General features: G+C 35.4%; 2 long non-coding RNA genes across 2 annotated transcripts; one reads left to right on the top strand and one right to left on the bottom strand.

The window, feature by feature from the left end:
* Positions 1–25,550: 25,550 nt before the first annotated feature.
* On the top strand, positions 25,551–29,483 carry LOC127851637 (uncharacterized). The gene is made up of 4 exons (XR_008035862.1): positions 25,551–25,735; positions 25,896–25,969; positions 27,337–27,441; positions 28,093–29,483. It is a non-coding gene; the product is annotated as an uncharacterized LOC127851637 (long non-coding RNA).
* Positions 29,484–29,945: 462 nt separating this feature from the next.
* On the bottom strand, positions 29,946–43,308 carry LOC127851636 (uncharacterized). The gene is made up of 7 exons (XR_008035861.1): positions 43,272–43,308; positions 42,793–42,879; positions 35,105–35,218; positions 34,650–34,718; positions 34,096–34,227; positions 33,127–33,366; positions 29,946–32,347 (listed from the first exon to the last, which is right to left on the bottom strand). It is a non-coding gene; the product is annotated as an uncharacterized LOC127851636 (long non-coding RNA).
* Between the last annotated feature and the right edge of the window lie 28,781 nt (positions 43,309–72,089).

Here is a 72,089-nt window from a genome sequence, read left to right as displayed (position 1 = left end):
ATATACACTATATTGTATTAATTAATTGCACATACTATTTTAAAGGAAAATACATTGGCTGATTGCAAGTAGATTTTATCAACTCAATATTTATCACATAATCTATCCTGTTAGCGTAACGAATATTTGTTTTTAAAACATGTCTCGGAGAACATTTGAGTGTTGCCATGGTTTGACGCTTGTCAATTTCTTGGACTTAGTGTTGTTTGGTTTAAAGATATTTATTTCGGAATGCATATACATGAATAACATACACAGTAATATGTGTTTGACCTGGAAGCTTAACTAAGCTTATTGTAAGTCGTTGGACTTTGTTTGTTGTTACAAAAAAAAATCGCAAATATATTTTATTAAAGTTGATACGGAAAGATAGACAAAATGCAGAAAAAACTCATGAGGAAAAATACGACATGGCGTGACATTTGTGTGGTATCAAAATTATAAAGTCATTAAATATAAGTCAATTAACGAATGATTATACTTACCAATGAGGATATGTGTTATAACGTTATAAATTCCTCTTCCATTTAAAAAATAGAATAAGATGAAATCGTCGGAAAGACCTAATAAATCATCCGAATACACAAGCGCGGAGTTCCAAATGGTCGCGCTTCATTTAAAATCGCCTTATTGTTAATGTCTTATTAGCCTCAATTGATTTGCGATTGCCAGTCAAATACCAAATGTAAACAAGAAATTAGCGACATTAAGCGAAAATCGTCGGATAAATAATAATGACGGCAGACAGATTATTCGCGGAATATGTATCAGTGGTGTATTTTCTTATAAACTGGTTTGCTACTTATCTTTTAAGTCCCCTACCGGTGAAACCGGAGTTGGACTTATGGTTTGCACTCTGTGTGTCTGTCAGTCTGTCACACTTTTCTGGATCCTGCGATAACTTTAAAAGTTCTTCATATTTTTTTTTTGAAATTTGAAACCTGGACAGATGGCAATATGGAGATTATGCACGTCATTTCATTTTGTTCCTACGTCAAGAATTCTGGTTGCTGTGGCAACACATAGACTAGTAAATAAAAGGTATAATGAAAATGTAAATACATCAAACGAAATAGGATGTTTCTTCACTAACGAGTAGATGCAGAACATTAATCGGGTATATTGGTAGACATAAATGTAGACTCCCGTATTACTATCATATCATTTCTTCTTTTTTGCCATCGATATATACATTAAGGCGACATTCAATTTCCGAGGCGACGCGAATTCATTTTTATTTGGAAAGAATATGCACTTTTAAGCATCAGCAGATGTGAATTTGGTATGTATTCAAATTGAATCTTGTATTTAAATTTTGCAAAACAAATGTAACAACTCGCTCATTACTACTTTGTACGATATTGCTCCGTGAAAAACACCGTGCGTGTCATGGCGATAAAGATATGACAAATGTATGGTGTTATGTGACTTTGTGGTTATTGTTATTAATTTGCACATTAATTGTTGGTAGAGACGTTAAGCGAAAATCGTATGAACAGTCTCGTTTACACGTTTAACAATGGAACATGATTGATTGTCGAAGATAGTTGATTAATTGAATATTTAGACCGCATACTAGTAAATTAAACAAGTAAATATTGCGTTTCAAATATTATTGTTGCAAATAAACTATTATTCGTGTCATTTCGGACCTCTTTTGTTGTAATACGTTGACAAATCTTGTATGACTAATGCCCTAAAGCATTTAAGTGGCCAATATTTGCGTTCCGGATTATTGTATTACTACCACGTTAATACATTGATTTCTCGCCGCTAATTTTCCACGTGTTCCGAAGCTGGTAATTTTGACGCGACATAAGTATAAAGGACGGTTTGTCTTGAAAAAAAAAGAAATGCTTTAACATTTATTTATTTCCAATAATGTTAGCAATCAGTGAGTTTTAATTAGATTTTTATAACAGTGATAACCGGTACTTAATATACGAGTCTCATATAAGAAATACGTGGTCGACTTAGACAGCAATATGTACACTGGTCTCTCTTCAACCTCCGCGCAGAGATTCGACTGGAACCAGCATAGCTGGATCAAATTACTGCCTTCATAATCAACCACGCTATGATAGCCAAGAAACATTATACAATAATTTTCCAATTGTTATTTTTACGTTTTTTTAAATTAGGTAATATATATTTTATTATGAACCTAAACTAATACACTTTGTTTCAAAATATATAATAAAACCATACAACTTTTCAAACGATAATACTTAAACAAAACGTATGTAATCCTCTAAAATCTCGTAGGATTTTCTTGTGATGGCAGAGATTTATGTGAGAGGATGGAACGACAACACTGCGTGGAGATTGGTCTCTCTTTACAACAAAAGATGGTTTTATCAATTCGTGAAAAACAACTTCGCAAAATACATCACACCCAATTGTATACGGCCTCGTATTTTGCAAGTACGAAAAATAAATAAATTCCATAAGGCAAGAGCCGTTAAACACACGAAAAATCAAAATATGAATGTAATTTCTTTAGTGTGTCTCTCATTCTCGCAAGAGTTTGTGAAAATGCATGTGCACTAACATTTTCAGTCGCAAAAAAATATGAATAATTAATAAGCCACCTACATTTTAATAACACAATTGCATAATTGAGTTTAAAAGCACTTTCAAGTAAACAATACTCGGACGAAATTAAGAAGACATCGCTTCAAATAAAGTCCGTTAAACAGTTGAATCGATGTTTTTATTTTTAGACGCTTACACGTTTTTCTGTTACATGTTCCTTATTCCAACCGTTGCTACATGCCATAGTTTGCTATATCATAATTAAGATTTACACTAGCAATTATACATAAACGCTTCAAATGACATTCTTGTTGTCAGTGGAGGCTATTCTGGGGTCATTATTGTGATCTATGATCTGGTGATACAGCGAGCATTGGACACTTGGTATCCAAGCGTTAAACAAATGTCGTTCATAAATAACATACGTGAGCCTACTGTGTAAAAACGGGGCTTAATGCATGTGTGAAAAAAATATATCCAACTCTCCGTCTAAACTGACTTTTCGCCAAGAATGGACTTCCTTTAAACGAAAAATACAATACGAGCGGAAAGTGTTGTATGTGCGTACTGCATATGATAATCTATGACGATACTTTGCGCACATGAATAAACATTGTTTTCCCAGTAAAGAGGCTTAAAAAGCCCTAATCAGCCCATCTGTTGGTATTCCATAATATACCGAGAAATTAATTCACTAAACAATTCATTCATGGGACGAACAACAGGCAAATCCACCACATGTCTGTTAATGGACATCAACATGGAAGTTGTAAAAGAACAAGCCAACACACATAGTAAGTCAAATAAACATAATATTATAACAATATTAAGGCGAGACGTGGAAAAAGTATACAGTATTTACAAACATATACACTCATACAAACAAGAACTACCATTTCAAACTCGACGTAAACTCAAACGTTAATTAGTTTCGCTTTGTTCTATAAAATCTGGTCATCGTATTGCAATTAACGCGACAGGACGCCCAGTGTAAGAATAATAAGTGTAAAGTGCATTACATAAAATATTAACTTGAAGAAAAACATGTATTAAAGTGTAAAGCAATTCCATGTGTATGTTTGCTATGCATATCCTTCAACACTACTGCCTCATGAATGAGCAATGTTTGAATTTCACGAGGCATACACAGCTGTATTATACATATTACACACTGACATATGTGTTAATTGCAATCAAATCACACATACCCTATGTGCATATGCCATCAAATCGTCTAACAGCAGTGTGCTTTACTGATATCGATCGGGCTTAATGCACTCGTGCAAAGTGTCGTCCCAGGTTAGCCTGTGCGGATTGCACTGGCGTGTGCGGGACTGTATGCATATGGGCCGTGCTCTGTGAAAAAGGGGTTCAATGCATGTGCGTAAAGTGTCGTTCCAGATTAGCCTGTGCAGTCTGCACAGGCTAATCAGGTACGACACTTTCCGCATTTATGACATTTTTCGTTTCAAGAAAGTATTTTCTTAACAAAAATTAAGTAACGGCGGAAAGTGTCTTCCATGATTAGCCTGTGCGGACTGCATAGGCTAATCTGGGACGACACTTTACGCACATGCATTAAACACCTTTTTCCAGAGAGCTGCTCATGAGCATGAAGCCCGGTTTTCCCAGAGCGAGACTCCCATTTAAATTAATGACATCATGTCAACGTTAAATTAACAAGAGAAAAGCATTTTTTTCCAAATATGGGTCTATTATTTAGAATGGGGTAAAAACGCCCAAGGCGTGTCGATTATAAACTACTCAATAATTACCTCTTGTCGGCATATACAAAATGTTATTATACCAAATGTAGTATATATATGTGTGTGTGATAAAGTACAATGAAATGAGTAAATCAACATTCAAACCATAAAAAATCAATTTATGTGAATCCATCTTATAACAAAGATGTTGATCTCACTTTACCCATATGCTCGATCACAACGGAACAAAATTTTGGGGGTTAATTTTAAGAACTATATAGCAAGATTAAATAAAACTTCGTTTTTTTAATAATTATGAAGGAAACAAATATGTTATACCTATTAATGTATTTATTTTCGAGCCCATCTACTCAGACTTAATTTTGATTGTAGCAAATAGTGTGTATGGACCTATGCGTTTTAAATTTATTTAAACTAAAACCATGCAAATTGAGACTAATGTTCAAGCTAACCACAAGTGTAAGTGACAGCATCTTAAGTGTAAGAGATTGGCTTGTTTGCACATCAGACACACCGATAAATCGCATCACGTCAGTCAAAACTGCACAAAATGTTCAATATATTCAAACGATTTGTTCATTAAACTACTAATGTATTGTCGTCTGCTCAACAACATCCGGTGCGCCATTATGGTTTTCGGTTGGGGTATTCGCGCCGTTTTGAATATTGGTTTCCTGTTCCGCGTCTCCAGCCTCGACGTCATACGCTTTGTTTTGGTGGACAGCCGGGTCCGTCCCGTTTCCGGCGTTCCCGTTTCCGGCCGTCCCGTTTCCACTTATTTGGACCTTTTCTCTACGTCTGCAAAAATCACCAACAAATATGTAATGAGAACAAATACATGAATATCTTGAACATATTTTTGGGATCACATAACGTCTGTGTTTGACAGTAATTCAAGATCAACACGAGTAGAATAGTGTTTCAAGGACACAATCATTTGATAACATTGATGATCCATATCTCCTGTTAGCAACTGAATTTAACTTCATATGTATATATAATTAAATACATAATGTAATACATGTTACAATAAAAGAGACACTAATGACAGACATAGTGACCAAACTCCAGATATTAACAAACACGTCTTCGTCCCTATCAAAGGGTGTAAAACATAACTGATTTGTGTGATATGTTCGTTCTATTAAGCATTACAAGCAAACTTGCGTTCTGGGAAAACTGGACGTTATGCATGTGCGTTATGTGTCGTTCAAGATTAGCATGTGCAGTTCAAACAAGCCAATCAATGACAACTTTTTCCTCTTAAATTTTAGTTTCATAAAGAAGAATCTTCATAAAAGCGGAAAGTTTCGTCTCTCACTAATCTGTGCCGACCGATTAATGACACTCAATGGCACATACATAAAACACCTTTTTGTACAGAGCGATGCAAATATTATATTAAATGTATATTACCTCTTCCTGCTGTTGTGACAAAAGATCCCAATTACACTGGCGAGCACGACCAAACCTGCTATAGCACCCACTACAATAACTGAAACAGCAAAACCAGACACATTCTAACATATTCTGTTACAAAAGTGACCATATAACCACACAAATTTGTGCGTTTTATATTATCTACTTTATTAATTCTAGGTTTTGAAAATCTTAATATTTAAAGATCATATTATGCTATTATATTGTTTTTCAACAATATACTAAACATAAACCTTGATATCACGAGATAGAAATGTACGTAATAAACAAGTTGATAATTTTTAATACATGTGCGATATGTTGTGCTTTGTTTATTAAACTTACTGTATTTGTTGTTATTCATATCAAATTCAGACTCGTTTTTTCCTGTATCAAAGTACACATTCATGTCCTTTCCATCTTTTGTGTTTCCGTGTGTGCTGTTGCCGTCTAAATCAGCTACAACAATTTCATTTCTTCCAACACCTTCGTCTGTATCGATGGCATGAACTGCAATTCGCTGTGTCGTTGGCAGCATCACCTCAACAGGAGCATTATTACTTTCTTGTACAATGATGTTTTCTATTATGGCATGCTCGTTGTCGTTAGCCATTGTCGCTGCTACAATTTTAAGCGAGTCAGTAGTTGAGTCTGTAGTCTTCCGGGTCGGTTCAGCGTGTGTTGTCTTCGATGAAATCGTAGTTATATTTGCTGTCATGGTACTCTGCATAGTAACAGTTGTTGTTGCAGTTGTAACGTCCGTTTTTAGGCCTTCAACATTATTTGTAATATTTGTTTCTTTGGCTTCGGATACTCCGACTATGGAGTTTTGTGTATCCACTATTGTTTGATTTCCACTATTTACTATCGATTTTGTCTGGTTCAAACCATCATAACGTTCAGTTAATTTTGCTTTGGGCTTTTTAACCACAGGTTTTGGTGGATATCGTCTTGAGACCATTTGTTCCTCCGATTTTGTTTCCGGTGTAGGTGCTTGTGTCGATGTTTCTGTGTTGTTCCTCGTCGCAGCGGTAGGTGCCATGGTCTCCTCTAAGACGGTGAGTGTTGTTGATTTCTCGATTATTGACATATTTGAATTGATATCATTTGCTACGGCCGTATTAAGAAAATCAGCTAATGTATCTACAGCGTCTTTTCTATCACTGGGGACTGGAATTATGTGGGAATTAATTCTGGAAAGAATAGGATCCTCAGTTGTAACTTGTGAGTTGAAGTCAACTGTTCTTTCTTGTTTTACATTGTTCGCAGAATGCTGAAAAGTTGACGTCTGCTGTACAAATGTTTCTTCTACGAAAGGTGTAGCTTCTGTCGACAAGTTGTTTTCGGATAGTATAACATTATTTGATAATGTAGTCGTTGTGATGGCAGAAGATTGTTGACTTATTTCATTTGCTCTATTGATAAGCATATTCATCAATGACAAAGTTTCCGCATTTCTTGCAGGCGTTGTCTCAACATCTAGATGACTGGTCGATACTCTTGCCTTATTGATTCTTCTTTTAATTGACTGTGCAGTCTTCATCGGTTCATCTTGACCCATTATTTCAGATCCGTTATTAAAACGAGACTCGTGTGACGAGTTTGGTCTTATGGCAGTCTGAACTTCAGCGGTCTCTGTAACCGAAGCATCCAGCCTTGAATTCAAACCGCCGTGATCTATATTAGCTGTCGTCTGAGAAACACTGCTCTTGTTGACACCTTCAACTAAATGTACAGATGAAGATGACAGAACACTCGATTCAATTGAAGTTTGATTGACTTCCAGAGGTATATCTGGCTTATCAAGAGCTGGTACTGTTGTTTCTGGCGCTAAATTTACATCAGAAATTGCAACCGAAGCATTTAGCCCTGAGCTCAAACCGCCGTGATCTAAATTAGCTGTCGTCTGAGAACCAATGCTCTCGTTGACTCCTTTAATTAAATTTACAGATGAAGTTTCATTGACTTCCACAGGTAGATCCGACTTATCAACAAGTGGTACTGTTGTTTCTGGTGCGACATTTACATCAGAAACTGTAACCGTTTCATTGTTGGTCGCAGTAGGGTTGAAAAGTTCAGCCATGTCTGGTGCTGAGGTCGTAATGGTGTTAAGTGATTCCACCGACGCATTAAAATAAGCTTTTTCTTCTTGGAGAGGCAAATCTTTGTTTGAAGTTTCATTGTAAACCCATGCATTATTCTGGAAGTCAGTCATATGGGCTACTTCATTACTACCTTCCAACGCAGTCATATTTGTTACACTGCTTGACAAAGAACTGATCACTTGTGTAGAATTTACTTTTTCAGAAACATCATTTGTTGTATGACCGCCTAAAGCAGCATCAGTTGAATTTAGACGGGCTGACTTGGTTTCAATAAGATCATGAAGTGATATATCAGCCAAAGAACCAGACGTTTCATTATTTCGTATTGAATCACTTTGGACCTTCTCGGGTATGTCTGGTATTTTATTATTTGAGAAATTCGGCTCAGCGGAATCGGGCCTCAGAAAGATGGGGTTTGGAGAAGACATTGCGATATCATTGCCAAAATTGTTTACCTCATAAATGCTTGGTTCATTGGTGCCAGTGAAGACGTTGCTTGATATTTTCGGTTGTTGATTTGGAAAATATGTTATATCCTGACTGGCATTCTCGTTTGGAACGTCTTGCAGTCCTGGGCGTGCGGTTGTGATTTCATAAAGTGTTTGAGTGGTAAATTCTGCATTCGAATTGCTGTTCTGGTATAGAGTGTCGTTTGCTGGATCGTACTGTGTTTGGTCAAACGTATATAAACGATCAGCCGAATCAACGTTAAGAGATGCTTTTATTGGAGTATGAGTAGTTTGGGCCGAATAAAGTGGTGTTTCGGTCGTCGCGTTTGCATCAATAGCCCTCGCGAAATCAGCCATATGTATTCTAATAGTTGCATTTTCAGCGCCGGAAGTATTCAGATTTGTTCTCGCATATTCATCCTTTAAGGGAGCCGAAGTAGACATAGTGCCTAAATGCAGAGTGTCCGTTTGGTTGACCAAGTCAGACTGCATGCGCATCGTACCTTGAATATGTGATGTTTCATATGCTGCAACTGTTGGACCACTGGTAGATTCACTTTCGATATTAAGCTCACTTGTTTTATTGACGGGCGGCATGGTGACATTTCCTGTCATGATATCTGGCTCGAAATCGTTGGCGTTTATTTCTTGAATGCTTTGCACAGACGCAGCTAAATGATTAGTTACTTCAAAAATTCCTGTTGCTGTATTGTTTTCGATATAAGACTCACTTGTTGTGTTAAAAAAAGGCAGTGTGACCTTTGGTGTTATAAAATCTGGCTCGAAATCGGTTGTGTTTCTTTCACGGATTATTTGCGAAGACGTTTCTACCTTATTAACAACTTCAACGATTTCTGTAACTGTGCCATTTCTAGATTCCGTAGCTGCTAAGAAGGACGGAGACAATATGCTTTCTGACTTTATGGACTCGTTATTAGAGACGCTAATATTCTCCTCCTTTGCAGATGCATGACTAGAGTCATTGTATGCCGTTGGCAGTGCAAATGTTGTGGTTTCATATTTGTTTAAAGTTATTTCCTTAGCAGTCAAATTATATGCCTTGGTAGTAAGCTCTGGTGTTTTGGTTGCGGCTCCTTCTGAGTAAGCTTCTGAGTTAGTTGATGTAGTACTTTGAGTTTTACTGTCTTGTTGTTGAATTGTTGAACCTACAATGTCGGACACCGGTGTGGAGACGTCGTGTGAATTATTTTGAGTGGCGTTGCTCTCGACCAACAATGATGGAAAATCACTCGCCGTTGATATTGGATTGCTTATTGACTGAATTTCAGTGTCGTGAGTATAAGACATGGTGAATGCGTGTTCTGTTGCACTAGGTATCGCTTGAGATTGCGTTGTAGTTTCAGGCATGTTTACGGTTGTGTTTTCTGACAAGCTATCTTGCGTTACGCCATGTGTGGTTGTGGTTAAGTCGATATTTATAGAGTCAATTTTGGAGGAAGATGCTTGCGTTGTAAGGTCTGCCATTGTATCATTCAGTGAAGGTCCGTCATAGGATTTTGTAGAGACGTTTTCTGCAGACATTACGAGCATGGTTGTTCCAACGACAGGTGAATCGGTGGTAAAATTTAGATATATTGCTCCAATAGTTGTTTCTTGTGCTGAAGTAGTTTTATCAGTAATATTTGTTGCATCTAGTATTGAAACATGGTTCGATGTTGCATATCCAGTCGAATTCGCCGATGAAGAGTTAACAGTTGTGGTATCTTCGTTCAAAACTGTAGTTCCGTCGACGACTGGACCATTGGTAGTTGTGGTAACAACAGTTTTAGTATCAGCGTTTAAACGGCTGGTAGAAGTCGGATTCACAGTAGTTACACTTTCAGTTGTTGGTTTGACATCACCATTTGCAGTATCAACATGCATTGAGATATTTCCCAAATTAGCAGTATTATTTTCAGCAGATGATGTATTGATCGCGGTATAGTCAGACATAAGCGCTGCATTGTCGGTTGTATCGACCGGAAGATTCTGAGTAGATTCTGTTGATGCTACAGTATGATTGTTTGTGATGTTGTCAACACCAACTGGTTCGTTGGTAAATAGACTCTCAACGGACATATGGGGTTGTTGAGGTACAGGTGAAAGTGTTGTTTCTGGGACGATATTGCCCACATTAGCAGTATTATTTTCAGCAGATGATGTATTGATCGCGGTATAGTCAGACATAAGCGCTGCATTGGCGGTAGTATCGACCGGAAGATTCTGAGCAGATTCTGTTGATGTTACAGTATGATTGTTTGTGATGTTGTCAACACCAAATGTTTCGTTGGTAGATGGAATTTCAACGGACATATGGGGTTGTTGAGGTACAGGTGAAAGTGTTGTTTCTGGGACGAAATTCAGACCGCTTTCTGTCGTAGTTTCCACTGGTGTGGACACTGTTACTTCACTGCCGACGTCAACTGTACACGTGATCGTTACAGTATCGTCGACTCCTTAAAATTTAAAACATGAATGTATACTTATTTTGTATGAATTGATATACTATTGTAACGAATGATACTAAATAACACGTACACAAATAACGTATTAAAATAATGCGGATATAACGAGAAAACTGTGTACAATTATTTTTGAAAATGCGATATAATGGTGGACTATTTCATGATGTTTAGCGGTGGTGCGAGATTATAGCCTTATCGTTAAACTTCTTTAATTGAAGTAGAAATCAACATGGTTTATTATTTACCGATAGACAACGGTAACTGAACAATAATTATTAAGCGCAAAACAAAAGTTACGTTAGAATCGTGCTTACTTCCGGCGGCCTCCATAACGAGGCAGTAGTTGGGGTCATATGCGGGGTCGTACGTCTCGAAGGTGGTGTTTCCCTGCTTGTAGACGGACGTATCCAGGTAGGTACCGGACATCTGACACGTGAACCGCATCGAGTTGCCCGAGGAAGATGTAAGGCTGCAGAACATATGAGCATTGCTCTGTGAAAAGGGGGTTTAATGAATGTGCGTTAAGTGTCGTCCCAGATAAGCCTGTGCAGTCCGCATATGCTAATCAGGGACGACACTTTCCGCCTAAACTAGATTTTTGCTAAGAAGAGACTTTCTTTAAACAGAAAATATCATAAAAGCGAAAAGTTTCGTCCCTGATTAGCCTGTGCGGACTGCATAGGCTAATCTGGGATGACACATTACGCACGTGCATTAAATGCTCTTTTCACAGAGCACGGCCCATATCATCAGGTGATTCGAGTATGTAGATTATCTCAGTCTCGCTCTGTGACAACTGGGCTTAATGCATGTGCATAAAGTTCCATCGAATATTAGCCGGTGTAGACCTCATGCATTAAGCTAGGTTTTCTCACAATGAGACTCAAATTATCAAGCTTATACGAATTCAGGATAGCTAGGGGCTATTCTGGCTTCATATGGTGTAAGACCAATTTTCGCATGACGTTACGTAAATGTAACCTTCCCTATCGAACGATAAAACATTTTACCCTCATAAAAAATGGAGCGAAAGTAATACATGGCACCTCAATAATATTTGTTTTAATTATTGGTTAAATTTTGGGTTGTTGTAAGGTAAAGTGCGACAGATACATTGCATTTTTCTGTATTTTGACAGTGTTTAAAGGCAATGCAAGGATATAAATATTATTTATGAACACTTTATTTTACACATTGTGCGTTTTACTTGTGAAATATGTTACAGTGATCTTTCATATGACATCTACGTTTGTATCCATACTGTAGAGATTTGTTTTCATTTTTTGTACAAATATATTATTCAATGTCCACGCACATAGGAGTTCAAAGTGACATCAATTGGATTATTGTTATAGCACTGAAGTTTAATTTCTAGGAAGGAAATACAAACTTACCGGATTGCAGAGTTACATCCTTGATAATTTGGCGCCACATATGTTACGATTTTCAACACGTTGGACGTGGTCGAGAATGCGCATGCGCAGTTTCTTGCTTCCGGATTATACGTCCTGGTATCAATGAGCACCCGTCGGCTGGTGAAACTGCCCGGGACACACATCTGAGCCACTAAAATAGGCAAAAAGAATTTAAATATGTATCCCGCGATCTGGGAAAACTGGGTTAAATACATGTTCTTAAAGTGTCGTCTCAGATTAGCCTGTGAGGTCCATACCGGCTAATCAGGGACGACACTCTCCGCCTGAAATGGATTGATTTTCGTCAAGAAGAATCTACCTCTAAAATACAATAAAAGCGGAAACTGTCGTTCCTGATTAGCCTTGCGGAGCCACATGCATTTAACCCCATTTTCACAGAGCGCGGCTCAAATATCCGAACAGAATAGACACCGATATCTTGAGAAATAATATCTGCTTGCGAGGCCACGAAACAGGGCGTGACTTTACAGCGGACAGGGACGCTCCAAACCAGACTACGCGAATGTGCAGGCTCGTTTGGAGCTACGCTGGCTCATATGGCATTAACCCATTTATGCCTAGCGTCTAGAAAAAAAGGACTTGGAAAACAGCGTAGACCCAGATGAGACGCCGCATGATGCGGCGTCTCATCAGGGTCTACGCTGTTTGCTTAGAAGAATTTCTGTAAGAAATATTCAAAATATAGAAAAAATATACTAGACATCCTTAATTTTGGAAATAAATTGATCCAATTAAGAAGGATGGGAGAGTCCACTAGGCATAAATGGGTTAAACACATGTTTGCATGACGCTGCACATATAATCTGATATCTTATTATATTAAATGTGTTCATTGGAACTACTACATTTGAAACGATAACATGTGTTTAGGCAAGTGTTTGGAAAGGAGATGTCGGCCTCAAATATGTTAAAGAAAAATGAAATCAAAGAATGATCGACGCAAATCAAAAAAAAAAGTTTTTTTTCCATAAAGTTATATTTATCGAATAAGCGTTTCATTTGCGCCAACATTATCGAGACCATGTTCCATGTAACCAAAGCCTTATTTAACCTTTTAACTACTTCACGAGGACATTAACGTATGTATTTATATGTTTATAACGACAATTTAACCATCAAGACAATGCCAACTAGAATGATATGTTTGCTGATACATACAATCCCGATTAATAACTAAAAGCAAATATCGATCAATTAACTATTTATTACTTGTGTTCATGGCCAAAGTGACCAATACATTACATCGGCATGATTCAAACACCGCTGAGTAACACACCGTTGGTAGACCCTTGAGTAAATTCATATTTACGGTGTGATACATACATTTTGATAGATAGTCATACAAGCTTTGAATTGTTGACACATGACGATGGAAGGTCAGTTCATTTTGTCTCACGAACTTACAGCGCTGTATTAGTTTTCTTTAATGTTTTTGTATGTAAACTTAATCAAACAAATAGTTTTCTCGCCTCCCTTGAACATTTTAAGTGTTGCTATTCATCATAGTATGTTGCTTCACAGAAATTTAAAACGAAGTGGATGCTGAAACCGACATCTTTACTTGTATTTGTTTTAGAGCTTAAAGGGGCCTTTTCACTGATTTTGGCATGTATTGAAGTTTGCCATTAAATGCTTTATATTGATAAATGCAAACATTGGATGTAAAAAGCTCCAGTAAAAATAAAGAATAACAGTATAAAAAAGTAGCCCTCAACAGGGCTTGAACCACTGACCCCTGGAGTCCTGGAGTAAAAAGTCTGCCATTAAGACCACTAGGTCATCCAATGAAGGATTTATTTTATACTTTACATAAGCAATCGTCGTAGTTTCACAAAATATAACGACAACAACAGAACTCTCGAAATTATCCAATTGTTTCGCGTTGCAACGCTTTATAATTTTCAGGTTTTTCAATTTTAATAAGATGCATATAATGGATATGTTTTAGCATGGTAAATGTTCAGTATTATTTTTTCATTACAAATATTATAACTACAACGAAAATTTGCGACTCTGAAACATTTTTTTATTTTGTCAATTTATAATGATAGGGCATATGCAAATCGGCATAGAATGATAGGGCACATGCCTGTATGTTGTATGTGAATGATTTTTCAAATGTACAGTACACAATGATTTGCAAGCGAATACTTCTCTTTTTTCGGGTTCCAGTTATTTGGAACTTTTATTCTTTTTTTATTAATCATCGTTTTATCTATTTGAACGTATATAACTAAGATTGTATGCACATGCTCTATGATATCAGCGTTAAAAATGCTATTAACTGTATGAGTAAAGAACTTTATATTTTAGGTGATTTAAATATGAACTTTCAATCTGAAAAAGAAACACTCAAAAACTGGTAAATGTTCAGTATTATTTTTTCATCACAAATATTATAACTACAACGAAAATTTGCGACTCTGAAACATTTTTTTATTTTGTCAATTTATAATGATAGGGCATATGCAAATCGGCATAGAATGATAGGGCACATGCCTGTATGTTGTATGTGAATGATTTTTCAAATGTACAGTACACAATGATTTGCAAGCGAATACTTCTCTTTTTTCGGGTTCCAGTTATTTGGAACTTTTATTCTTTTTTTATTAATCATCGTTTTATCTATTTGAACGTATATAACTAAGATTGTATGCACATGCTCTATGATATCAGCGTTAAAAATGCTATTAACTGTATGAGTAAAGAACTTTATATTTTAGGTGATTTAAATATGAACTTTCAATCTGAAAAAGAAACATTCAAAAACTCCCGCTGAAATTCGTTTGTAATGTCAAATGGTCTTAAACAATAAGTAATGGAACCAACAAGAATTACACAGAAATCGTATACAATTATTGATCATTTATATACAAATAGACCCGATCGTATTAGCAATGTTTTTGTTTCATCGTATAGTGTTAGTGATCATTTTCCTGTATGTTTTACAAGACAAATGCATACAAAAATACCTAAGAACAAGCATATATCAAAAGAATATAGGCAATTCAAACATTTTAAGGAACACACTTTTCAAAACGATTTATTAATGTCAAATTTAGAAATGATTGACATGGTCTCAGATCCCAATACATGTCTCAATTATTTACTTGATACCATAACCTCAACATTAAACATCCATGCACCTATTAAAACAAAAAGAATTAAGTCACAAATTGTACCTGGATGGTTTTCAGACGAAATTAAACATGCAATTAAAATGCGAGACTGGTTGAAAAAACATCACAAAATCGACGAGTACAAAAAACAAAGGAACCATGTAACGTTTCTTATAGGAAAATATAAACAACAATTTTATAATAACTCAGTAAAGGAAAATGTGTCAACAAAACATATATGGAAAACAATTAATTCCCTTGCACATCCAAATCCTTCCCTCACTCTGCCATTAACACTTGACGTAAATAATACAACCATTGACAGCATTCCTGAGATCTTAGACACATTCAACACACATTTTACTATCATCTCCGATTTGATCACCAAAACTAAATTTGAACCATATAATTATACAAAATTCCAAAGATATCTCAATGATAAACTAAAAACACATTTATTTGAAATTGCACCAATAACAGTATTTGAGGTCCGTAAAATAATCGACTGTTTAAAAAACAATAAAGCACCTGGCCTTGACAATATCAGTTCTTATATACTCAAACATTGTGGTGATACCATTGTCGGCTCAATAACATCAATCATAAATAAGAGCATTCAAAGTGGAATTTTGCCGGACAGGCTTAAGAATGCATATATATTGCCTGTGCATAAAGAATCAGATAAAAATGACCTAAACAACTATAGACCCATTTCCATACTCCCTACTATTTCTAAGATATTTGAAAGACACATTTCAAATCAAATGAAGTCCTTTCTTGAAAAACATCAATTGTTGCATACTTTCCAGTCTGTTTTTCGTCAAAATCATTCTTGTCAGTCATCATTGATTCGACTTATAGATTCTTGGCTACAAAACATAGATTCTGGAAAAATTGTAGGGACAGTATACCTTGACCTTAGAAAAGCCTTTGATTTAGTAGATCATGATATTTTACTATAAAAACTTTCTATGTATCATTTCTCTGAGAGTGTACTTACCTTGATGCAGTCGTACCTATCTAACAGACAACAATGCGTCAAAGTCGGAACACAAAAATCAGCTTTTCAAACTATAAAAGCCGGGGTACCTCAAGGATCTATTCTCGGTCCTCTTCTTTTCCTTATATATATTAATGACATGCCGTTTTTCCTTCAAAAGGGAGCGTTAGATCTTTATGCAGATGACTCTACCTTACATGAAGCTGATGTTGACATTAAAAGCATTCAAAGTACTTTGCAAAATGGTTTAGATATAATATCAAATTGGTGCTCTTTTAACAATATGTTAATACATCCAAACTAAACTTAATGCATGATATTATCCAGTGCTAATAAGTCTGCAAACACCTTATTACTTAAAATCAACAACATTGTTATGGATCAAGTTGAACATCATAATTTACTCGGTATAACTGTTGACAAACATCTCACTTGGAAACTGCATATAAATAACGTTTGTCGAAAGCTCAACTCAAAGCTAGCCTTATTAAAACGCATTAAACCCTATCTAAATTATGAAACAATGAAGTTGTTTTATAATTCATACATCTTACCACATATGGACTATTGTTGTACAATATGGTGCTCAGCCACAAGATCAAATTTAAAGAAAGTAATTTCGATACAGAAACGTGCTGCAAAAATAATACTGAATAAGCCGTTTTCCTCTTCTTCAATTCCGATTTTCAATAAACTGGGCTGGTTGTCATTTGAAAATAGGTGTAAATTTCTTGTTGGGACTATAGTGTACAAAGTTTTAGATGGCTCAATGCCTCCTTATTTTGATGATGTTATTTTTGTATCAAATAACAATACATACTTTCTTAGGCCCACCACCCACAACGATTTATCATATGTTGCATTTAAAACGAATTACGGTTAGGGTACTTTTTCCTTTTGTGCGAGAAATATATGGAACCTTATTCCAAATAATATAAGACAAGCACCTACAATTATTTCCTTTAAACGGCACCTTGAAAATCATTTGCAACAAACGCAAAACTTTTTTTGATATTGTGGGTTGTATGGATGAAAATACCGCTTTTGGGTATTTTATTCTTCTTCTTTTTGCTTTGTGATTGTCTGTTGTTATGAAAGAATGAAATAACCATTATTATTATTATTATTATTATTATTATTATTATTATTATTATAATAATAATAACAATTATTATTATTATTGTTATTATTATTATTATTATTATTATTATTATAATTATAATTATTATTATTATTATTATTATTATTATTATTATTGTAATTATACTACTATTATATTATATTATTAATATTTTTTGTATTAGTATTATTATTTTCATTATATGATGCTTTTGTAATTATTTTAAGGCTGATTGCAGTATGATAGACATTGTTGAGTTATATTTACATATACTGTGTTTTTGAAGACCACATTGTAAAAAAGATATGCTATTTCTTAATGTGTTATCTTCGTGAAATAAAGTTAATATTATTATTATTATTATTATTATTATTATTATTATTATTATTATTATTAAGATTGTAAAGGATACAACGTTTGCAACATATCAGCGCAATGCCTACAGATCTTTATCTTGACCTGTATGCACGGAATGCTCGTGGCTAGGTGACATTTTACAAGTGGTAAAACACGTTTATCGACAAATTCTGTCAATGTGTAACACCTGTCAAGTCGTAAATCAACGTGTATAAGCATCTTTATAATGTCATATCGACATCAAATGACCGCACAAACAAACTTTTTGTTCATGGTGATTACGTGTAATAAACATAAAATGATTCGACGATAAAAAAATGCCACCTTTATTTCATTCTATTACGCCATGCTGCACCAAGTGCCGCATTCACCAATACAATATTCAGTCATTATCTAACGAATGTTCTTACAATTTGTCATAAAAAATCAACAACAATTTTTTTTACGAAGCAGGCGTAAGTTTTTCGACCTTGTTCATGTGTTTGTTCCTTAATACATTTTGTTTTAAGCGTGGCATCTTCGCACGATGTCTGTTTTACAAATTCGCAATACAACGTTTTATAAGCGATTTTCTTAATAAAGCAGTTTATACATATTGCTATAATATACGCCAAGTTCTGGGAAATAAGAGTTTGATGATGGTAAGCAAAGTTTTGTCCCGGATCGGCCTGTTGAGTCCGCTACGGCAAAACAGTGACGACACTTTCCGTGTTTATTATTTGCTTCGTTTGAAAAAAGTATCTGAATTTGTTAATTTAGTTAAGGCGTTAAGTATAAGCATATGTGGACTGCACAGGCTAATATTAGATGACACTACGCACATGCATTAAGCCCAGTTTTCCCAGAGCGGTGCATTTGGTTGTTAATATGCTAAAATTGCAGAAGTTTGTTAATAATAAGTACAGAGGTTTCACGGGATTTATAATTCGATTTGCTGTATAGTTACTTTATCAAAATGCTTTTCCTCCACGTTTTGTAAATAATCATAGGGAAATACTGTATATTGTTAAGAAATTGGATACAACAAAAATATTAATGATTTGTCAGACCTAACCACATCATGCTGTTGTAAAAAAAGGACACGGCGCTTAATAACATCGTTCATGACTTTGACTACCACTCCCATGCGGTTGCAATTAAAAAAAAACTTTGCACAAAACACCAGAAAATACTTTTTCATGTTTAGACCAGGCAAGCCCGACCGGTCAGTAGCTCGTGTCCAGTCGTCGGTTAAGACATAAACATACCTACTCGACATTGACAGATTACTGTAGATGTAAATTAGCCAATCCATCATATTATAGTGACATTTCGCCCTAAACGATTAGTCGCATTGCACAAATCAAAGCAAAAACACATATTCATTGACATAATAGTGTTTGTTTTGAATAACTTGCATTCTCTATGCATTACTAATAATAATGTGTAAATTGTTATGTTTTGCTCTTTCCAATAGGCGTAACCCGTCTTAAGTTATAAAGAGTTAAATAATGAATTGTATTGTGGACTCTTGAAAAAGGAAGCGGAGGCTGCGACATAATCATTTCTATACAATCATTTCACACTAAGGAGCCTTTTCACGTTTTGATAAATTGACAAACAAATGTTTCAGATTCGCAAATTTTCGTCTAGTGATGATATTTATGAGGAAACAGTAATACTGAACGTTTACCATGCTCTAAAATAGCCATTATATGCATCTTTTGACGATGTAAAAAACTGAAAATTATAAAGCGTTGCAACGCAAAAGGATTGCATAATTTAGAGAGTTCTGTTGTTGGCGTTATATGCTGTGATACTACGAGGATTGCTTACATAATGTATACAATACATGTATAACTTATTGCGTGAGCACAGATGGCCGAGTTGTCTAAACGATATACTTTACTCCAGGGCTCAGTGATTCGAACCCAGTTGAGGATTACTTTTTTTCTTCCTTTATTTTTATGGTTGTTTATTATTCGAGCTTTTTAGAAGAAATGTTTACATTTAGATGAAATGTTTACATTTATCAATATAATGCAGTTAATGAAAAACTTTAATACATGAAAAACTTGTACAAAGGTCCCTTTAATTTCCGTTGATTTCGCTGGATGGCCGATCCACGAAGACATCGCAAATTAACCTACGTAAATTCCTCATGTATTTCCGAGTTCAGAAATAGACTAATTTACGTGTCCACAAAAGAGTCTTTTCTTTGATTAACCCATTCAAGCCTAGTAAACTCTCCCATCCTTCTAAATTGGATCAATTTATTTCCAAAATTAGGGATGTCTACCATATTTATTTCTATATTTAGAATATTTCATATAGAAATTCCTTTAAGCAAACAGCGCAGACCCAGATGAGACGCCGCATAATGCGGCGTCTCATCTGGGTCTACGCTGTTTGCAATGTCCTTTTTTCAGGACGCTAGGCATAAATGGGTTCACCGCGATTCATGCCGAATCTGAATGAAATTTGCTCTGTGAAAAGTGGGTTTAATGCATGTGCGTAAAGTGAAGCCCCATATTGGCCCGTGCAATTTGCCTAGGCTAATCAGGGACGGCACTTTCTGTCCGCTGTTATGATATTTTTCGTTTGAAGAAAGTCTTTTATTAACAAAGATCTAGTCTAGGCGGAAATTGTCGTTCATGATTAGCCTGTGCGGAATGCACAGGCTAATCTGGGAAGACACTTTACTCACATGTATTAAACAACCTTTTCATAGAGCACAGCTCAAATGATTTTACCGTATTCAAAGCTCACAAGTCAACGGATGCAAAGGTTATTTTTTTAATTGGAAATATGCCGGCTTGTATGTTCGCAAGAATTTGTATTGAGTCTGATAAATAAACCATTACAAGTAGGAGAATCGACCGACCGAGAAAAAAGAGCTTAAAACAAATTTAGATGGAAAATGACAATAACTGATCATATAAACTAATGGTTGAGTTATTTTTAGTATTTAGCGAGGGCATTATTTCAAATATTATATGACGAAACGTGTTTGAGAAGGAAAAGAACCAAACAATGCAATTATGAGATAATTAGTGTTTTTTGGCTTAAAAGCATGAAGATCTGTGTAAGATCCCCATCATGATATGAAAGTTGTAGAAAGGTTGCATTGTCGGCTAACGTAAATAGATTGCGGCGGTTATTTGTCCGTATATTTACACCACCGTCCACCCTATATATTTCGAATCGGAACATGTTACTGACAACCGGATCTTCCAAGCTGAATTATGGCTGCACTATCACGCCATTTCATATTTTTACAGAAATACAAATTGTGTTTGGTCTTTTAGTGTAGGGTCGGAGGTACTCAGAAGAACATTATCCAAACCTGTATTATGCAAACAAACAAGATTCACATGCGCTGAATTGAACCTGGGTCGCCTATGCAATAAGCATGTATGTAAACCACTCTTTTAAAAATATATAGTCAATGATATATGTTTTACTAGTCTCTTCTTTGTTATTCAAACAGACATATGTTATTAAACGTATCTTATATTTTTAAATGATGTGACGCACACATTTTAAACAATTTCAACAAATGCTCTAAATACCACTTGATCAGATATGTGCTATTATTTTTTATATTAATCTGAAACAGTTTAAAATATTTTTGTTATGCTGTGAACAAATCTCTTTAATTGGGGATAAATATAAAATAGTTCTTAAAGGTACGTACCGTTTCCAGCGGCCGGACATGCCTGTCCCTGTACTGAAAATGAAATGAATATATATTTTAGAAAATGTTTAAAAACATACGAAACGCGGAATATAATTTTTCTTCAATATTGTATAGACCGTCTGCAAATAATATACGTAGGCACGTATTTTTGATGATGATAATAAAAATGATAATGATATGGATCATGAGGACTGTGATGATAGCAAATATGGTGAAGACTTCGATGCTATTCATGATTATGATGAACATGTGGATGATGATAAGACGACGAAGAAGAAGAAGACGATGACGACGACGATGACGACGACGACGAAGATGACGACGATGACGAAGACGACGAAGATTACGATAACGACGACGACGATGACGTTGAAGACGATGACGATAATGAAGACGGTGACGACGATGACGACGATGACGACGATTACGACGATGATAATGATGATGATGATGAGGTGATAATGATGATGATGATGATGATGATGGTGGTGGTGGTGATGATGATGATGATGATGATGATGATGATGATGATGATGATGATGATGATGATGATGATGGTGGTGGTGGTGATGGTGGTGGTGGGGTGATGATGATGATGATGATGATGAGGAGGAGGAGGAGGAGAAGGAGGAGAAGGAGGATCCTCATGATGAGAAGGAGAATGAGGAGGAGAATCAGGAGGAGAATGAGGACATTGCTGATGACGTTGGTGTGTATCCTCGTGTGGAATGTAAGTAAGTAGGCAAATATCTTACACCCATTAGTGCTCTGAATATTTCGCATAAGTAGGCTACGGACATATTGAACTAATTAGACATCAATCACATTCAGCATCACTTACAGCAAACTTAAGACCTATATATAACAGCAATGCAACCAATCTTCAAACAAAAAAATCATTGAATCTTAACTTAAATCACCACGTTAAACACGTTTGCGTTTTTTAAACCTAAATGCACCTTAACGTGCACCGTGGAGAAAGACTGAAGAAGCCATATCCTGTAATTAAGAAGATATATCTTATTCGTTGAAACGAGACGAGCGAATGTAGTTGATAAACCATAACTGTCCATTCGGACTTCTCAAGCAAAATCTGTCGTGATACATATCAGTCAAAGTGGACCAGTCATGCAAAGTGCATCCAGTATATACATGTACATGTATTACACTCTTGTGTACGCAGTCTACATTCCATTCCAATAGACGCGTTTCTGAGAAAGTAGTCACATGAAATACACGTCCTGTTAGTCATACAGCCATATAATGGTATTGCTTGTACTGCTTTAGTTTCCCGTTTGAAAAAGTACTTGTAGGTCTATGCAATAAGGGCTGCCTTTTTACACCTTTACCTGTTGTTCCTAAAGACTGAATGAAGAGTCCTGAAGTAAAAACGCTTTAGCCTACTGAGCTAATCCGCCGAGTACACATTCATGACGTATTTTATACCTTATATAAGCAATCTTCGTAGTTTCACAAAACTTGACGACAAAAACAGAACTCTCCAAATTATTCAATCGTTTCGCGTTGCAACGCTTTATAATTTTTAGGTTTTAAAATCGTCAAAAGATGCATATAATGGCTATATTAGACCATGGTAAATGTTCAGTATTACTATTTCCTCACAAATATCATAACGAAAACGAAAATTTGCGAATCTGAAACAACTTTTTTCAATTTTGTCAATTTACCAAAGCGTGAAAAGATCCCTTTAAGGGAAGTACTTTATTGTCAAAATAAAATACCAATGCATCCTTGTAAACGAGTTATGATAAATACAATATCTTAAATATTTCAAGATTGTACCTACCACTAAACAACTATTTTGTTTTCGTTAACATAATTCTTATCGACCAAGTTTACGCCACGACCGACATGTTCACTCGTATTTGTTGTAGAACAAAATACCGATATATAATATTTTGTTTATGTGTCGTCGGAACGAATCGGAACAGATAAAGTGAGTAAATACGTCGTTTGTTCATGAATAAAATAAATTTTATAAGTTGGTGACATCATTTTACTTCTAGTGAGATTATTCTATAACTTGCAAATAAATATTGTTTGAATCGCCCTATAAATTACAATGTTCTTTAATAAACATTTATGTATTGAATACCCAAGCATAATTTACCACAAAAATACCACAAAACTCAAAAATATAACACTAGATCAAACAGATTGAATGATCAAAATGCTTTGATAATTTGCAAAACACTGTTTGGTCAACACAAAATTCATTTAATTGATTTCTCAAATAAGTATTTCTATTGAAAGCATTAAACTGTTTTTTATGTAAAGAAGTGTCCGAACACTTTGGTTTAAATACCATACATGACTGTCTAATGAGCTTTTGCAAGTAAAATAAGAAGAACCTATTATCGTATTTATAATATATTTAAAAAAAACAGAAGTGATACATACCTCCTTGAAGTGCAGCTAAACAAACCAACAGCAAACACACTATTTTAGGTTTCATTATGTTCATACACTATTAGATCAGGAACTCAATAGGAAGATCAACTTTTGAAACACATTCGTATGAAAAAAATATAACGAACAAGAAGTACAAATCGAACAGTTATTATAAAATGCCGGTTTTGTAATAATCGCACACTGATCGTCCCGTCGTTAAGTCTAATGAGAATAATTGTCCGAAATTATCTGAACTTAGGTCAGCGTACTAGCCTAGTAGATCGGACTAATGTCACCACCTCGGAGTACTGCCCACTGCAATTAAGACCTCTCGCGTCAGACGAAAAAAAGATCATGTAATGTATAACTGTCAATAAAAATTGACTCGCTGACATTTATGGTTCAAACGTGTCAAACGTCGAAACGTCGTTTCTTTAATAAGAAACGTATAAGCTTGACGAATGTCATATTGCGTTTGTAGGTGGGTATTGTTGATATAGCCATAAAACTTTAAAGGGTCCTTTAAAAGAGGCCGTTTGGTCATCGACACGCTTCCTAGTCATGTAGAGATGGTTATTTCAACCTAAATGACGTGAGCTGATGATTTGTTTTTAGGCTCTTGGCGGAGGCCACATATTATTTAGACACGAACAGCATTAACACGTACACACTTTATTTTTAGGTCGGACAATCACTCTTACGTTTGGTGCAGGTTTTAGTCATTGTTGTCTTTTCTCATTGGTTGGAGGTCTCTTTTATACGAAACTGATTGGATACATAAATCGTGACGGGAAATAAGTGCTTCGGCGGATCGATATTACCCCCATTGTGTAATTAATTTGCATTAAGGGGTTTATGTCAACAAAAAATGATAAAATATTGAAATAATCGTCGGTTAACCCAAAGTGTGTTGTCATTTCGTTGTTGTTGTTTTTTCTCACTTTGAACTGTATTTTTTTGAACATTTCAAGCACACACATTGATTGTTTCCCTTCATTCTGTTTTATTTCTAAGTAGTGGTTCTTGCAAACTGTTTGTCTACGCTATATGCTCAAACAATATTATAATGGGCTTCGAAATACGGCAACATGTTTAAATGTAGATTTGATACACACATATATCATAATTTGATGTTTCAACAGTATTTGTATTAAAAAGACTTTATGTCCTTTGGGTACACAACACGCTTCGACAAGTGTAATTTTTTAAGTTACCTATAAAAGGACATCATCAATCTCTGCTTTTTGTTTGTTTATATTAGCGTTAGTTTTTCCTTTGCTTTAAAGGGACTGTCCAATGGATTATGGTCTGAACAAAACATAAAATTATTGTTTTAGATATTAAAAACGATTATCGCCTTTGATTTAAGGATATAAAAACTCAAAGCAGACTAAAGGAAGTATAACACAAACCAACACATAAGCCCAAGCGGATGGGAATTCCATATTATATTTCAAAAACGCCGCTCGACGTTTTTGACCTAAAAATAAATGAAGCTGAAAATCAACTGACAAGTCACGTGGTACATGGTACTGTCATTTATTTTTGGCATAGAAATAACATTATTTCTAAAGAATGAGATTTAGATTGTTGAGCAAATAATTGATTTTCATTGAATATTTTTGATAAACCAATAAAATATACTTCATATTTAAAGCAATATTTTTATTGGAAAATCACTTTTCACAAATACGAATATGCGGTCGAAAACTGAAAGCCATCAGAATTCAAGATGGTTCGGACAAAAACAAGTGCTAGCGCTAAGACTAAAAAAAACATGAGATGCAAGGTACAGGCGTAATAAAAGGGAAAGGATAATAGACATTGGTATTCAGTGTGATCGATGAAGAAGAGTTAAAGAAGCTACTGGGATTGAAAAGGACGAGAAAATGATGGAAATATTGATCGATGCGTAAGTCTTCTTCATTTTCAGTTTGTGTTTCATAGCTACTTTTCTATAAATTCCCGTAATTATTTTGCTACATAATGAACACGATTTGACTAACACACACACAAATCCTTATAATTATAAAAGATTTGTTTTAGAAATGTACAATGCTTTTAAATTTCAGAACTACTTATGAACTAGAGAGCTTCAACAATCATCTTTTGATGTACGCTCCAAACCAAACCGAAATGCTTTCAGGTAAATAAAAAGTTAAATGTTTAAAAAAAAAACACTTGTTAAAGTGTTTCTCTTTTATTTTATGAACACATGCTCATTCATTGAACAAAGTTATATATGCTCTTTATTTTTGAGAATTTACATTTTATGGTGGACGAACCAGTTATCGAACACCTAAGAATTTACGTTAAATTACCTTAAAATTGAAACACTTAAAATGACAAAAGCATTTTGTTTTAACAAATGACTAACAGTTCAATCATTGAATGATTTATCTGTAAAGTTTTCCAGCAAACTACCTTCAAGAATTTATAACAATGATTCCCTGATTATTGTCACCTCTAGCAGACAAAACAAAATGGCGGCCGATGTAAACATGACCTATTACCCGACACTTCATAAATACTACTCCAGTATATACAAAGTCACATGACTATCACGTGACCCGGACTCGGCGAAAAAATCTGCGTCTGCTGCAATCAAAATTGCAAACGGAAATATGCTTTTTGGTGTGTAAATGCACGTTTTGATAAATGCATTCAAAAAGTAATAGCAAAAAACACACAAACGGTGTAAATAACAATAAATGCATTCCTTTAACCTGTTTTCGGCGCATTTGTTTCAAGCTAAGTAGGCAAGCAGCTCATGGACTTCATGTGCGACCATTTGTTTATCAATGTGACGTCATGCGCACTTTTGCGCATGTGCATACAGAACCAAAACAAAACGTCCGATAATAGGTGCTGTTCGATAACAGGTACTTACACGATAGTGTAAAAATGATGTACCCTTTGTGACAAGTCTCGTAATAAACTGCCTGAATGACTAAAATATGAATATATTTTTAGCTCGGCTGTTTTCGGAGAAAACCCGAGGTATTGTCATAGCCAGCTCGTCGTTGTTGTGTCGTCAGCCAGCTGCTCGTTGTCGTGTTGTCCGCCGGCGTCGTGCTAAAACTTTTACATTTTGCTCTACAATCAAAGTGCTTCCACCTTCAACTTTGAAACTTCATATAAGGATTCACCTTGATGAGTTCTACACGCCACACCCATTTTTCGGTCACTAGGTCAAAGGTCAATGTCCCTGTGACCTCTAAAAAAAAATTTTGACAAGCTTTCGAAGCCTAGCGTGGCACCCGTAACGCGGTGCTCTTGTTTCATTATGTGATTGTAAAATTATTTATGAACAGGATTTTTGTATTTGTTCACAGGATGTTTAAACAACTAGTAGTTAATCAAGAAATGAATTCTGATTATGAAAATGTCAAGTCATTGGTGTTGAATTAGTTCATATCTAGTGTAACATCATCAAAGTCATAAAGGCAGATTTTCACATGATGAGTTGCATGATATTTTCTGAGTTTCATTTCTAAAATTATTTTTTTTCAGCTATGCTGTTTATAGATGCAGAGTTTACCTGTGTCAGTTAGCAGCAATAGATTATTCAAAACACTTGAATCGTCCTGTTTTGTTTGACAAAGAAGGAAATGAGAGGTATTTATATTATTGTTTTCGCCCTGTATGTTGGTTTGTTTGTTTGTGTGTTTGTTTGCGTCAAACTTTAACATTTTGCCATAACTTTTGAAATATTGAAATAGTAACTTCATATTTGGCATGCATGTGTATCTCATGGAGCTGCACATTTTGAGTGGTGAAAGGTCAAGGTCAAGATAATCCTTCAAGGTCAAAGGTAAAAAAAAACAAATTCAAGAGAAGTAATAAGCTTTAAAGAGTTCATCTGAACCTACCAAATGATAAAATAAAATAAATCAAAGTGGCGCAGTAGGGGAGATAGTGTTTCTGACAACCACATTTCCTGTTTTTATTAAATGTTTAATTGTAAGGATCAATTTACAGATTTATGTTTACTTATTGAAAGTTTTTATTATTAACAGATAAATTGAATTTACAAACATGATGTATTTAAGCTCAAATTTGACACATTCATGTGATATGAATAATAAGTATACATTTTGCAAACAATGCTCCTGTCATAAAAGAACTACTGTAGCATAGTATGCACTGAATCAGTAAATTTATATTATGGCATATATATTGTCTATAGATCTTTATTCTTTTGTTTTGTTTTAGCAATTGTCATTTCATTTTTTCAAACATCATGTCAGTTATAAAACAATCTTTCAGGAGAAAAAAAGTGTACTCAAAAGCTGCTTGTAATTGGAGCTCAAGGCCTGTGAAAAAAACATACATAACCGGTTTGATCACTGAAGTTATAAATGAATTCACCATAGGCAAGAAAAGAATAAGTGGCAAATGTGAACAGCTGCCTGAAGACCCCAAAAGAATTAGGTCAACTATAGCCCCCGTCACCCCTCCACCTACATCAATACTTAGAGATCAGCATGTTTCTAGATTGAGAAAAGCGAAAAAATGAATTGTTGCCCAAGACGTGTTTGATATTCATTTGAAGTTGACGCAGAAGTTATCTTTGTTAGATAACTGTTAAGTTTCACATCTTTAGTGTTAATATAATTTTAGAAGTGTTTTGAAAATGTACAATCTTACATTATGTTATAAATAATGAATGCTCTTGGTTGTACAATGCAATTAAATTTTTTAGGAAGTTTTAATATTGAATTTAGCATAAACTATATTTTTTTTGTTATATTATGGCGATTTTTATCAATACATTTTTTTGCTCCCCCAAAATTTATTTTGGGAGGCATATAGTCGCCGCTTCGTCTGTCCGTCCATGTGTCCGTCTGTGCACAATTGTTGTCCAGGCTATTTCTCAAAAAGTAATGACTGGAATTCAATGATTCTTTATGGGAAGCTTCACTACCAAGAGGAGATGTGCATATTATCAGCCTGTTCTCTTCAGATGATTTTTCACAGAGTTATGGCCCTTTGAAATTTTCCATTGTACATATAGGGCAATTCTTGTCCGGGCTATTTCTCAGCAACTAATGACTGGAATTCAATGAAACTTTATGGGAAGCTTCACTACCAAGAGGAGATGTGCAATTTATCAGCCAGTTCTCGTCGGATGATTTTTCACAGAGTTATGGCCCTTTGAAATTTTCCACTGTACATATAGTGCAATGCTTGTCCGAGCTATTTCTCAGCAACTTATTACAGTAATTCAATGAAACTTGATGGGAAGCTTCACTACCAACAGGAGATGTGCATATTATCAGCCGGTTCTGGTCGGATGATTTTTCACAGAGTTATGGCCTTTTGAAATTTTCTATAAACTGTACATATAGTGCAATTCTTGTCCGGGCTATTTCTCCCCAACTTCTGACCGGAATTCAATGAAGCTTTAATCCATCCATCGTATAATTTTGTCCAAAGTTATGCCCCTTAAGACGATTCCTTTTATCTGAATATATAGTGCAATATTGTGACAAAAAAAAACTTTTGGGGAGCATCACCAGTCTACACCGGTTTCTTGTTACACATGTAAAGAAAACAATTTTTCTTACAAAATGTTTAGTTTTTTGTTTGATTATCGATATGTGTTTTGCATTGTCTTCTGTATTACCTGTATTTAATAAACCATTGTAGTCAATGTCTCTAAGCCTCTTATAATTGACCTCGAGAGTAGTTTCCTCTTATTATCGATACTATGAATGTGATAGTGTATCCAGATATGCCTCAGTGTTCTATTTACACATCAACATTTAATACTTTTTAATGGCCATACTCTGACATTTGAAATGCAAATCACCTAAATAATTAAATGCCAGCATTATACACTCGAACCAACTTCAATGAGTTCTCAACTCCTGTCACATTTCTATGTGCATGTATTGAGTTCGATCCATTTTCTGACACCAGATGAATATGATACAAAATTTGTAAAAAAAAATCAAACTTCAATGCATGGATCAAGTTCATATCACACTGAATAAAATACCTCAATTGTATATCAATTTAATAGATAGGAAAAACTCGGCTGAGCTAAAATGTAGACGGTCTGCACAGGTTACTACATAAAGAAAGCACACAATATACAAAACATGGTTGAACAATAATAAGATACTATTTTTTTAAATTTCAACAGCAACTTGTTGCTTTTTTATTGATTTCAAAATGTTTATTCATGCATTAGCATATGTCATGTTTGAAATGTATTTTAAGAAACCTAATCTAACAAAATATCAAGTGTGAAACAAAATGACTCAAAATAAAAATAAACAAGGGCTGTTTGTAAAACATGCATGCCCCTCATATGGGCTGTCAGTTGTAGTGGCAGCCATTGTGTGAATACGTTTTTTGTCACTGTGACCTTGACCTTTGACCTAGTGACCTGAAAATCAATAGGGGTCATCTGCGAGTCGTGATCAATGAATCTATGAAGTTTCATGATCCTAGGCGTAAGCTTTCTTGAGTTATCATCCGGAAACTATTTTACTGTGTCGAGTAACCTTGACCTTGGACCTAGTGACCTGAAAATCAATAGGGGTCATCTGCGAGTCATGATCAATGTACCTATGAAGTTTCATGATCCTAGGCGTTCTTGAGTTATCATCCGGAAACCATTTTTCTGTGCGAGTCACCGTAACCTTGACCTTTGACCTAGTGACCTAAAAATCAATAGGGGTCATCTGCCAGTCATGATCAATGTACCTATGAAGTTTCATAATCCTAAGCATAAGCGTTCTTGAGTTATAATCCGGAAACCATTCGGTGGACGGACGGACCGACCGACTGACATGAGCGAACAACATACCTCCTCTTCTTCGAAGGTGCGCATAATAAAAAAATCAAAATGCAAACTTAAAATTGAATAAAAGCAAAAGATATAAAAAATAAAAACAGGTAATACACTATGGACTGTTTTTTATGAACGGTCTTTTCAAGCAAACGTTACCATTTTTGAACTCATCCAAAATATCCTCGAGACCAATCTTTTGACAAATTTCATTTAGATTGGGCAATAAATGTGGCCTGTACGGCTGTAGAGTGTTAACAAGGCAAATGTAGACGCCGCACGACGGACAAAAGGCGATCACAAAAGCTCACCATGAGCACATTGTGTTCAGGTGAGCTAAAAAGTGTAAAAATCAAACTATTAAGTTCAAACAAGAAAATAAAATAAATATACAAGAAATGAATTTTGATATTCAATTAGTTTATTTACATAGTATTCTTAAGAAATATGTCATTGCTTCTTTTATTTCTTTCATCTTACAATCCAGAGTACTCGTGGCATTTCATTCAAATGACACCAAAGTAAGCATACAAATGTAAAAACTGCTGTGCAAGTTTTGATAATAAACTAGCACATTTCATACAAATTGGTATTTCAAAACAAAATGCATAGAACTGAAAAATCCAAATGATTAAGCATAACTCAAATGATTTGCATAAATATAAATGTTTCAAAAAAGGAGCCAGAACAAAAATAATCAAAACTAAGAAAAGTTCTTTGTCTGATAAATGAAAAAGAATAGCAACAAGGGCTGTTTGTAAAACATGCATGCCCACCATATAGGCTGTCAGTTGTAGTGGCAGCCATTGTGTGAATACGTTTTTTGTCACTGTGACCTTGACCTTTGACATAGTGACCTGAAAATTAATAGGGGTCATCTGTCAGTCATGATCAAGGTACCTATGAAGTTTCCTGATCCTAGGCCTAATTATTCTTGAGTTATCAGGAAACCATTTGACTATTTCGAGTCACTGTGACCTTGACCTAGTGACCTGAAAATCAAAAGGGGTCATCTGCCAGTCATTATCAATGTAGCTATGAAGTTTCATGGCCAAAAGGAGTAAGCATTCTAGAGTTATCAGCTGGAAACCATTTTATTGTTTTGAGTCACTGTGACCTTGACCTTTGACTTTGTGACCGGAAAATCTAAAGGGGTCATCTGCCAGTCGTGATCAATGTACCTATGAAGTTTCAAGATCCTAGGCGTAAGCATTCTTGAGTTATCATCCGGAAACCGCTTTACTGTTTCGAGTCACTGACCTTTGACCTAGTGACCTGAAAATCAATAGGGGTTATTTGCCAGTCATGATCAATGTACCTATGAAGTTTCATGATCCTAGGCCTAAGCGTTCTTAAGTTATCCCGAAACCATCTGGTGGACGGACCGACATGTGCAAAGCTATATGCCCCCTCTTCTTCGAAGGGGGGCATAAATATGCAAAATTATTAGAACACTGGGCCTTCACCTGGTACGAAGCCTGTATACTGGCCTTAAGGACTAGGAAAATTCTCCCTTATTAATTTAACACAACATGCTGGGACAGTTATTCTGTCTCCAGCAGTCAGTTTCCCATGCATTAAGATGGTAAATTGTCTGTATGCAGCATGTCTGAAAGATTTATTGACATCTTCTAGTGTCTCTGCATAAAAGGAAAACACATCTTGTTGATACTTCTGCTGACTGTAGAGGGTCATCCTATCCAGCACCGATAGAGTCATCTCCTACAAAGAAATTGTAACAGATTTTACATAAACTTCTTGCAAATGTAACTCCAATCAGCAGTCAGTGAGACAGCACACTAGATTATATGAGCCTTGTTCTGAGAAAACTGGACATAATGCATGTGCGTAAAGTGTCGTCCCAGATTAGCCTGTGCAGTCCACACAGGCTCATTAGGGGCAACACCTTCCGCTTTTATGACATTTTTCGTTAAAATGTCTCTTCTAAGCAAAAATCCCATTTAGGCGGAAAGTGTCGTCCCTGATTAGCCTGTACAGACTGCACAGGCTAAGCTGGGACGACACTTTACGCACATGCATTATGCCCAGTTTTCTAAGGACGCGACTCATATAAAGGGGTGGAAAGGTGTTGATGGTATCAATGCAATGGATCAATGGAGTACAAAATATTGAAATGGTATGCAAACTTAACAATTTTTAAGCAAAAAAAAGAGTTATCCTTTCTTTACTCATGCAAAAACATAAATTGTATTGAATAAAATAGCAAGATGACAAACAACTACACAATGTCTTAGAACTTAGCATCTTTGTTGGCATTAGCTGATATTCATTTTAATAAGCCAATAATGATTCAGTAAATGATTTTCCCACATGACAAAATTGCCTTTATAGCAGGATTAATTTTTAAGATGGGATATTTTATAGGTTTGCATGGTAAAACATTATTGACCCATTTCTTAGTCCTTGTTATAACACAATATGACGCTGCAAAGCTTAAGATATTCAGTTACAGAAACACATAATACATGAATCTTACTCACAGGTCTGTGACTTGAGCATAATTCTGGGACCATCCCACAGCAAACTCGATCTTCCACTCTCTCGTATTGTGGGCATCTGTGACAAGAGCACCACTCCGGACTGGACACGAGGGTCTTGGTCCTTTTTCTCTTTCCTTTTTGATAAAATTCTAGCAATATCTATTATGAAACTCGGTTGGTTCTCACAAACCTCTTTCAAAAATTCTTTCCTTTCGGTGTCTTAAGACTTGCAATTATTTCCTGAAAGTACACAGTTAAACTCAATACCAAATTCAAGAATCAGTATCACACAGAAGTAATCAATTAACCCTAAACATTAACTGATCTTGAGAGATTGGATATTAATAACTAGTTCATAACTGTCACTGAAATTCAATTATAAAATCCTCAGGGTAAAAATATGACCACATGAAATAAACTTATGATTATTTCAGAATTTACCCTCAATTAAGTATTGACTTGATATCAAGATTTAAAAAAACAGCACTAAATGATATTTAAGCAAATTCTAGTGAGTCGGTGCAAAAAAGGTTTGTTTTTGACAATGTTTAAATAAAAACCTACATTGTCACAGAAAATTTTAGGGAAGTGAACACAACAATAACTTGCAGTTTTTTGTGTGAAAAAATAAGTCTCCCTCGCAAAGTTCTTCATGAGCAAAATGGCCAGTTTTCTATTAGAGTCTCAAACAAACTAGGTGTAAGGAGCAGAATTTATGGTGAACAAATAACTATTTGGCATATAACATTATTGGAAATGAGTTTAGTGATACTGAAATTATACTTAATACAGTGCAACCTTTCCAAAGTGGCCCTTACTTGAGGGCAAGAACGGGGGAGACATAATGATCAAAAAATTGTTTAATTATGTATTGTTATTATTCCAATCTACATGCATGCTTATTAATCTGTTATAAGCTTTAAACTAGAATTCTTCTGTCTATATTTTCAACAAACATGAAAAACAAACCTTAGATTTTCGTTCTTGTTCTTTTCTATACATGTATTTAAGAATTCTTTCTTGTTATTCATGGTCATAACAGCGCCTTTTCACTTTCTTACTTCCTCTTTTCCTTCCCTTTCGTTTGGTTCTTAAATCATCCTAAAAAGATTTAATATGACATGTTTGAAAAAAATACATGATTATATTTCAATTAGCATGTCCAAACATATACAAAGATGTAAGGTATGCATTTTAGGTATGTTGTTGTTTCACGTTTATCTTACGAGTAACTTCATAATGATATCATATGGGCTGCATAGAATGTGTTCTCATATAATACTGTAAATGAATGAACGGACAAACGAAAGAGCGAAAACAATGAAAGATGCATTTTAAACAGCACTGACACTTATAACAATGCATGCACTGACTTTTTAGGATTTAAAACAGCCAAACCAATCTATTGATTATTCGAGAAGAAACATTTTCAGTACTATGCATATATGTTTCTCTAAAACACAGAGAGTTAACAGTAAAATTATGATTTTATAAATAATTGTAATTCAAATAATTTAAGTTACCTCTCTCTCACTGAGTGGTTCTCCTTCAGACTCATCAGTACTTGAAGGAACAAAAGCCAGTACAGATTCCTAAATATAAATAATGCACAACATCCAGGAGAGTTACATATTGCAATGCAACAAATATAAATAGCCAAGTAATAAGATATAAATAAATAACACCTCATCAGAAAAAGATGTAGAAGTTTGGACTTCCAACTTTATCAGCTAGTGAAAGTTTGTTACATGTTGTATTTCCAAGAAAACCTTATAAGGATATGAAGTATAATTAGTGCAAATATTCTGCTGTGATCATTTATAAAAGTGTTATGTTGAAATAAACAAAAATCTAATCTAAGCACCCACATGTTTTAGTTCCAGGTGAATCACTTAAAAGATGAGGTTAACTGTTAGAATGATAAGTATAAAACATAACTTACAAACTGCACTTATAATCAAATAAAAGCAAGTCTTACATCGTCAGACGTGCTATGGCGTTCCAGTGTCCCCTTAGTTATTGTTGCTAATGTATCAACTTTCTGGATCTTTCTGGCAGGACGTTTTCCTTAACTCTTCGGTAGACTTGAATCCTGAGTGTAACAAATAAAACATCATGCATTTGATAAAAACCAAGTAATGCAGAAAATCTAATAAATAATAGCAAAAAGAGTAACCCTAAAATGACAAAATCATGATGTCAATGTCATGACCTAATCACATGAGTTATAGTGCATTTCTTGATTTACTACATATTATTTGCAACCACAGCCTACATCCACAGATTTCGGACCTAAATATTGTGAAGAAAAGCAAAAAGTCCTACTATTCTAAGCCAAGGTCACAGTTCAACTCTCAGGCCTTTACAATAATAGTTCTAACTTGTAAATCATAATGGGTTATAGTCAAACCTGCATTTATCAACACAGAGCGGACAAGGGTGATATTATTATTTCTTCTTAGTTCGGCTGGTCACAAATAGATATACATAATTCACTATACCCCTCTGGTTGACCAGGTGGGAGAATTTGTCGAATAACTGGCACATAATTAAAATGTGTACACACAAGAGTAGCTGAAATAATTCGCGTTCAGAATAAATCTGAACGCTGAAACTCCGGTCTGCAAAAATCATAACGAAAAATAAATACAATACTATTATATCAATATGCTTAAAATTGCAAAATAACATTACCAACTCATAAAGTTTTAGTTAATTAGTCCATTTTTACCTCAAATAGCGTCGATTTGAAGTTAAAAGGCATAATTTGTTTCAGTTAAACTTCTGCTTAAATCGCAATAAGTTACAATCACTGACCTCTCGCCATGTTATGAAATATTTAAATATCAACCAATCAGAAGAAGGCATTACGGTGTAATAGGCTGCGTTATCTTCTTCTTCTTCTTCTTCAAAGTCTTGACGATCCTAGTGGATCAACCGAGTTGTAGCACCCGTCAGGCTCTTTAGTTATCAGTAAATTCCCAGCACTATTCCCAGAACAAGAACTCTTTGAAATTGTATTAAGCGGACGCGCGGATGCAGCACCTTTCGACAACTCAAAAATTTTAAAGCGTTTCGTATGCAATGTAAAAAATAGACGCCGACATTGAAAATCAATTTTGTGAAGTCTCTGGCATTCTACTTTGGAAAGTTTGTGCTTTTTGTAAAGAACAGTACAATCAATGAGAGCAGTTACTTTTTGATCTTGTGTGTACGATTGCCACAGACATGGGAAGGATTTTTCGATCTCACTTTCTATGTCACGGAGGATAGGATCTCGTACCGCGGACAAGCCAGAACATTCAAGGACCATGTGTTGAAGTGTCTCAGGAGACTTGTAGCACACTCTGCATGTGTCATCTACCTTGTTTTTACTAAAGGATGCCCGGTCACTCTGCAAAATGTACTTGCCACACATAAACTTGAGTTTGAGTAATTGCCGGTTCGCATCGTATGTAGAGACCGCCTGTTGTTGTAGAAGAGGGTGTGGTTTTCTTGGCTTAACCATGTTCATGTTAAGATTTTGCAAAGTTTTCATTGTTTTTGATTCAGCAATTGTCTGTTGTAACCATATATTATCTATTGTCCTGTTAACTGTTCTCTTCCAGTGTTCCTTCTCTGTTGGAGACTCGAGCAAATCTTCTGGATCGCCAAGTTCATATAGCCAGAATAACTTACGGATGTCTACAAACCAACTAGCGCTCTTGTTGCTCTTTATAGTCAACTGTCTAACAGCTATACGACGTTCCACTGCACTTTCACTTTGTAGACACACATTGTTATACATGATTAAAGCTCTCTTGTGTATTTGGATTTTTACTAGAAGGAGACCACTTATTGAGTAGATTGCAATGTCAGGTGTACTACTAGGTAACACAAGTAGTTGCTTTAGTATTCGTTTTTGAAAAATTTCGAGCTTATCAATTTGTGTCTTTTTAGGTAAAATAATTTCTAGTCCATATAACAGAATGGGAATGATATGCATTTTCAAAATATGTAGAATTGATGGGACGTCCAAACCACCAGCACCATAGAAACCTGACGACATAAAGCTATATACTGTTCTTCGTGCTTTTTGAATATTGTTATCAACATTTTGTTCCGCTGTAGAGCTGATAGTGTGAGAACGTTTCAAACCTAGATGAGTACAGATATCAGCGTTTGTAATTTTATTTCCATATATTTCAAAATCTTCTTCAACTATTTCTTTTCTAGAACTTGTAACCACTTTGAGAGCCTCCGTCTTTTTAGGCTGTAAAATATATCTTTCGTAGTTGGCAAATGTTTCGGCCATGCTTATAAGAACTGATGTTTCTCCTGGTTTTTTAGAATTCAATGTAACATCATCTGCACATGCACTAGTGTTGCACCTAACATCACCTATAACACATCCTTCTTCCGCCATCTCTAAACGTTTCAGCAGAGGGTTGATGTAAATTTTGTATAGGTCAGTACTGGTGATCCCTCCTTGTCTCACACCCTGAAGAACCTCAAAGGGGTCTGATCTTGAATTTGCCCATTTCACAACACTAGTCGACTGCATATGAATACTTTTAAAAATTGTCCAATGTCTATCATTAACGCCAGAGTGGTATAACCTGCGTAGTAGGTGATGATGATCCACAACATCGAAAGCGGCTTTTGCGTCAAGGAAAACAAGGTCAATGTCCTCTCCCTTATCTTTATACTCGCGGGAAACCTCTTCAACTATCAACGCTGCGTGAAGTGGTGAGGTTTTGGCAGTGAACCCCCGTTGGAAAGCACTCTGGTCTTTTTCAAGAGTTGGAACGAGTCGTATTTTCAGAACCATTTCAAGAATCTTTTCTATGACAGGTAGCACAGTAATTCCTCGGAAGTTACAAGCGTCGTTCCTGGAACCCTTATTTTTGTATATCGGTGTTAAAATACCAATTTTTATACACTCAGGCACATATCCAGATAACATGATAGAATTCAAAAGTTTCAAAATCACATTTTGTAGAATAGGGCCACCATTTATTACACATTCAATAGATAACCCATGGTAGTCAGGTGCTTTCCCGCGGTTTATTCCCCGTATTGCCCTTTGAAGTTCCTCAGGAGTAATTGGCTGTACTTCTGTTTCAAAAACCATATCACTGATGTGGTTACACTCTTTGATTACTGTTTTGTGATATTCATTGTCAAAATTTGGGTTTTCTGAATGTTCCGCTAGCGCTTTGAAATGCTTCTTGAAACCATCAGCTACCTTGTCGACTCCTGTGAAAGATTCACCATCTACATTTAAGTATTCAATGAAACAATTCTTGTTCTTTCTATTTTTATTGATAAGTTTATGAAATGTCTTAGGATCTTGGACTCTAGAGTTCAAAATTTTGTCACGGTCTTGCATTGTTCTTCTGGCTTGCTCACAGCGGATTGAACTACGAAAGAGTCTTTTTGTGGTTTTGACGTTAGAGAGTAACTGACTATTTGGATCTTGCGGTTTGCCTTCGGTAGCCCATTTCTTATACGCTTCACGCTTGTCTCGAAGAGCGATTCCAATGTCTTGCGTCCAGACTTTTAGTTTAGGTTTGGAGTTCATATGTTTTATTTCAGTTGAATGCAGATTCATAGTGTCTTTCATAACAGACATAATGTTCTGAGCAAAAACTTCAATATTCTGATTTTCTTTAAGTTCATTTGGTTTAAGCATTAATAAACCTTTTCTCATGTCTTCTGCAAATGATTCCTGATTGATTTTGTCCCATGTAACTTTAAACTTTTGTACAGATTTTTGAACTTTGTTTTTCAAAAGAATTAGTTTATTAACTTTAACCGATATTTGAACTGGGTGGTGATCAGATACATTAGAGTCGAGTTGGTTCAACACAATTTTTCCCATGGACTTACTGTTTGCATTTCTGAGTTTCACAAGAAAGTAATCTAGTTCACTTACTTCCCTGCCAAGAGAGTTTATGAAAGTTTTTCCACTGCAGTCATATTTTAAATTCAGTTCGTCTATCATATGTTTGATGTAAACTGTTCGTTTTAGAACTGGGCCGTTCACCGACAGATCAACGTTCAGGTCACCTCCTATAATGATGTCATGCGAGTTATGATATTGAAGAATTATTTCTCTTAAGATGTCAACACATTCTAGAAATTCTGTTTTAGTTTCAAGTCCACCTGTCGTTGGGAGATATGCAGCTACTATCAGATATTTTGTATGTTCTAACGCTAGCTCCAAACACTGGAGTCTCTCATTTCCGTCGGGTAGCTCTGTTATGAGGTGATTAATTTCTTTCCTCCATAACACTGCTACGCCAGCGTGGCCCCTGTTACGTTGTCCAGGAGGTACTGGATTGTAGAGATCACTGCATTTTCCTGCTGAGCAGATATTACTTCCTATTTCATTCAAGAGATAAAGTTCATATTCATAAAGCCATGTTTCAGATAACAATACGAGTTGAGCAGTTTTAAATAGTTCATTGATGCATGTAACACTAGTTTTAACATTCTTGCAGTTGTATGCGACCATATTTATAGTGTCTGAGTTAGTTTCTTTGTTTTGTGCTATCTTCTTTGGTTGAAATCCTGGCGCTCGGCTAAAAAATGATTCTTGTCTATTGATTGCCCTTTTGTTAGGTTAATCGTTTGGCTTACAATAGGTTTGTTTGCATTGGACAGTTCAGCAGGTTGGTTATCAGGTTGTTCACTTTTGTCAGTATTAGATGGTTCGATAGTTTCAATATCAGGGCCAGTGTTACTAGATTTAAGCTTTAAGTCCTGTTGAATAACTTTATCGACTTTTACAGTTTTTGTTTGTGGTTCAGTTATTATATTGCAGTAGTTGCTAATGTTATGCTTAACTGTCTTGGACAGTGTTAGACTTGAATTACTCTTGTTACTGTTTGTGTTATACTGAGTGTTGCTTGGAGGTTTGTACGAACGAGACTTTAGTATAGGTCGTCCCTGCATCACAGCGTGGAGCTGGTTCCTTGGAAATGCCACGAATCCTTCAGGGAGAATAACGTCACCTTCAACCTTCGTCACACTGCCTGTTGACTGAGGCACACCAGTATGAGTTCGCCCATCTTTTTGATTTGTAGTGTTAGCATTTTTCATAACATTGGAGTATACTGTATTTTCATTCAATTTTTGGTTTGGAATAGTTTCTTGAGCAGTATGCTGTTTCTCAATGCTTGTGGTAGTTGGTTGTGTTTGTGTACTAGATTTATTAGCGGTGTTACTTGATGCAAGCCATTGTGAACCAAAGCTTTCCAATTCTTGACTCACTTTTTTTAGAACTAGACTTGTCACTTGACTGTGAATTGAAGCTGCAAGCTCATTGTTTTCGGATGTACCATTCGACTGTGTTGGGTGGTTCGAATATTTAGCAGTTTTCTCAAGGGATTCAACTTTGTTTTCCAAGAACTCAATTTTATTCAATAGAGTTTTAATTGTCCTTTCTTGTTCTTCACATTTAGCTTCATGTTTTTTAATATATATGTCAGTTTTTGGCTTATGCTTGTATGCTTCTGATAGTTCTTTATCTTTTAACTTTAAATCATTTTGCAATTTCTTTATCTCTTTGTCTTTTTCATTCAAACCTTTTAGTAGAGCTCGTTTTTCGTCTTGGATAGCAATCACATCTGTGTCTGTACTAACCAGCTGGTTCCCCTGTAACTGCAGGTTGCTATCGCCAGACTGCTCTCCTGCCAGATTTAGCTGCTGATTTTCCCCTACACATGCCAAGCAGGAAGCTGTAATATTGTCAGTGTTAAACACAACACAATCATGATGACAAATACCTTGACAAGTTTCACAGACAATTTGATCCTGTTGTATTTTCTTACAACAGATATAGCATTGTTCAGTGTAAAGAACAGGTTCAGTGTTAATCTCTTCCTCGGTAAGAATGGCAAATGCATTTGAAACGGGTATATTTGGTAGAGCAGGAATGTTTAACGTAGAACGGTTTGCCGTTATTTTTACAGGTAGAGTCCTTGTATTATCATGCTTGGCACACAATGTACATGTGTATGGAGCATCTTCAGGTTGGTTTTTAACAAGTTCAAGTTCAGTGTCGTTCAAATTCAAGCATCCATAATGTATCCAATGAGATTCATTCTTATGATTTACTGTACATTCAACACCAGTTTTTAGAGTTCTATTACACTTGAAACATTTAACCTCAGGTTCATCACTATTGGTAGGTTTACTTTCAGTACTCTTCGCCCTAGTATTCATTGTGTTTTTTGAAGAAATAGAAGTTTTTGCCTTACTTGATTGTTCAGTTGCTATTGTAGAGTTGAGCAGTGCACTCTGGATACTTTCTGCCAACAGTTGATTCACACTGTCTAGGTTTACAGGTTGTCCATTCACAGTAGCATGCCTTACAATGTTCTGTATCGCTGAAAGGTGCTGCCCTACAAACAACTGTGTATTCTGTCCATTTACCATGAATTTACTTGTAGTTGCATAAATGTTAATAGTGTAGAATTTATATTTTATGGCATATGAAACTGAACTATTTTTCTGATCGACTGTCGATTGGATAACTGTATCATCTTTGACTGATGTATCATTTTTATAGAAATACAGAGCAGCTTCCTTAAGCAGTTCGAAGGTAGCCAGATCAGCGACGATTACAACATTGCCGTTCTTAATTTCGAAGTCCAAATGTTTTGTACGTCTAGCTGCAGATAGTTTTTTTGCTAGACTCTTATCCATTCGGAGCTGATATTCGGTTACCTTTTGTACTCGTACGGTCCGACTTCCAGAGGAGCCGGGTACTTCAGGTCCCTTACCAATCGCGAACCCTTGCTGTGCCCATCTTGTCCGTTGGACTGCCATGCCATCCATACCATTCCCAACCATTGTACCAATTAATACTTTGACCAAGTAACTCTTAATGCAAAGAGCTAGACAGATATTATAGTAAAATCAGTATAAAATAAATCGACGATTTAAAACTTAAAAAGATTGTTTGTTAAAAGTATCAACGCTCGTATGATCGATAGGTGCTGCATAAACAAACGCGCTCGTAATGCAAATGTTATTTTTATATTTATTTGTTTTCACTCGTGAAAAACAAGATGTCGGATTTTCAAATTTGTCCTTTCCAACTACAATTACACTTCTTACACAAACCGTATCTGGGTTTTACCTACACAAATGACTAAAAATCAGTCATATAAAATGTGTGTGTGACAATAAATTGTCTTAAAGTTCAGTTAAAATAAACAATTTGTAAAAAATCTTCTCTAAAATTCTCATCCGTTACACTTGTTTACATCGAGACGTCATCAACATAATTCCTATCGATTAAAATCTACCTGCCATATACAGCGGGCACAGCGATTGGAATTGAAAATGTGAGTAGTGTGTTGATTTAAATTGGTCAGGCGTGCAAAATTGAAAGAGTCATTACATAATTCTTACGGAACATTATTGAGAAATGAATTATCTACACAGGTATGTAAATATTATTGCAATCCGTTGATATTAACTGTCTGATATCGGGGCTTGAATGTTGCGCACCAAATTCCTTGTGCATCAATATAGACAAAGAAGGAAAACTCTCGCTATTAAAAAGATAGAGTGGACTATTGACGCCAAGAGTCTGCCAAAGCAAAAATCATCAAAAGACTATTAGGCGGCAATTTATATTGACTACACACAAGAGCATTAAAATAAACTTACTGAATCTGTGTCCTGAGAATACAACAACATTCTCTTAGATGGCTGTCTCACGCGTTTACTTCTTCTCATCTCTCCCTCTGTTTTGGCCTAAATAAAAAAACATAAAAAATACACTGACTTATTTGTGCTTTAGGATCTGGGTACGAATTTACTGTGGAAGAATCCACTGGCTTCTATTAGCAAAATTTAAAAGTTAATGAAAAAAGTACATTGCAAAATAAACTACACAAAATTCAAAAGTCAAAACGAGAAAATCATAAAATCAAAATACGTTAAATTGATTCTCATTTTCATGCATTGGAGTCGTCTACTATCGTCTAATTTGTAAACCAGCGACATTTAGCGTCGAATTGCAAGGTAAACACCAACACTCCGCTAACATTCAACGGCAGATAAACTCATCTTGTTGAATTAAATAAAATAAGATCGGAATCTTAATATATTATATTTTATTGAATCAAAAAACCATATTTTCTTACTGGTGCGCTCATTGTAGATTTCGAAGCCTCCGCCATTCGTATTCGTATTCGTATTCCTTGTCTTAACAGCCCTTATGGGCCAACCGTGACAAGCACGTCAAAGCGTTAGTGTAAAGTTTGTGACACCGATGAGACCTTCCTTCTTATATTAGACTATATAAGAATGCACCGCGGATGTAGCCTTGTTTTTAATGACGTTTATTATTTGTAAGTGTCTATTTCTTTCAGTATGTAGAGTAAATAAAAGTCTTCTACAATGGAACTCAACACTCTGAAGCCTCAGGGTCTCTGTTTTTGTTAATTTACCCCTGTGTCTTAAACCAGAACAGTCTATAATTGTGTGTACTTTCTCGTCTGTGTTGAATGAGTCCCATGTATTTGGCATCAGTCTCTCGATTTCAAAGCGGATGTTGGCTATAATGGGTTTACGTATTTCTGACATCAATGAACAGTTCAGAATAAAATGGCTTAGCGTTTCTGGAGCTTCGTTACACAGAGGACAGGTTGGATCGACGCTATTTTGGTTGAACGACGCTCGATTACTTTGGAGTATGTAGGTGCTATCATGAATTTCAGCTTCACTAATAGTCTGTTTGCATCGTAAGATGAACTTGAGGGTAGTTGAAGTAGTGGGTGTGGTTTTCCTGGAGTTACTGCTTTAAAATTTAGGTTTTTAAGACTTTTCATGTGTTGTGCTTGATCTAGAAAGTTGTTATACCACCATAAACTCACCGATTTACTAACTGTTCTTTTCCATTGTTCTTTCTTTACAGGTGTTTTCAGTAGGTCTTCAGCTTCACCAAGTTCATACCACCAGAAAAGACGCCTCAATTCAATGAACCAGCTATTACTTTTTCCGGTCTTAACTGTCAATTGTCTCTCTGCCAACCTTCGTTCTACAGCATTTTTATTTTGGTGACATACATTATTAAAGAGTACTAATGCTTTTTTATGGATTTGCGCTTCTACGGGTAATAGTCCACTTAACACGTATACAGCAATATCAGAGGTATTTGTAGGTAGCATAAATAGTTGTTTCAAGAGTCTCTTTTGAAAAAGTTCAAGTCTGTCCATTAAAGTTTTACGCGGCAGAATAATCTCCAAACCATAGTCCAACACTGGTGATACAAAGGTTTTAAAAACATGTAAAGTAGTAGGAATGTCGAGTCCCCCTGCACCGTGCAGTCCAGCTGACATAAAGCTATATGCTGTGCTTCTTGCTTTCTGGATATTATGGTCAACGTTGGTTTCCGCTGTTGAGTTAACGGTTTCAGATCTTTTAAGGCCTAGATGAGTGCTGGTTTCTGAGTTTGTGATCTGTTTACCACAGATTTCAAAATATTCATGTGTTTTTGATTTACAGTTATTTGGATATACTTTTAAGGCTTCTGTTTTATTTGGTTGAAGTAGGTATCTCTCACAATTGGCGAAATCTTCGGCCATACTTATCAGAGTTGCTGTTTCCTTACTTTTCGTAGAGTTTATAGTCACATCGTCCGCGCAAGCACTTGCATTACAGCGTATATCACCAATACAACATCCGCTGTCTGTGAGTTCCATACGTTTCAGCAAAGGATTGATATACACTTTGTACATATCTGTGCTGAGAATACCTCCTTGGCGCACTCCTTGTAGTACACAAAATGGATCAGAGCGTATCCCTGCACACTTCACAACGCTAGTCGCTTCTGAGTGAATACTCTCTATAATTGACCAGATTTTATCTTTTACTCCTGAGTGGTATATTCGACGAAGTAGGTGGTGGTGATCAACTACATCGAAGGCAGCTTTTGCATCTAAAAATATAAGATCTACTGATTCTCCGCTATCCTTGAAGTTTCTCATTATTTCTTCCACGATAAGTGCTGCGTGAAGTGGGGAAGTATTCGCTGTAAACCCTCTTTGGTAAACGCTTTGATGTTTCTCCAACACTGATACAATTCTGAACTTAATTACGGTTTCTAGTAGTTTCTCTATTACTGGTAAGACTGTGATTCCTCTATAGTTTGTTGCTTCTGAGCTGCAGCCTTTGTTTTTGAACACTGGCGTTAAAAGTCCAACTTTCAAACATTTGGGTACTTCAGCAATTTTCAGTATAGCATTTAATAATTGAAGGATTGCATTAAAAACAGTTCTTCCACCATTCAAGATACTTTCAATAGTGAGACCATATATATCGGCTGATTTACCCTTATTCATGTTGTTGACTGCTTTTTCTAATTCTTCAAATGTAATCGGTTCGACATCTTTTTCACGCACCATGTCACTAATATGTTTAAATTCAGTTTCATTATTTTGGTTATGGCCAATACTGGTTACTGTTAATCGAGTGTTCCGCAAGTTTCTGGAAATAGATTTTGAAGCCATTCACTACCTCCTCCTCACCTGAATATTTCTGTCCATCAACGCACAGATCGTCAACCATAAGAGACTTATTCTTTCTTTGTTTGTTAATTAATTGATGAAAAAGTTTTGTATCACTGGTTCTAGAATTCAATAAATTTTCCCTGTCTTGGGCCAATCTTCTCGCTTGCTCACAACGATAAGAACTGCGAAATGACTTTTTTGCTTGTCTAAGAGACATCAAAAGTATATTATCAACTTCTCTGGGCTTCCCCTGTGATGACCACAGCTTAAACGCTGCTCTCATGTTCTTAAGTTCACTGCCAATTTTTTCGGTCCAAACTTTCAATTTAGGTTTAGAGTTCATAGGTTTCACTTTTCTTGCCTGGTCTTCCATAGATTGCTTTATTATCGACATTATTTTTAAAGAAAAGTTTTCAATCTGTTCCACAGTGTCTAACTCAGTTGGAGCGAGTGATAAAATACGACGTCTAAGTGTTTCAGAGTAGAGATCTGTATCAACCTTGTTCCAATTTGTCTTCAGTATATTTATTGTAAGATCTTTAATTTGACGCTTTCGCCTAAGTTGTGTCGCCACAGAAATCTGCACCGGGTGGTGGTCCGAGATGTTAACGTCTATGTTATTTAACACTACTTTTTTAGTGTATTTGTCCTTTTCATGGGTTTTTATCAAAAAATAATCAATCTCCGTACACTCAACGTTTTGCGAGTTTGTGAATGTTTTCCCAGAAATGTCATAATGTAGGTCAAAATCAAGGATCAGTTCGTTTAAGTATGCTGTTCTCCCTAACATTGGCGCTTGTGTTGATAAATCTGTATTCATGTCTCCTCCTATGATGATTTCATGCGATACGCTGTATTTAACTATAATTTCTCTAAGCTGGTCCGTACATTCTTGGAATTCTATTTCTGATTGATGAGTGTTTCTTGAAGGCATATATACTGATACTACTAGGAATCTATTATCTTCTGTAGCTATTTCAACACATTGTATTCTCTGGTTACCCTCGTCCAGTTTGGTGACAAGATGATCCATGTCCTTTTTCCACAGGATGGCGACACCTCCATAGCCTCTGGGTACTTGTACTGGAGAGATAGGGTTGTATAGATCCACGCCCTTAGCCACAAAACATAAATTTTGACCTATTTCGCTTAATTTATATGTATTACATTCAAAAAGCCACGTCTCTTGAAGTAGTAAAAAATGTGCATTTTCCAACAGTTTATTTACAGCAAGGACACTAGTTGTTACGTCTTTACAATTAAAAGATACAAAGCTCAGTTTATCAATTTCTTCGTGTTGTTGTACAACTTTAGCTATGTGAGATCTATGCAACTGGCGCTTCTGTACAAAAAAGAATTTTGCTTGTTCTGGTTGTTACTTGTAGTTGTTTTCATATTCTCGTCCAATGAAGGTTTTATATTATTTATGCAGCTGTCACTTCTATACATGGTTAGATTCTGATTGATTTGTTGGCAATTAACTATTTGTACTCTGTTTAATTCATAGTCTTTCTTTGTGGAGAGATCCAGTGGTTCACAACTGTTTTCATGTCTATCATTCACAGTGTCCTTAGTGGAATTATTGCTTTCAGGTGCATTTGAGTTATTAAAGTTTTCCTGAGTTGTAATGTCGGGTGCCTTAACGGATGCCTTAACACTATTCTTACTTGACTCCCTTTGCGTCTGTGTCTTACATATGGGTCGACCCTGGGTTGTAGCATACACCTGGTCCCTGGGGACTGCCACGTAACCTTCTGGGAGTATGATGTCGCCATGTAGCCTGTTCTCACTATTCCTTTGATGTTGTGCTCTGTGGTGTCCCTTTTCAGCACGATTTACAATACTGTTATTAACATTGTGTGCATATCTACTTCTAATGTTATTAATTTTAAGGATGCGCTCGGAAGAATCTCTATCTTTAAATGGTTCATTATTCTGTACATGTGATGTTCTTGTTTCGTTATCAGAAGTTACTGTAGGGGACACATCCTTATTCAAATCGAGATTTTCGAGTTGCTTATCAATCTGTTTTAGAATTAAGTTGGTTACTTTACTATGAATAGAGTCCATGAGCTTTTCGTTCTCTGTCAAAGCTGGGTTAGAACACTTATTTGTACTTGATGATACGGTTGGTGCTGTCTTTTTAAGAGTTTCAATTTGGTTCTCTAAGAATTCAATTTTATCAAGTAATGTTCTGTTAAGTCTATCGAGTTCTTCAGTTCTGGCCTCAAGTTTCTTAATATGATTTTCTAATTTTGGTCTATGCTTTGCTGCTTCGCTTATTTCTTTCTCCCTTATCTTTAAATCGGTTTCTATTTTTTTTAACTTTTGTTCTTTTTGTTTCAAACCTTGAGCTGCCTTCAGTTGACCGCCCTGATTAGCATCTGGAGCTGTTACCGTTACAGATTGGGTTCTACCATCGTTTACTTGTTCTGCCATATCCTCTTGGGACGCTGCCTCTAGCTGTTCAGTTGTTCCTATGCATGATATACAGGTGACTTTAAGATTTACCGAGTCATAATTAACACATTCAAGGTGACATATTGCGTTACATATGTCACAACATGTTTCATTTAAAAGAATTGTCTTGCTGCATACATAACAGGTTTCAGTTATTTCTGGGGTTTCATTTCGATTTGATTCTTCCAGCACTAGTGCTTTCACACTATCCTCTAATGCAAACCTTTTTCTTGAAGGGATTACTAACAATTGCTGGTATGTTATTGGGTTTGTGTCATCACTTGTTTTCTGGGTATCATTAGTATTTGTCTTTGTATTGCTTGTGGAATTAACAGAATTCTCAATGTTTACCTGTGACTCCATATGTTTAATACACACCACACAAGTAAAGGCAGTCTCTTGGGACTGGCTCATAAGATTTTTCAATTCTTCTTCACTCACACCACCACGTTTCAAACAGTTATAATGAATCCAATGACTTTTCCCTGTATGGTTCTTAGAGCATTCAACACCATTTTTTACATTTATTTTACATTTAATACACGGCCATTTTTCTTTAACTTTGTCTGTTGATACAGTGTTATCTGCACTTTTTTGAATGGATAATCTAGTCTTACTTGTAGTGTTCTGGTTGACACAACCTGCTGGTTTATTGACTCTCATCGCGCTCTCAATGCTTTCCGCCAACTGCTTGTTGGTACTGGCAACGTCCACTGGCCTGCCATCTACTCGAACCTGCTGAACCAACCGCTGAATCTGTTTCAAATGATCGTCTATAAACAAAGGTACATTTTTTCCATTTATCAGAAATCTACTACGTGTGTTATAGATGTTCAGAGTGTAACTATTATGCCTTATGGCGTACATGACAATGTTCTTTCCAGATTTATCATATGTTGTATCAATGGTAGTTTCATTTTTGACCCCTGGTTCGTTTCCATAGAAGTATAATGAGACAGTTTTCAAGAGCTCAAAAGTAGTTAAATCGGCTGTTATGACAAAGCCTCCTCCAGTTACTTCACATTCAATACATTGAGTGCGATTCGCAGCCTCTAACTTTTTTGCTAAGTTACCGTTCACCGTGAGGTTGTATTCGGTGGACCTCTGCATGTTGCCCGGTGTCTGACCTCCAGGGGAGTTGCTTGGAGACTGCAGCCTCTTACCAATCGCAGACCTTGAGCCAGTTGTCCTTTTCCTCTGGGCTATATTCACAGTCTGCGCCATGCTTGCCATATCAGCAGGCGAGAACTCCACCACAGAATTATGCACACAATAAGCTAAGAAGAAGCTTAGACAGAGATATAGATAAAAATACGGCATTGAGTGTTGAGCATAAGATTATAAAATACAAGCCTGCCTATGATTAAGTGACTTTCAGGTTTAAAACCCAATAAAACTTTTCTAAAATTCTAAAATAACTATTTACAGTAAAAGCTGTTAAGATGACAGCTGTAAAAATGCACGTACTCCTTTGTTTGCTATGCAAAGTTCTATAAAGTTTAGACAACGTAACAGTTTATGTCCACGGTTAAAAGTTAAAAATTTCGTAAAAACCGCTAGATTTTTCTTAAAAGTATTGGAATGTTTCTACTTCCCTATAATCAGTCGTTCATTTCAAGGCTACATCCACTTTGCTATTCACAATGTCTATTTTGTTTGAAAATTTTCCAATTTTTCAAGATGGCTGCCAGGCCTCGCCGCCCGCGACAGACCAAGAAAGTCTTATTTCACTCTTTATCACCACATTACCACTCGTTGTTTAATAAGAACACTGAATTAAAAAGTAAAACAGTTATAAATGATGTTGGCGGCAATAAAAATTGCCTGAAAGTCAATAAAACTTGTTAAAAATTCAATAAAATTTTCTCCTAAATTTTCCACGTCCGCTCTCGTCTGTGGCGGCTGGACCATCTTCTTTTGTTTGTTTGTGTCTGAATCACGTGACACGAAGCGCGAAATACAAATAGAAAGGGATTTCCCAAGGTAGACGCAAAAGTCGTAATACAATTTGGCTGTTGCTCTTTAGTTTTGTAGTTTTTAGCAAAAGGTTGAGTTGGATATGGTTCAAATTAACGAATGTTATTAATTAATATCAAAATAATAGCCTGCTAAATTCAGGAAAATAATCCATTGGACAGTCCCTTTAAATTTACTATGCCATGTAGTTCATTTCAAGGTGTGTGGCTTTAAGTGATACTTTTGATGTTTAATAAAATGATATAAACAATTAGCAAACTAATATTCCTAGAAATCTAGCATTTTAGTGTTTATTTGTCTATTGTCAACATTACCTTTATATTGTGTCAGAAACATATCACGAAAACTGTTAAGAGGTTATTAACTGTGCATAAGAGCCATCACATGCTAAAGTATTTATAGCTGTTGGTGTTGTTTTTTATATAAATATTATCCTATTTTTGTCGTGGGCATATATTTTAAGAACAGAGATCTTATTAAAGGAAAGTGCATACATTTTAATTTGTATGATATAGTTTTTCCAGGGCATATCTCGAATATTGAAAAAGGAATCACAATGACGTTCCATTTTGTTTATTTCAAAATGAACTTTTATATGGTCTGATTTATGAGTAAACATAATGAATTTGGATTACTTCTCGAATCCCGTTTGTTTGTGAGTGTTTTAATATATGTCCTTAATGTTAAAAATATAATGATGAATACAAATGTTCCTCGCTGTAGTAATGAAACTAGTTGTACATAAAACCACAACCAGTAATCTAAGCAATTAGAATGTATACTATTTTACATGTAAATCTTGTACCAACATTGATATGATATGTCAACATAAAACTGGATCATATAACACACTTACAAAAACTGTGATTACTATATCTACGAACTGAAAATGTTACTTGCGGCCATTAGACTAAATGTTGCGTTCCATGCCACAATTATTATTGGTTTTTGCGTGTATTATAATATCAAACTTCGGATTGTCTAGCTCAGCTGGTAGAGCGCCGGAAATCAAATCACGGTTTTGGTCTCCATATAACTGGTGTGGGGATAGGTCATGTAAATCTTTCTGTCGCCATTTTTCCTCCACATCTAATGCAATGTGGTTCAAGTTGGGCAGTTGTCAGTTACTTGCATACGTATTTTCACTTGTCAACAGCTATCACAAGAAAAATATTTAAATATAAATTTAGAAATAAATATATCACCGTTTTATGTTTAAAAGTTAGTTTTAACTTCAAGACATTAACAAGTGAAAAATTATAGGTGTTATACGTGTATTTTTTTTTTTCATATTATTTTTTTATTAATCTGTAAGTTACCTTTTAACGGACGTAATTAAGCTTTGTTTTTTGTTCGTTTATATAAGTTCTTGGCCTTATTTATTGTCATTGGCAAACATGCTGAATGTTATTTTGTGCAAACAAATATTTTGTAAACGTGAAAGTCAATTTGATATCTGTACATGACGTGTTATTCCGTATGAATTCTGTACGCGCTTGTTGCAGAGGATGCATTGAGAGCTCTATTGACAGTTAATGACATTTGACAAGTGTCGCAATGACATTTTGTAGAAACTTAAATTAATAAACAAATTCTTTTATATTGAAAATTTCATATAAAATAAAACATGTTTCCGGCAATATTTGAAATGCTGCATGAGTTTCTGGTTTGATATAGATATACGTTCATATATATACAACGGAGTTAAATTTGTACTGTTTGTTTAATATTTTGCTTAAATGGCGTGCAATAAAAACATTAAAATCAGTGTTTTTATTTTCCATTTAGGTTAATACTACTTACTTCACAACGATGTTAAATACCTGCCTTTATGTTTTGCTAAAAATCCTTTTTTGAGTGGCCCATGCACGTGTGATCTTCTGTCGTAAACCATACATGTAGGTAAAAACCTTGCGGACAAAATATGTCGGTCTAAATTGTGTCAAAGCTTTATTCATTGTCAAAATCTGAAATACTCGTTGCAAATTTTAAAATTGAAAATATCGACCGTAAGAAAAAAACATTTTGTTGTTATTCTCACCATTTTTTAGTTAAATAGTTAAAGGTAATCAATTTAATTAAGAATGCTAACCAAATGTATTCAAATGTTAACACTATATGCAATTAATGAATTGATCGTTGAGATATTGCAATTATGTATGAACAAACTAATGTTCAGCTACCTTAGTGTGTATTTAGATGTGGTTTAAATTCACAAAATACAGACATTAAGTGCAGAATTTTTCCAAAATTTAATGGAGAAATACCAAATTATTGTTCTTGTTTCTGCGCTTTTTAGTGTAGGACTGGTAAATTGACAACACTATGTTGCCGCTTTGTTCATTTGTTGTAAGATGAAGCCACAAACAACATTTAATTTGAGAATATTTCGTGTATTTAAATATAATTATTTTTGTACAAAAATATATAAATAGGTGAACACAACAACCATATAATATACCACTGCATCATAAAAATACACACATTTATTTGAGTTTTATGTTCTATCGTGTATTATACAGAATTTTATCTAAGTATAATGAAATAAAATATGCAATTCTATGTTTTCAAACACTGAAGCAAACAATTGGAAATTCTTCGCCTTTAAACAGTAAAATTTATCAGAACAGAGCAGAATAGTTTATTTCGACTTAAGCGTATACAGCTCATCGTCATAAACATACATAAGCAATAACAGCATGCGTTAAATTAAATACAAAACATGCATCATTTCGAAGACATATCAATATAAAGGAATGAAATACAACATGTTTTAGTGAGGATGTCACATGGATGAGGTTACTACATAGTGATTACATGATGTAAAAATGTAGTTTATTAATTGCAACACGTATAACATAATTGCAAATTGTTTTTTGTGAAAAATATATAATTTATTCTACATATATAAGACATTTTCTCGCATTTTAAAGCATTTTAAACAAAACATGGCTAGTTTTCTTAGCACTATTTTATTTGAACTATTAAGTAGTTCGATAAACTTGAATATATTTGGGCGAGATCTATAATACTTTGGAATTAATGAATTCCTAACATCAGCATAGTGAGGACATTTAATAACAAAGTGATATTCATTTAGGTTGCATAAAACACAAATTCGTTGATCTTTGACAATGTTCTGGTGTCTATCCGTTTCAATAAATAATTTGTGAGACGACAAACGTAATTTTGCAATGATATTCCTATGTTTTTTTTATTTTCAACAATATCCAGATACGCAGATCTTTCGTCACTTGATTAATATAAATTTTTTTAGAAAAATAATAATGGAAACAACACATTTAAATCACACAAACGCGGCATCGTTTGAATTTTGGTTTCAGATTCACTGTCGATCATTTAAGAATGTATTGAAGAAAATACTTTAACTCGCTACTTATTAAGATCACTTGCACATTGCATTTACATTTACATTTTTTAGTGAAACCAACAATCAACAATCATATATACATAATAACGAACACATGTTATGAGTTTTTTTCTGCATAAAACTTAATGCTTAATCAACATTAATAAATAAACAAATGTGAAACAAACAATACGAAACTTCCGACATTAATAGATAAATATGAGCCTGGCGGGTCTGAGGAATGTGCGTTAAGTGTCATCCCAGTTAAGCCTGTGCACTCCGCACAAGCTAACAGAGACGACACTTTCTGCCCAAACTGGATTTTCGCTAAGAAGAGGGCGTCTTTAAGCGAAAAACATCATGCTAAAGAAAGGTATCGTCCCTATTTAGCCTATGCGGACTGCGTAGGCTAATCTGGGACGACACTTTACCCACATGCAGTAAGCACCGCTGTCACAAAGAGAGGTTCATACCAAGACAGATTAAAAAGTAGGCTGTAAAACGCTATGATTCTGTATTCAAAGCATCTAACATATCGCTTACAGCGTCCTCTTGACGTCTCATAAAATCCATTTCCGGTTCAGAGTCCTCCTCTGTATCACGATGTGCGCTGTGATTATTGTCTGATACACTCTCCGCTTTGTTGTCTTTTACCTGATTCTTTATCGCATCATTACCATCGTCTGTTGGTGTAAACGTTTCGTTAATGTATACTGCCGCATGGTTGGTTTGTAATCCGATTTCGCGATCGTTCTGGTATCCGTTTTCGTACAGAGATAATCGACGTTTATGTCGCCATTGTCTTCATCTTTCTCCGTCATTTCTGATTCGAAAAAGTTTCCTTTTTCGTATTTCGGGTTATGATATAAAGTCCCAGTGGCACTCGTATCGTAAAACGCTCGTTTTTTATTTCCACTGAAATAAAATGAACAAAGTAGTGCCAGACCAACAAAATGCGGTGTTTATACAGATTTGTGCGCAGTAGAACCAGGTAAGAAAACCTGTGGTATTTTAACCGGTTCAAATGTGGTTAAATAATTGGAAAAATACATTTTTGCTGCATAACTATCCTCTGTCGATGATCATACAACACGAAATGAAAAAAAAGGAAAAAACCTGTCTTCATATCGAACCTTTACGACCCGTGTCATGCGAAAATAGGTTTTATACCACATTTATTATCTTCTTTCTCTATTCTTATGGTTGATAGAACAGACCAGAGATAATTATATTAATATATATATATATATATATATATATATATATATATATATATATATATATATATATATATATATATATATATATATATATATATATATATATATATATATATATATATATATAGTCATATAAGTAAAATGTAATAATCCAGATTGTGAATATTATATAATAAAAGTAAAAACACGTATCTGGGATTTTAAATATATATTGATTTAGCCAACGCGTTTCGCATAGCTCATCAGGGCATAATACAATATACTACCTATATTATGGTAATATATTGTATTATGCCCTGATGAGCTATGCGAAACGCGTTGGCTAAATCAATATATATTTAAAATCCCAGATACGTGTTTTTACTTTTATTATATATATATATATATATATATATATATATATATATATATATATATATATATATATATATATATCAATTTTTAATTTGTTTTATGGTCTTCTGATTATTGTTGAAAACGTTATGGCAAAAAAATACATAGAAAATAACCCTCTGTTATTTAGAAGCAATCGATTGTATGAATAGTTTGATATATTGACCATGTAACTGAGTTGTAATAACGTATAAATCATAGATTCCAGATTTCAATATTTCATTTACAATATTTCCAAAAGGCTAATGGCCCATGTGGACACATTTAGTACATGCAAGTGATAACAACATTAATAATACTATTAATATATTTTGATGAGTTAAGTTATGAGGGAGGGAGGTTGTTGAACATTATACATACTACATACACTATATTAATCTCAAGCATTTTACACAAAAAAAACATCTTACAAACAAAAAGCTATATAAAAGGGTGACTGACATTGGAGGGTCACCTCTGGTACCTTCACAAACCATGTATGCGGTTTTCTAATGAATTCCAATCTAGTTTACACAAAAAGCACTCACGAATTGTACCTGAGAATATGATGCATTTATTGAAGCGTTAATCTTAGGAATAACCAAAAGTTTTTTTTGACAACTATATGGACCGTGCTGTGTAAAAAATGGGTTTAATGCATGTGCGTAAAGTGTCGTCCCAGATTAGCCTATGCAGTCCGCACAGGCTAATCAGGGATGACAATTTCCGCTTTAATGATATTTTTCGTTTAACCCTTTACCACTTTGATACATATTTTGACGTATAAGTGTAGTCCAATAGAAAGTTAAATTTAATGAAATACCTTTCTTACTAAATTCAAGCTGTAAAGGCTTCATTTCCAACCCTAAGATACTGATGAGCATCAAACATCATAAAACCTGAACAGAATGCGAGTTACTCGCAGGCTGTTCTGGTTTTATGCTGGTTGCAAAAGCCTTTTTCACTTTGCTTATTATGGGGGGGGGGGGTTAAAAAAGTATCTTCTTAGCAAAAAGCTAGTTAAGGCGGAAAGTGTCGTCCCTGATTAGCCTGTGCGTACTGCACAGGCTAATCTGGGATGACACTTTACGCAAATGCATTAAACCCCCTTTTCACAGATCACGGTCCATATAAAATTATTGTAACTGATTACTGTCATTCTCATATTGAAGACACTGAAATGAAGGAAGATCTAGAAACGGAATGTTTATACACCGCAATCCTACAAATACCCACAGAAACCTACTCATTTACGAAAGCCTAAAAGCAAGGAATTAAATACATGCAATTAATTCGAGCAAACCGATAGAAATATATATGTAGCAATGCAAACCCACGTGAAAGATACTTTGAATAACGGAAACTCGCGGAGGTAGGAAATTGTGCACGATATACACTTCTTCGCAATTCAAATTTTGGTATGTGTAGGTTTATTGCTTATTAATGTAAATGGCCTGTTGCAAGTCTTCACAGTTTAAATCAACAAATGTGTTCCAGTTAATGTTAAATAGTCTTTTGCCGGCATTTCGCGAATGATCGAACTTAAGTCATGCCGCATCAAATCAGGTGATAGTGACATAACTCAAAAGGTTGCACCTACCAGCAGGACACGATGATCGCTATCACCACGAGTAGTGTGACACCAGCACAGGCAGCTATGACGGCGCTATCTATAACAAAGAGCAATTGTAAAGTTAGCTGAAAGCCTTTGAAAAACGTAGGTAGAAAAGCGAGTCCGGGCTCGATCCCCATTCTGGAAGTGCTCTCAATAGAGTCTCGTTCCTGAAAAACTGGGCTTAATGCAAGTGTCGTAAGGTGCAGTCCGCACATGCTTATCAGGGACGACAATTTCCGCTTTTATTGAATCGTTCGTTGAAAGGAACTCTCTTCTAAATGAAAACTTACTCTAGAAAGAAAGTGTCGTGCTCTAGAAAGATAGTGTCGTCCTCTAGAAAGAAAGTGTCGTCCCTGTTTAGCGGTCCAGGTTAATCTGGGACGACACTTGTCGCATATTCATTAAGCCCAGTTTTCCCACAACTAGCTCAATATATCTCACTCATGACGATGAGTATTCTTGCCTTCCCATTTTAACGGACTCTGACGGGTCTAAAGAAGTAAAAAGCTTTGAAAATAAGACAAATGTAAACGTTAACTAAGTAAGGAGCGGAACATTATCTATTCCGAAACCAGCTGGCGCCTCACAATTATAAACTATGTTAAGCATTGCCTCTCGTATACGTACACAGTGAAATTGGTTGTGTGATATACACATTAATACACTTGTATATATTAAGTCACTTTTGTAATCTCAAGTCAATATGTCACAATACTATGTGCATTTATGAGTATGTTAATTGGGAGCATTATTATACAACGGGGCAATATATCACGCCAATATAACCTTATATAACGTCTGTGTGTCATTATACAGTGCGTATTAATTAATGCATTATGTAACACCATCCATATATAGAATACTAACGATATTAAATCGCCGAAAGCGAAGACCAGCCAATCAACCAATGGCATTTCACTGGCTAATTTTAACAGCTGTAATATGCATGTTTACTGTTTGCTAAAGGATTTTCAGCGAACAGGTCTTATAAAACTGACTATACCTGGTCAGGGAAGCTTACCCCGTATCAAAAGTCTACCAGGGTCGTGGACAGATTTATCAATATGTTTGAATAATATGAAGTAATTCAATTTATTATACAAGTGTATCTGTATCAATTCGGTGCATACAGTTAACCAGCTTGGAAATGGGTTATACTTGACAGCAGTCAGCAGTTACTGGAAATGTTTGAGTAACACCTATCGACCTGGTATGTTGCATTCCATTTTCAAAATACAAATTAATTCACTTAGAAACTTGACTAGAATACCCGTCAAATTGCTTGCATCCACTTACATATTTACAAAGTACATAGAATACCCGTCAAATTGCTTACATCCACTTGCATACTTACAAAGTACATAGAATACCCGTCAAATTGCTTGCATCCACTTACATATTTACAAAGTACATAGAATACCCGTCAAATTGCTTACATCCACTTGCATACTTACAAAGTACATAGAATACCCGTCAAATTGCTTACATCCACTTACATACTTACAAAGTACATAGAATACCCGTCAAATTGCTTACATCCACTTGCATACTTACAAAGTACATAGAATACCCGTCAAATTGCTTACATCCACTTGCATACTTACAAAGTACATAGAATACCCGTCAAATTGCTTACATCCACTTACATACTTACAAAGTACATAGAATACCCGTCAAATTGCTTGCATCCACTTACATATTTACAAAGTACATAGAATACCCGTCAAATTGCTTACATCCACTTGCATACTTACAAAGTACATAGAATACCCGTCAAATTGCTTACATCCACTTGCATACTTACAAAGTACATAGAATACCCGTCAAATTGCTTACATCCACTTACATACTTACAAAGTACATAGAATACCCGTCAAATTGCTTTCATCCACTTACATACTTACAAAGTACATAGAATACCCGTCAAATTGCTTACATCCACTTACATACTTACAAAGTACATAGAATATCCGTCAAATTGCTTACATCCACTTACATACTTACAAAGTACAAGAGTTGCCTTCAATCAAAACAAAGTCTACCAACCCTTTAGGCTGTACATTGAATGCGTGAAACTGTAGAGCATTTTTCCTTTGAAGTGCTCGTTTCAAAAAAACAAAGTGACATCATTTCCATGTATCAAATTAAGCCTTTTTAAATTTTAATAGCAATTTTGATAAGCTAATAAAGAGCACAAACTAGTGTCCTTCTAGATTGTACATTTTTCGTAACAAACGGCAGTCCAGGGCATATACATGGCTCACGAACTTCACATTTTAAAGTCCCAATACTGGCGATATTCTTTTCACATTTATGCAAACAAATGTAGCTAAATATATGTTATGAGTTAAGTAAGAAATACACTTGGAGACTTTTCTAACGCAACAGGTATTCAAATCCATAAAGCTTCCTTATGTTTTTGTTGAAATTGGGACCATGAATAATTCAATACATGTCTTATCATTCCTGTAAATTAAATTTAAATTGATAAACACAAAATATATAACTTAAAAAATTAAAAACATCACTTACAAAGTCAAATTGTCAAAATTGTACAACGTAAAATAAGAACAATTTGAAAAGTCACAAATATATCGATTTCGAATTGCTAATGCCTTGTATGTACCCCCATGACTCGAACAAGTGTACACATCGCGTTTTCATTGGAGCCACGTAGTTAAGAATAAAAGATTGCGGGTCCACAAGGGCCTTTCCTAATTCACGCAGAGTGAGACTTGTGTAACGCAACACATTTCAAGCTTGAACATCTCAGTTATGAGTAAAGCTTTTTATTTAAAATTGTACATGTGATCATTTGACTTCATTCGGTGCAATCTCACGAAAGAATCGTTCATCCGTGACGATCGGACACTTAAGCACGTGTGGTAGGTAGCCTGAAACATGCACATTGAGCTGGTGCGCTTATGAGTATTACTACGAGTAATATTTTTTTCAATTAATTGCACGTGTAAGAAACCACATAAAATGATGAAATTGAAATAAAATTATAATTATATCGCGTTTCACCATTTTCACGTACAAAACGATAAAACCGTACCTTCCCTACACGCAAAAGCGTCCTATCGTCACGGATGAATGATTTTATTTGAGCTTTCACATAGTCAAATGATCACATCTAAAATATTAAAGGGGCCTTTTCACAGATTTTGGCATTTTTTAACTTATTCATTAAATGCTTTATATCGATAAATGTAAACATTGGATCGTAAAAGCTCCAGTAAAAAATCAAGAATAAAATTAAAAAAAGGAAAAGAACATTGCCCGGAACAGGTTTCGAACCAGTGACCCCTGGAGTCCTGCCAGAATCCTGAAGTAAAAACGCTCTAGCCGACTGAGCTATTCCGCCGAGTACACGTACTAAACGTATTTAATACCTTATATAAGCAATCTTCGTAGTTTCACAAAATTTAACGACAAAAACAGAACTCTCCAAATTATTCAATCGTTTCGCGTTGCAACGCTTTATAATTTTTAGGTTTTAAAATCGTCAAAAGATGCATATAATGGCTATATTAGACCATGATAAATGTTCAGTATTACTGTTTCCTCACAATTATCATAACTAAAACGAAAATTTGCGATTTTGAAACAACTTTTTTCAATTTTGTCAATTTACCAAAGCGTGAAAAGATCCCTTTAAATCAAAATCATGACTATAATTATAACGGAGATATTCAAGTTTGAAAAGTATTGCGTTAGAAAAGTCTAAACGTGTAATAGCAAATTGCATATGTGTGAAAAATCTAATCAAGTGATTTAGTACTAATTTAGAGACTACAAAGAAATAAGTAGTAAGAGACAAGATGTGGTTCGCAAGCTGGAGTAAGCACAAGGGACAGTGGAAGTGCAACGTTGTCCATTTATGGTGTTGGATTCACTGACATTGTACAAAATACTTGTGTAAAAACATAATGTCACTAAACGGTTCTCCAATAAACGGGCATGAAGAATACAGAATACCGATTGGGTAATAGTATGCCGAATACAGCCAATACTATAGTTGGCCGGCTTTCCATAAGACAACATCCTTCATATTAAACAAATATAAATGATTCAATATAAGGTTCTTATTACCAGATATAATGCCACATAAAAGATATGTTGATAATTGGGCAAACTATAAATTTCAGACGAGTCCATTTAACGATTTGTTGGTTTAAATATCAGTGCATTACCACTATTATAAAGACGGAATCACATCATCATAACAAATAACCAAATAAGTTAAAGATATACCTATATCATATCATAGTTATCCTGCTATTAAGAAATACCTACATTATATTAAGAAGTATTAACATCATGTGATGAAGACAACACATCTGGTGATGAAGTAAACACTACATATACATAAGCAATGACACACTATAAAGAAGTAACCACTTCGAAGAAAGAAGTGACCACATCAAGTAAAGAAGAATCGACCTCATATAAAACATAACGCCTAATATAAATAAGTAACCACATCATATAAAGAAGTAATAGCACCATATTAAAGAGATAATGCACGATTTTTATATCTGTTAAATTGTAATATATTGATGAAAATATGTTACAATAACACAAAAAGGCAAGAAAAAATATACATTGAAGACGAATTTCATAAAATGCAGCATAGACAAATTAGCGTCCCGAGCCGATTGTGACGAAGATATTTCGTACATATTTTCCTGCAATAACGAAAGCATTCGTCTTTTTCTTAGGATCGGAGTTTGTGTTCGTGTGTCGTATGAATAGCATGTTGACAACGAGGTTACGGTACATATATCTCTATTTAGACAGAACAACGTTAATTGTGTACGTATAAGACAGTCAAGGATTTCCATTAGCGGTGCATGAACCCCTTTTTCATGATCAAAGAGAGGCCGAAAAAATGTTATCTTAAGTAGAAAAAAGACATTTATTCCCGAAACACGTATATACTTACAAGGGAAGATGGTCATAGTGCCTTTGGGACTGGAACTAGTTTCATTTTGAGGAGCCGGTGTGCTTTCTGGTGATGTTGGGTTATCCGATGTTAGTTCTTGCGTTGTTTGTTTTTCTGTTGTCGCTTCTTGTGTCGTTGGCTGTTCCGTTTTTGGTTCAGTTGCTGTTTGTGGTGTTGTCGTTTGTGTCACTGTTGTTGTTTGTGGTGTTGTCGTTTGTGTCACTAAAGAAGTGTGTCGTGCTGTCGTTTGTGTTTCTGTAGTTGGTTGTGGTGTTGTCGTTTTTGTTACTGTTGTTGATTGTGGTGTTGTCGTTTGTGTTACTGTCGTTGGTTGTGGTGTTGTCGTTAGTGTTACTGTTGTTGATTGTGGTGTTGTCATTTCTGTTACTGTGGTTGGTTGTGTTGTTGACGTTTGTGTTACTGTTGCTGGTTGTGCTGCTGTCGTTGGTGTTACTGTGGTTGTTTGAGGTTTTGTCGTTTGTATTACTGTTGTTAGTTCTGGTGTTGTGTTTTGTGTTACTTTTGTTGGTTCTGGTGTTGTTGTTTGTGCTGCTGTTGTTGGTTCTGTTATTGTCGTTTGTGTTACGGTTGATTGTTCTGATATTGTCGTGTGTGTTACTGTTGTTGGTTCTGGTATTTTCGTGTGTGTTACTGTTGTTGATTGTGGTGTTGTCGTTTGTGTTACTGTTGTTGGTTGCGGTGTTGTCGTTGATGTTACTGTTGTTGATTGTGGTGTTGTCATTTCTGTTACTGTGGTTGGTTGTGTTGTAGACGTTTGTGTTACTGTTGCTGGTTGTGCTGTTGTCGTTGGTGTTACTGTGGTTGTTTGAGGTTTTGTCGTTTGTATTACTGTTGTTAGTTCTGGTGTTGTGTTTTGTGTTACTTTTGTTGGTTCTGGTGTTGTTGTTCGTGCTGCTGTTGTTGGTTCTGTTATTGTCGTTTGTGTTACGGTTGATTGTTCTGATATTGTCGTGTGTGTTACTGTTGTTGGTTCTGGTATTGTCGTGTGTGTTACTGTTGTTGGTTCTGTTATTGTCGTTTGTGTTACGGTTGATTGTTCTAATATTGTCGTGTGTGTTACTGTTGTTGGTTTTGGTGTTGTCGTTTGTGTTACTGTTGTTGATTCCGGTGTTGTTAGGTTTTGTGTTGTTGAGTCTGGTGCCGTTGACCCATGTACTGTTGTTGTTTTTTCTGTTGTGTGCTCATGTGTTGTCTCGTTTAAGGTTGTTGCTTCTTGTGTGGTTGGTATTTCTGTGTTGGATACAATTGTTGTTTGTTTTGATGTTTTATGTTCTGGCGTTGTTAGGTTTTCTTGGTAGTTAGTAGTATCTTTTATTGTAGTAGGTTCTGGTGTTATTGTAGGTGTTTCACTTGTTGTATTATCTGGTGTTTGCTCGAACGTTGTTGTTGGTTTTTCAATTTCTGCTGGTTTTGTTGTCTCTGTATTTTGTTCAAGTGTTGATTCTGGTGTTGTCGTTGCTTCAGATATTGGAGTTGTGTTGGTTACAATCGATGTTACCGTATATAGGTCTGGGGCCAAACATGTGATTGTTAAGTCCTCATTGCCCGGAATACCTTTACAAGAAGAGAGATTATATGAGCGTCGCTCTGTGAAAAGGCTGTTAAATGCATGTTCGTAAAGTGTCATCGCAGATTAGCCTGTGCCGTCGGCACAGGCTACTCAGGGACAACACTTTCCGCCCCAACTAGATGTTTGCTACGAAGAGACTTTTTTAAACGAAAAATATAATTAAAGCGGAAAGTGTCGTCCCTGATAAGCCTGTAATGATGTACAGGCTAATATGGGAAGACATTTTACGCACATGCATTAAGGTAGTGCACCTCTAATGATTTCCCGCGATTTCTTCGAAGGTTGAAGAGCCTACTATTAGGTGCCGTAGCCTAGTGGTTAAGGCGATAGACTAGAAATCTTTTGGGATATTCCCGCGCAGGTTCGAATCCTGCCGACGACGTATACTTTTTTGCGACGCGTTTTATTTATTTTCTAACGTAATTTGATTTAATATGGCATATAAGCTATATTTATTGTTAAATATGTTGCAATTTTTATGCACATTTTTCAATTATTAAAATTAAAACAACGTTATGGCGAAATTGGGTGATTTACTGTTGAAAATACGAACCATGCATGTTGCATTTTTATTTTTATTTCAAAAAGTAAACGGTAAATCTGTCTACTTCTTGGTATTTTTGCTGTATATAGTGTTCCTATAAAAACTAAGTTTAAAATATGACTTAAATGATACTATTTTGAATTTTATGACACTTTGTTTTTAACCGACCCAATTTTTACTTGGCTGAAATCACTTACATTTCATGGTGCTCTTCCATAGATAAAAATTTGTAAAAAATAAATGTCTGTAAAAGAATACTTATTTCATCTTGTTTAAACTTTAAACACCTTTACAGCATCTGTACACACCAACTGCATGCCCATATTTGGAAATTTGAATGAATTATGGAACTTTTATATACCCCAGGGGTGAAAATAAACTGGACAAAAGCCGAGCGTGGGGGTGGTTTTGAAAAAATCGGTATATTTTTTTAAAAAGCATGGAAAGCCTACCTACAAATTTGCATGTAGTTCAGTGAAATGATGCTGATTAAGAAAATAATTAATTAGATTATATTTGGATATGTGCCCATTAGAGGTGCACTACCTTAAGCCCCCTTTTTTACAGAACGACCCTCATACACGTGCTGAAGCAATAACTTTTAAATTGTACTCGTCTTTACCAATGTTTTCACTCACTTCCAATCTTGAAAGTGACAGGAAACTACGCGTACGCACTGACTTCTTATACAATATGTCACTTAATACTGGTACTTTAGGTTTGTTGTTAGTGATGGTGGTTAGTTTTGTCTCTTTTATTGGTAAAAAAATATTATTTAGAAAATAATGCAATCTCATCCGCAATTTTTAAGCGAACATCGATTTGTTGGTATGAAGGCTATTTAAAATACTGACTATTTGGAATGTTTATGAAATAATATAATAAAGCCTGAGTACCTCACGGTATATCTGACCATTATTTAAATGTTCATGATTACAAGTAACTTACGGTCCATACTGTTCATAATTTCATATGACCGATGTGTTATGTGACCGATGTGTTATATGACCGATGTGTTATGTATATAATAACGTTTGCCAAATTTTATGATGGCCAGTAACTAACTAACTGCAAACTATAAATTTTATTGAAATTTCAGTATAGCTAGTAACTTACTGTTTATTACAACGATTATAGAAATTCAATAATTGTTATTAACGTACATAATATTAGAACGTTGATAACATTGCATGATGGCTAGTAGATTGCTGCATATCAGAAAGTGTGTTGCAATTTCATGCTGACGGGTAAAATACTGTTTATTAAAAAACGGTTATTGCAATTTCATTATAGCTAGTAACTTGCTGTAAAACAAAACTTTTATCGCATTTTCATGATGGTGGTAATTTGCTATATATAAGAACGTTGTTTGGAATTCCATAATGGTTAGTAACGTCATGAATATTAGACATGTACAGAATTGTATTATTATTGCAGGTATCTTACTAAATATTATCAATTGTATTGAATGGCACCATCACAATTATACTTTAATGAATATTTGAGCGTTTATTGAATTCCATGATGACTGGAACCTTAATGTATATTACCATGTGTATTCCATTTCACGATACCTAGCAACTAGATTTGGTAACTTGCTTCATATTGAAATGTTATTATTGCTAGTAACTTACTGTATACCTTTTATAAATTGTATTATGGCTAGTTACTTACTGTATATTAGTGCGCAATAGCCGTAGCTGGATGAGCCATTTTGAGCGGTCTCGTCACGGTAGAAGGTCACGCTTGAGTAACTTTTGTCGAACTCTGAATTTGAGACCTCACAAGATTTGTTTTGCCCGCCTAGCTCCAAGGACGTTCCGCAGTCGGTCTCTACGTGTGTAAGTAATCCTGACACTCCGTATCTGAAAAGGTTGAAGAAATATATCGACTATATACAACTTCTTCATAAGATGCAATTTTTGATATACAAACACTGGAAACGTCCTCTTGTCTATGATACAACATAACCATATAGCTTTCCCGTGAATGACTTAAAGGGGCCTTTTCACAGATTTTGGCATTTTTTAACTTATTCATTAAATGCTTTATATTGATAAATGTAAACATTGAATCGTAAAAGCTCCAGTAAAAAATCAAGAAAAAATTTAAAAAAAGGAAAAGAACATTGCCCGGAGCAGGTTTCGAACCAGTGACCCCTGGAGTCCTGCCAGAGTCCTGTAGTAAAAACGCTTTAGCCTACTGAGCTATTCAGCCGTGTACTCATTGTTGACGTATTTTATACCTTATATAAGCAATCTTCGTAGTTTCACAAAATTTAACGACAAAAACAGAACTCTCCAAATTATTCAATCGTTTCGCGTTGCAACGCTTTATAATTTTTAGGTTTTAAAATCGTCAAAAGATACATATAATGGCTATATTAGAGCATGGTTAATGTTCAGCATTACTGTTTCCTCACAAATATCATAACTAAAACGAAAACTTACGAATCTGAAACAACTTTTTTCAATTTTGTCAATTTACCAAAGCGTGAAAATATCCCTTTAACATCTTACAACATTAAACATTTAAATCGTTACGTTGAAAAGGCAAGACACTTCCATAACATTATTAATTTGAAGAAATGTCCTAAATTTTGGTCCTGATTAGCCCATGGTTACGTCATACTAAGTATGTTAGGCCACATATGAGGAACTGTGAACTCCAACCCAATCCTTGTACGGATCTAATGCGTGTATGAACGATTTTTTAATCGATCACATCTCCGGGGACACTATAAATTGCATCCAATAACGCACTTGGTTGTTCGTTTAGTGCAGTGGTTGGTACACGCGCTACTTATCGCGGCGACCCGGGCTCAATTCACCCTTTCCCGAAGCATGTAAAATTGATTGGTTGTTACCATACCGGCAGGCAAGTTTTTCATCGGGTACACCGGCTTCCCCCACAACACACCACCATACCAAAATAACAATAAAAGTGTGCCCTTCTGACCTAGCTACATTTAGCTTACCGGTTGACTGTACTTCCGGTGGTGATACTACACGCGCACATCATACTTCCGGAAGCCGGGGTGTTGTAGGCAGCCGCGTAGACATCGAGCACCACGTAAGGAGCCGTAGCCTCCGTTTCCTGGCACATCTGCACGACTGCGGAAAAGATCAGTGATTGCATTAAATCCAACTGTTCTTATATAAGTCGCGTTCTGAGAAAACTGGGCTTAATGCATGTGCGTAAAGTGTCATCCCAGATTAGCCTGTGCAGTCCGCACAGGCTAATCAGGGACGACACTTTCCGCCTAAACTTGATTTTCGGTAAGAGGGGACTTCCTTGAAATTAAAAATACCATAAAAGCGGAAAGTGTCGTCCCTGAGTCTAATCTCGGACGACACTTTACGCACATGCATTAAGCCCAGTTTTCTCAGAACACGTCAGATATATTTATAACAATAATCTTTGCTTAAATCTTTTGTTATCGACATCATACTGACCAAAACACACACAACCCGCATTGCATCCAGTCAAGTAAAAACTATTTTGGTTCATTTAATAATTATGTATCTAATTTCTGTATACACGATTGCGTATCAGTCCGGGATTGTTTTGTTCACTACAATTATTCAGGACAATTATAATGCCTGTTGATTGTCCACGTACCCTTCAGTCTGCTAGTGGCCGCGCTGGTGCTACAAGGCGTGTCAACAACGGGATCAGCCACTGAAACTAGATGCACGAACAGGTGGTATGGTTATATACATCAGGTCAAATGAGCCTTGTTCTGATAACACCGAGCTTAATGTATTTGCGTAAAGTATTGTCCTCTTTAATGATATTTTCTGTTGATAGAAAGTATCTTGTTAGCAAAAATCAAGTTTAGGCGGAAAGTGTCGTCCCTGATTAGCCTGTGCGGACTGCTAATCTGCGATGACACTTTACGCACCTGCATTAATATGTGCGACTTCTCCACTTACTAGATTTTTGCGAAGAAGAGACACCCTGTAATTAAAAAAAATTAGACCAAATGGAAAGTGTCGTCTCTACTTAGCTTGCGCGGAACGGACACTTTGCATAAAGCCCTGTGTCCAGAACGCTGCTCTGATAATTTTCAGTATACCTAACTGTAACAAGAGCACCGCCAGTATACCTAACTGTAACAAGAGCACCGCCAGTATACCTAACTATAACAAGAGCACCGCCAGTATACCTAACTGTAACAAGAGCACCGCCAGTATACCTAAATGTAACAAGAGCACCGTCAGTATACCTAACTGTAACAAGAGCACCGCCAGTATACCTAACTGTAACAAGAGCACCGCCAGTATACCTAACTGTAACAAGAGCACCGCCAGTATACCTAAATGTAACAAGAGCACCGTCAGTATACCTAACTGTAACAAGAGCACCGCCAGTATACCTAACTGTAACAAGAGCACCGCCAGTATACCTAACTGTAACAAGAGCACCGCCAGTATACCTAATTGTAACAAGAGCACCGCATAACGGGTGCCAACGCTCGGCTGCGGGTGCAGTTTTGAATAAATGAAGGCTTTTCAAATTATTTTTTTAGAGGTCACAGTGACCTTGACCTTTTACCTAGTGACCCAAAAATGAATATGGCGTGTAGAACTCATCAAGGTGCATCTAAATATGAAGTTTCAAAGTTGTAGGTGGAAGCACTTTGATTTTAGAGCCATTGTTAAGGTTTTAGCACGGCGGACGGCGGACGACGAGCTGGCTGTGACAATACCTCGGGTTTTCTCCGAATAACAGCCGAGCTAAAAATGACATCATAGAAAACGGTCACATATGTATTTAAAGGGGCTTTTCACGTTTCGGTAAATTGACAAAATTGTAGTTGTTGTTATGATTTTTGTTAGTAAACAGCAATACTGAAGATTTACCATGCTCTAAAATATCCATTATATGCATCTTTTGACGATTTCAAAACCTGAAAATTTTAAAGCGTTGCAACGCGAAACGATTGAATAAATGGGAGAGTTTTGTTCTTGTTATAGTTCGTGATATCACGAAAATTGCTTTTATAATGTCTACAAGTCAACACTCAGTGTGTGAGCGCGGATGGCAGAGTGGTATAAGCGATATAATTTTTCTCCATGGGCCAGTGGTTCGAGCCCAGTTGCGTTTTTTTTTTCTGTCTTGCTTTTTACTGGAGCTTTTTAAATCCAATGTTTACATTTATCAATATAAAGCATTTAATGACACAAATCCATAAATGCCAAAATCTGTGAAAAGCCCCCTTTAACGGTATGTTTTCATTCTGTCCAGCCCGTCTATGAAACCGTTGATCCTGCACAATGAGTACTATTCCATCAGGTGACTCTTTGCCTTGTATACGGGAATACTCATACTTACAGACAAAAAATTTCCAAACCATCGCCATTCGACTGCATTCATTTTGAAATGCTCTAAGCATTGTTATTACTAAAAGGTAATCGATTACTCCAAGGTTAAGGGTTGTAACTAAACCTATTTTTAAACAAAACTAGAGCCGGCCTCATAAATCGGGATACATCGGGATACATCGCCTATCTCCGGAATTTATGCCATAAATCGTCGGGTGATCAAGACTGCCGTACTCATAAAATATTCATAACTACCTGACGCGCTGACATTTTTCAAATAACAATCGAATGTGTTCGTAAATATATACTATTGAAACATTTTCATATGGTAGTGAACGATATTATTTTCGTTATTTCATCAAACGTTACTGCATCGTCTGGTTGGGTGGAAGGTCCGAGCTGCATATGGTTTTGTAACAAGATGATTTTGTTTTATTTGTGAGGATTTATTGTTGACGTTTTTAGTTTTAACGATGCGTTTTATTTAAAATCCATGCATCAGGTTATAGACTGTTTCTGAACTAAGCAGAAAATAATGCAAACTCATATGCGAATAACTAACGACCATTGTGAAGTTGAAACGTGAACGCATAGTTACGGCATAATTTCTGTGCTAAGTAGTGGCGGAAGAGATCACAATGAAATACCCTTTGAAAACACAACAAACTACACACAGCATGGAATAGCATGTTACTGGCGCATACTCATATTTACCCAATTAGCAACTACCTACATGCAACGTCCACTAGAATAATGAAAAATAAATGTCGATTTTTTTTTAGTCGCGTCGCACCGATATTTACATTCTTTAAATACGTGTGACATAAAATGCGAAAGCCTGACGGGACTTGAACCTGAAAATCATTGATGTTGAATCGAGATCGGCTTTCGTGGTCGCGTCTAAATAAGCATTTGGTACGGTATAAGTCCTCTAAGCCCTCTTCAATGCCGCTGGGTTTAAACGGAAATATTAAATAAAAATATCGGTTTTCTTTCAGTAGGGAATTTAGAGAGAGAAAACAAATTAATTCAAATGCCAAATTTATTTTTCTCAGGGCTGTAATAAAAAGGACTGAAAATGTATTCAAAGTTGGAAATAAAAATTATCTTTTCAGTTATATGCTTAATATACATCACACTTTTTGAGGGTTTCGCTTTTTAATTCGTAAGTAATTGCTTTGGTATTGATCTTGGTAAACTACATGGCTTTACAAGAGCATGTGCGTGTAAATCGGTCAAATAATAGTTTGCGTCGTTCAGGCAGTATTTATCGATTCCAAAATTAAATATGCATCCGAATGCAATTATTCATAATCGTTAATGATTCCTATGTACTTTGTTGTTAAATGTACGTTTATACTACGTATAGTGTAGAAATGTTATATTACATAAAAAACGAGCCGTACTCCGTGAAAATGGGGTTTAATGCATGTGCGTTCGTTTTCGTCCCAGATTAACATTTGCAGTCCGCACAGGCTAATAAGGGACGACACTTTCCGCCTTTATAATATTTTATGTATAAAGAAAGTATCTTCTTAGCACAAATCCAGTTTAGGCGGAAAGTTTTAGTCCGCACAGGCTTAAAATTAGGTTTGTTAAAATTATTAAATATTGGTTTAAAGTTATGAACAATGAAAATATCATTATGCAAACTGTGTACAAACAAGCCTTGAGCGATTGTAATAAAGGTTATACAAACTGGGTCTCAAATGTCAAGAACATGTTAAATAATTTTGGATTCGGTTATGTATTTGAAAATCCTAACGTTGTACATGTTAATAGTTTTATTAGCGAGTTCAAATGTAGACTTGTCGACAATTTTAAACAAGAGTGGTACGGTAAAATGAATAATAGTACTGTATTAGATATGTATAAAGCTTTTAAAAGCTGTTTGGAATATGAACCATATTTAGATTTACTTCCTAGAAGCCTTCGATTATTTTTTGTAAGATTGAGAGTCTCTGCACATCCGTTGAGTATACAAACTGGCAGATACGCCCGAAATAACATACCACGTAATGAACGTTATTGTTTATGTTGTAATGTCTTGGATTTAGAAGACGAATACCATTTTATATGTATATGCCGCTGTTACACTGATTTAAGGAAAAAATATATTAGTCGCATATTTTATTTTAACCCATCTGTATATAAATTCCACAAGTTATTAGCCTCATGTGACAAACCAGTCATTTCAAATGTATGTAAATATATGAAAGAAGCTTTTGCTATAAGAAATGCAATTCTTAATAATGCTGTTTAATAAATTTCATTACCGCTTTGATAGAATTTACGTATTCATGCAATTTGATTGTGTTTATTTATATTTGAATTCTTAAATGACCATTTATGTTATGTAATGTTATGTTGTTATACCTATTCATGTGACAGAAAATAATGTGTATATTTGTGTATTAAGACGATGTACTTATGTATAAGTCTGAATAAACTGTCTGTCTGTCTGTCTGTCTGTCTTATTTGCGACGACACTTTACGCACATGCAATAAACTCCTTTTTCACAGAGCACGGCCCACATAATAACATGAGGCTCACAGATGTGCCGCGATCGATGGTTTTAATTATTTTGAAGTATATGCTAAAACTACAATACGGCTAAAACAATGTATTCAATAAAAAAAGTAATCAATTTCATACTTCATGATTTATTAATTAAAACTGAGTAAAAATACGAAGGCGTGTTTTAGGCTCTCATTTTATGCATAAAAGTAGTATTTGCAACATTATAACGTTAAGAGGAAAATAACATATGTTACAGAAAAAATGTCGGAGGAAATATTCTGATTTGATAACGCATTACATTGCATGTACAAGACTTTTTCAAGTGCACTTGTTAATATTTAGACGTACTAGTGCGTCCGTATAAAAAAACTAAATACATGAAAGTAAGTCGAATGAATATCGGCATGTTGACATAATTATTAACCACTGACCCACGTTATGTTTGTATTGAAAAATAAATAAATAAATATGTTATAGTTGCTGTGTAAAGAGTATTTCCATAACAA

Source organism: Dreissena polymorpha, chromosome 11 (genome assembly GCF_020536995.1).
Source record: "Dreissena polymorpha isolate Duluth1 chromosome 11, UMN_Dpol_1.0, whole genome shotgun sequence".
Taxonomy (NCBI): Eukaryota; Metazoa; Mollusca; class Bivalvia; order Myida; family Dreissenidae; genus Dreissena; species Dreissena polymorpha.
The sequence above is the reverse complement of the archived record's forward strand: the minus strand, read 5'-3'. Positions and strand labels throughout refer to the sequence as shown.